The 72,089-nt window shown below is 39.4% G+C and overlaps 1 protein-coding gene across 1 annotated transcript; it reads right to left on the bottom strand.

The window, feature by feature from the left end:
- Positions 1-39,466: 39,466 nt before the first annotated feature.
- RAD21 (RAD21 cohesin complex component) lies at positions 39,467-69,101 on the bottom strand. Its single transcript, XM_019973797.2, has 14 exons — positions 68,920-69,101; positions 61,376-61,550; positions 54,993-55,122; positions 53,714-53,813; positions 52,181-52,287; positions 51,680-51,886; positions 51,097-51,222; positions 50,637-50,759; positions 48,800-49,023; positions 47,496-47,655; positions 46,937-47,082; positions 43,837-43,986; positions 41,981-42,064; positions 39,467-41,345 (listed from the first exon to the last, which is right to left on the bottom strand). The coding sequence occupies exons 2-14, from the start codon at positions 61,517-61,519 to the stop codon at positions 41,154-41,156; spliced, it is 1,893 nt and encodes a 630-aa protein (XP_019829356.1). The 5' UTR covers positions 61,520-61,550; positions 68,920-69,101; the 3' UTR covers positions 39,467-41,153.
- Positions 69,102-72,089: the final 2,988 nt, after the last annotated feature.

The following is a 72,089-nucleotide window of genomic DNA, read 5'->3' as shown; positions in this document are numbered from 1 at the left end:
CAAGAGGTTGAATGACTTCACCAAGAACACAGCTAGAAAATGGGAGAAGGAGAATAAAAGCTTATGTCCTTTGGCTCCAGAATCTTCTCCCCTAACTATTGTGCCCTAAAGCATCTCTATAAAATCCTGCCTCACTATTTCTCCCACTTCCGTTGCAATGAGTAGGCCCCTCCCTGTTTTATTTTTACCATAGCATTTCTCAATGCTGCCGTACTTTATACTTGTTTAATTGTTAGTTTGTTTTCCTTTTTGGTTTATCCTCCTACATTAGAAACATAAGCTCCAAGAGGGCAGAGGTTTCTATCTTCTTTCTTTACTGCTGTGTCCCTGACACTTATTCCTGACACATTTATGAATTACTAGTAAATATGGAACACTGCCTGGCACACAGTAGGCAGCGAATAGCTCTGCACTGAATGAAAATGACTGAATCATGGGCATGTCTGTAAGTTCATCGGAACTGGCCACTATTCAGGATCCATCCTGCTGTAATTCTGCTTGCAGTGGTGCTTTTGAATACAGTATAGTAAATGGTAGGTATATAAAACAGATTTCTCTAGGCTAAAGAATGCATAAGAAGTCACCCTTTGCTTCATCAGAACTTTGGTCCCCATGTCTTGCTTTCTTTCTCTTTCTCTCTGTCTCTCTCTCTCAGGCTATTTCTTTGGAGCACAGAGGTCCTCTGTGTTCACTTTCCTGCCCAGGCTTCTAAGACCGTCTCTAGAAGGCGCTCTGTGCCTTCACCCCATCGAAAGGATGCCTGAGGCCTTTGTGAACAGAGCAAGCCCTGTGCAGGGGCTTTATTGGCTTTCTGCATAAGCCAAGGAATATCAGCCTCTTTCTCTCTCCTTTACCTTCTTATTGGTCGACTCCGGACCACCAGGTTCTGGTCCATTAAAGGACCTCAACAAGTGGTGCCCAGTGTGGGGCTTGGTACACATAGGCAGATTCAGACAGAGTGACCCCAGGGCCTATTGAGGCCAATTCAACCCAAGGGGCCCCCCGACATTCAAAATGGAGATGAAACAACAAGAACCTCAGGAAGAAGAAATTCCAGTATGGGCTATGTCCACTCTAAAGATCTCCAGAAAGCACTGCCCTCGGCAGCATCACCCCTATGATCTCCCCACTTGGGGACAAATAAAAACCCTTACTAATCGAGCTGAAAATTTGGTCTCTCAACAGGAATTGCCTCGGAGTCCTGAATACATTCTCCTGGCAATGCTCAGTCTTTTGACCTGTACCTCCCCTCCACCCACCCCTGCTAGAGCTCGGACTAATACCCAAACCCCCTCTATTACAGGTGGTCGAATGGACAGAGAGAGGACCAATCGTTTCAACTAATGACTCTATACATATGCCCCCTCCCTTCACACCCTGGGGAGGAAGGAAAACTAATTAACATTTCTTTAGGCTATGAAGTCTTTCCACTGTGCCTGGGCCCAGAGAAATTATGCATAAACGTCAACCGACAAACTTGGGCTTTCGGCCTGCCTCCAAAAGAAGACTTTCGGACATTGCTTGGATTATTTACTGCCCTTTCTTTGTCTGTAAACCATGTTTATACTACTGAGACTTTAGGGAAAGAGTTAGGAAAAAATAAAAAAACATTATACAAAGGGTTTACTTATAAAAACTTTACTTATACTCCTGTTCATTGGGACAAATGTCAAGCCAAATAAAAAAAAATCAATGTTTGTGGCTAATCATACAATTGTTGATTGGGGACTCCATGGTATGGGTTATCTGACAGCTCAGATGATATTAACAACACTGTGTGTGATATGGAAGGTCACTGACACTATGATGGAACGTTACTATGACAAAGGACTTCTTGAGTGGCTTGACGGTGGATTAGCCCTACCTCATCCTAGGATCATCCTCGATAAACAGAGTGGGCCTGAACAATGGGACATTTGGAAACTTGCTGCGAACACCAGGACAACAAAGAACTTAAAACTTGGACCGGACATTTCATAGGGACGAGTCGTGGTCATAGTAACTCTTTCTTTTGCTATAATCAGTCATATTTTATACAGGCCTGTGTCCCACTTCCTTTTGTTATAGCCATAGAAAATTTACAGTTTAATAAGACTTTTACGTTCTGGAACTTGTATTAATTGCAAACTATATTCTTGTCTTAAAAAAAAAAAAGAAGTCAAGAAGTAGATACAGAATGGTAGCTGGAAGGGGTATCAGTGGTAGAAGAAGGTGTCTGTGGGTGGAAAGATTTACAGACTAAGAAGAAGGAAGATGTGAGTGGAGGTGATTGATGACTCAGCAAAGGGAGACAGGAACTGGTTCAGAGAGCCAGTGAAGGGGCCAACCTCTGAGAAGGTGGAAGACTGCCACTGCTTCTGAAAAAGGCAAGAGGAGGTGATGGCTGGTAATAATGCAGAGAGATTTGAAGTACAGAGAAATTGACAAAGACCCTATTGCATGCCCTCCCTTGATTTTCCCAGGATAATAGCAGGATGAAGGTCTCTGCAGATGATACTTAAGAAAACTCTGATTTAAAAAATGATGTCAGATAAAATGATGGTTTGCCACTACTGAAACAGGGAACAGGGGACCAAACTTCACCTCATTTAGCACATTCATTTCTTGTAGGCAGTCAATAACAATGACAGGTAGTCAAGACTGGGATATAATTAGTGTGAAATTTCTCTCTGTGACACTGTCAGGAAAAGGAGGTCTTGTTTGATGAAAGAGCACTGACGTAGGCTGTTTTCATTGACTACTTTTACTGGAACAAAGCAATTGCTTCATGCCTTGATGTTCCTATAGGATCAACCAAAGGTTCAAGACAGTTGGAAAAAAAGGACATTTTCCCTCCCAAAGTGATGTATGTAGTCACTGACTTTCTTAGACCAGGAAGTCACTTGTGATTCCTGGTTACTTGTGGCAATCAGATGCTGCTCTAACTAACATCACCAACTATATTGTTCTAGTCAATCTAACATCTGCTTCTAATTTATTACTCAAAATTTGCTTTTGCACCCTTTCTTTATTTTCCCAATATTCTCTGAGACACTAATTTTTTCTTAATCGCAATCATTTCTGTTTTTCAGGAATTCTCCTACTCAGGAACTCACTCTTTGTATTAGTTATTGCTGAATATCAAAATTACCCCCAAATTTAGATGCTTAAAGCAACAAACATTTATTATCTCATAGTTACTGTGTCAAGAGTCTGGGAACAGATTAGTTGATGGCTTTGGCTTAAGGCTTCTCACAAGGCTGCAAAGGAGTCCTGGCTTGAGCTGCAGTCTCATCTGAAAGCTCTCCTGGGGGAGCATCAACTTCCATATTGACTCCTCCATGGGGCAGCTCACAACCTGGTAGCTGGCTTCCTCAGTGAGCAAGAGACGCAAGAAAGAAGTCAGTCTTTTTGTAACTTAATCTTAGAAGTGACATCTCATCACTTTTGCCATATTCTATTCATTAGAAATAAGTCACTAGGTTCATCCCACATTCAAGTATAGGGAGAAACTTGAATATCAAGAGGTGAGTGGGGCTTCCCTGGGGGTCCAGTGGCTAAGACTTCATACTCTCTACACTGGGGGCCCAGGTTTGAACACTGATCAGGTAACTAGATCCCACATACTGCAGCTAAATATCCTGCATGTCTCAACTAAGACCCAGCACAGCCAAATAAATAAATAATAATAAAAAGAGGTGAGGATCTCTGGGGACCATTCTCGGAACTGCCTGCCACAGTCACACTGGTGTCTCCCCGCTAACCCCTTGCAACCAGCAATAGTAAATCAGCTATAGCTCATTGTTGTCATCACTCTGCATAGACAAGCTATACTCTCCCAAACTTCACCCCACTAAATTTGGTTCAGATGTTGAAACTGAGGCCACTGCACATGCATCAGGAGAATATGAAATGATTTATTGCTCACATAATGATGCTTTCTAGGGAGATCAGGACTGGTTCCCAAGCTGGTCCAGTAAAGGAGAAAAAAAAAGACTTGAAAGAGCAAAGAGAAGAGACTGATATGTAGTTTCATGGTGGTTAGGGGGTGAGTGGGATGAGGGTCCCTGTGTGGGGGTCAAGGCTTATGTGGTTTGAACTGCCTGCTGGCAGCAAAGGATGCCACATGTGGGCTTTCTTATCAGTTTTCCCAGATGTACAGCAGAAGGGGAAAAGGAAGTGGTAGGGCTTGAAAACTGTCAGCAGTCAAATATCAAAAACGGAGTCAGACTCTTTATTACCCTTGAACTTCAGTGGATAAGATCGGGTATTAAGATTCTAAGGTCTGATTCTGTGATGGATCTGATGATTGATTATTTTGTGTTTGAACTCACCCACTCACAGAAGCACATGCCTAAAAAAGTGAGTAGACTATAAGTGTGTCCACATAGTTTAAAAATTTTCCAATAGTTTTGTCCTCAAAATAGTCACCTTGGGGAATCTTTTCTCCCCCAAATCACAATGTTATGATTTATCTAAAATATATTGGCATTTTGACAGTTGTCTTCAGCAAGTTTATATTTTGATAAAAACAGCTCAGAGTGTTTTTCAACTTTTGCTTTTCAGTTTTAAAATGATTTTTCTTTAATAGTTTGCTACATCTCTTCTTTTTTAGAATTAACTTTATTAAGGTATAATTTACATACAGTAAATCAAATTTATACATTTTGATGAATTATGACAAATATGCACACCTGTGAAACTATTGCCAAAATAAAGATACAAAAAATTTCCATCACAACAAAAATTGTCCTGTGGACCTTTGCAATCTGTCCTTGCTTATTCCCCCAGTCAGGTAAGGTGACCACTTTCCTGCTTTTTTGTCACTGCAGGTTGTTTATCTTTTTTTTCAAGTTTTATAGAAACTAACTTATGTAGTATGTTCCATTTTGTGCCTTTCACTTAACCTAAGTGAAGAGGAACTAAAAGGCCTCTTGAAGGTGAAAGTGGAGAGTGAAAAAGTTGGGCTTAAAACTCAACATTCAGAAATGAAGATCATGACATCCGGTCCCATCACTTCATGGGAAATAGATGGGGAAACAGTGGAAACAGTGTCAGACTTTATTTTTTGGGGCTCCAAAATCAGTGCAGATGGTGACTGCAGCCATGAAATTAAAAGACGCTTACTCCTTGGAAGAAAGTTATGACCAACCTAGATAGCATATTCAAAAGCAGAGACATTACTTTGCCGACAAAGGTCCATCTAGTCAAGGCTATGGTTTTTCCAGTGGTCATGTATGGATGTGAGAGTTGGACTGTGAAGAAAGCTGAGCACCAAAGAATTGATGCTTTTGAACTGTGGGGTTGGAGAAGACTCTTGAGAGTCCCTTGGACTGCAAGGAGATCCAACCAGTCCATTCTGAAGGAGATCAGCCCTGGGATTTCTTTGGAAGGAATGATGCTGAAGCTGAAACTCCAGTACTTTGGCCACCTCATGTGAAGAGTTGACTCATTGGAAAAGACTCTGATGCTGGGAGGGATTGGGAGCAGGAGGAGTAGGGGACGACAGAGGATGAGATGGCTGGATGGCATCACTGACTCAATGGACGTGAGTCTGAGTGAACTCCGGGAGTTGGTGATGGAGTGGGAGGCCTGGCGTGCTGTAATTCATGGGGTTGCAAAGAGTCGGACATGACTGAGCGACTGAATTGAACTGAACTGAATGCTTTTAGATTCATTGATGTTATCATGTGTATTTATAGTTGAACCTTCTTAACTGTTGAATAGTGTTCTGCTGCATAGGTATAACACAATTTGTTGATCCAGTCACCTGCTAATGGACATCAGAGTTTTCTTCATTGTTAATGAACTTTTATGGGCATTTGTGTATAAGTCTATAGATTGACCTATACTTTTATTTTTCTTGGGTAAACACCTGGGATTGAACTTAGTTATATAGTAGGTAAATATCCAAGTTTTTAAGAAACTGCCAAACTTTTCCAGAGGTTTCCCTGGTGGCTCAGTGGTAAAAAATCTCCAATGCAGGAGATATGGGTTCCATCCCTGATCTGAAAAAGGAAATGACAGCCTACTCCAGTATTCTTGCCTGGGAAATCCCATGGACAAAGGAGCCTGGCGGGCTGCAGTTCAAGGGGTCACAAGGAGTTGGACATGACTGAGCAACTAAGCAGCAGCGGAAGTTGTATGTTGTAACGTGTCGTCGTGGTTTTCATTTGTGATTCCCTAGTGAGGAATTATCTTGACTAGTTTTTCATGGCATTATTTGTTCTCCAAATCTCTCTTCTCTGGTAGATTACTATTTAAGTCTTTTTTCTCTTTTTAGCTGGATTTCTTGTCTTACTGTAGAGTTGTGCTTCTTGTATATTCTGTTTACAAATCGATTTCTATGCGTGTATATATAAAATATCTTCTCCTAGTCTATGATTTGACTTTTCACTTTAACAATTCTTGAAGAGCAAAAGTTTATGATATTGATGAAGTTGTTTGTTGATTTTTTTATTTTATAATTCATGCTTTTGGTATTTAAGATACCTTTGCCAAACCCAAGATCATTACAGTTTTCTCCTGTGTTTTCTTTTTATGGTTTCATAGTTTCAGTTATATTGAGGTCTAGGATTCAAGTTAATTTTTGTTATGGTGTTGAGGTTCATTTTTTTCCTCCAATGGCTTCCCCATTACTCCAACACCATTTATTAAAAAGATTATCCATTTCCCATTGCGTTGTCCTTGTACTTTTGTCAAAAATCAATCTAAACTGTGTGTGTTTGTTGGTCTATTTCTGGATTCTGTGTTCCATTCTCCTGATTTGTCTCACTGGATCCAGTATGACATTGTAATGATTGCTGTAGCTTTACGAGATCTTTGAGGGCTTCTCAGGTGGCACTAGTGGTAAAGAATCTGTCTGCCAATGCAGGAGACACAGCACTCAGGGGTTTGATCTCTGAGTTGGGACAATCCCCTGGAGAAGGAAAAGGCACCCCATTCCAGTATCCTTGCCTGAAAAATCCCATGGTCAGAGGAGCCTGGCAGGCTATAGTCCATGGGGCTGCAGAGAGTCAGACACCACTGAGGAGTGAGCACACACATTTTTGAAATTAAAAAGTGTATATTCTTTAACATTTTCATTCATTTGCAAACTTGTTTCAGCCATACTCAGTTCTTTGTATTTCCATATCCTGTTGGTCTTTTGATTGGGAGTACATGGAACTTATATATCAATTTGGGAAAGAATTGATATTTTAACAATGAGAAGTCTTCTGATGCAAGAACACAGTACATTTCTCCATTTGTTATATCTTCTTTAAATTTACACTCCAATACAAATTTTTAAAAAATAAAAAATTCTCTTAGCAACGTTTTATAGTTTTAAGCACACAGGTATTACCTACCTTTTGCCAAATATGTCACTAATCTTTCATATTTTTAAATGCTATTGCCAAAGATATTTAAAAATTTAAATTTTCTGGTATGTTGCTCACACATAAAAATGTAAATAATTTTTGTGTATTGATGTCATTTCCTACAACTTTATCAAAGCATTTTAATATGTATTTTGGGGACTTTTTTACACAGTCATCCCCTATAAATGTTGCTATAAATTTTTTATACATGCCCTTTATTAGGTGGAGGACATTTTCGTCTGTTCTTAGTTTGCTGAGAATTTTTATCAGGAATAGATTTTGGATTTTGTTAAAGCCTTTTCAGTAGTTGCTGAAATGATATGACATTTTGATTTTAGTCTGTTAAAATGGTGAATGACATTGATTTTTCAAATATTGAAACAACCTTGAGTTTCTGAGATTAAACCCCACTTGGTAATTGTGTGCTATAGTTTTTTATATGCTACTAGATTTAATTTGCTAACATTTCATTGAGAATTTTTGCATCTATGATTATGAGAGATATTGGTCTATATTTTTTGTTGTTGTTAATGTTTCCTCTATTATTTTTCTCTGGACTAGTTCATGATTTTCTGCTCCTAATTATTTCCTTTTCTCTTTTCACCCCTTTCCTCTCCCCATCAGTAGCCACTGGTTAGTTCTCTGTATTTGCAAGTCCGTTTCTGTTTTGTTATATTCATTCCTTTCGTCTTTTTGGATTCCACATATAAGTGATAACATAAAGTATTTGTGCTTCTCTGACTTATTTCATTAAGCATAATATCTACCAGGTACATCCATGTTGTTGCAAATGGCAAAATTTTGTTCTGTTTATGGCTGAGTAATATTCCATTATAAATATGGACTTCCCTAGTGGCTCAAGCAGTAAAGAATGTGCCTGCAATGCAGGAGATTTGGGTTTGATCCCTGGGTCAGGAAGACCCTCTGGAGAAGGGAATGGCTGCACACTCCAGTGTTCCTTATTGGCTAGAAGGTGATATACCTCAGTGGGGTTTTCATTTGCTTTCTTCTTATGTGTGAGATTGAAAATCTTGTATTGTATTTAAGGGTCATTTGCCTTTCTGTATGTTCCTGTTATTTGACTTTTTTTCCCCATTGAGGAGTTGGCATTTTCCTGTCTTCAATTCTTCGAGTTTTTTAGACATGGTGATCAGCCCCCTCTTGTTGTAAACCTGTTCCAGTATCTTGTGTATATTTTCACTTTGTTTATGGTGTTTTTTTTAATCCCATGCATATGGTTTTCATTTTTATGAGGTAAAATTTACTCATGTTTTCTTTTATTACATTTGGATTTTGAGTCATATTAGAAAGGACTTCTGGTCCTCATGCATATTTTTAATATCCTCAGAGTTGAAATTCTTCGCCTACTGAGAATGGATGTTATATTTGCCAATAGCCTAAAATTATTTGGAATAAAATCTGATGAATAAGGTAGGACAGCAAATTGAATAATGACAATTTTGATTAAATCACAATGTTTTTGTGTAGTTAAGAGACTGGCTTTTATATCAAATGCATACATTTTTCTGAAGTTGATTCCAAAGTGGAATTTTAGAAATATGTAGCTGGATAATATTTTTAAATATTAACTTTCCCTTCTACTGTAGTTCCTTCCTTCCTTTTTCCCACTTAAGAAGGGAGTCTGGGGACAGTCCCGTGGTTAAGACTTCATGCTTCCGTTGCAGGGAGCACGGGTTCGATCGCTGGTCAAGGAACTAAGATCCTGCATGTCATGTGGCGTGACCAAAAAAAAAAAATGGAGTCTATTCTGGACTTTACAGCCTTGGAGGAAATCGGCTATGACCAACCATGGGAAGGTTGATGGCTCTAGAGAGAAATAGCTAATGATACCTTTTAGCAAGAAAAAGCTTCAGCAGACTTATAAAGAAAAGTTTCTATGTCTCAAGCAACAGAGAACCACTGAACCTGAGGAAGCCATCAGAGAGGAACAGTGGATATCATATGGGTAGCTTGTGTGGACAGATGATCAACACAGAGAGCCCCTCCTGTATGATGTGAGACTGAGGAAGAACTTGGAATCAAAAGATTCCCAAGCTGGTTGGGTAGAAACACCAAGAATGATATGCGGTTTCTTACAAACTTGGTTGTATAGAGTCTTGAATTTGAAGTTTAGTTTATAGAAAAATAAATATGGTGTATACATTTAGATGAGATCTACTTTTTTTTTTTTTCAAATATTATGAGCAATGGTTAACATAAACTTGTAGTTTCCCAAGTGAGGGATTTGAAGAGATACATTCATTTGCTTGTCTGCTGAGAGGGTGGGTGGCTCAACTGAATTTGTTTCTGTCACCTTATCACAGGGCTTTTAATTTGAATGCTTAGATACCTAAGTGATCCCTCAGATCACTAGGAAATTGGAAGGCAAAAAGATTACATCTTCAATAACTTCTAATTGAAATATAGAATTTCTTTCTATTATAAACGTTTGCAACAAACCTTAGAAGTGTTAGCAATATTTATCATTTCATCAACAATAGACCTCACACAGATTTTCATCTCATAATACAGTTACTACAGGTGTATCAACATGCTCTTTACTACTTGTTGTTGTTTAGTTGCTGAGTAGTATCTGACTCTTTGTGACCCCATGGATTGCAGCACACCAGGCTTCTCTGTCCATGGGATTTCCCAGGCAAGAACACTGGAACAGGTTGCCATGTCCTTCTCCAGGGGATCTTCCCAACTCAGGAATCGAAACCTCATCTCCTGCAATGGCAGGTGGATTCTTTACCACTCAGCCACCAGGGAAGCCCCAAATTGTGGTAGTTTATAGATTTATTGCTTAATGTTCTTATTTATTTAACAAGTAAGCACTATTACTATATCACAAATATTTTAAATATTTTGGTAATTTATATTTGAACATAATTTGTTTTCTTTGTGTTCGTATGTTTTGTCTTGAGCATTTGCAGACATTATCCTGACAAATGGCCCATAGGCTTCAGTAGATAGTAAAATATGTTCTTGGCATAAAACAATTTGGGAGTGCCTGTTTGGTCAAATTCCAGGCTGGAGTCACCTCAAGAAGAGACAAGATAGCAATAAGGCAGCTCCTAGCTTTTCTTTTCCAGCTCCTCCTCAGCCAGAAGATTTGAGGATGTAACTTAACTCTGAGAGGATCTGACCTTGTACAGTCATTTCAGGCTCAATAAACCACAGGAGTCCAGCAGTTTATCTGTCTGACTTGACAGTTTCCACCAGGCGCGGCGTTTACTAGGTCTGAGGGCCTGAAACTGCTCTGCAAGCCTTGGCTGTTGACAAATTTGCCTCTCTTCTTAACTTATGAGCTGGTGCCAAGATGACTTCTCATATCAGTGAAATATCCTTAAAGCTGACATTCTGGGCTTGGGGCCTCTTCTCATTTCACCAGCACCAATTCCATCCTGTCTGAATCCACTGCATTCAGGGCCCAAGGCCTCTATCGTCTGACTCGCTTCTGCCCTCCCAAACGGCTTCTTCTCTGTCCACATCCCCTCCAGCTACGGCAGGTGATGGTGCCAAGGGGCTGGAGGATTCCAGCATCCAAGACTTGCAGGCCCCTGCCAGGACCAGCTATCAGCTTTCACCATCTGAGAAGAAGAGAATGGAATCAAAATCAGGCCAAAAGCAAAGGCTGTGCTGAGCTGAAGTCTCTGATCTTGTCTTTTTTTTTTTTTTAAACACAAAACTGTCTGATCCAGAACCCCCTTACTTACAGATCAACCCGATATTAAGACTTCCCAGTCTCTGCTACCAAAGAACGTTTTACCGCACGCAACTCCATCTTCTGTTTTAACTGTAGTAATGAGAACTAACATTTTATAATGTCTGAAGTGCTTTTTTTAAAAAATTATTTATTTATTTTTTGGCTGTGCGTCCTCATTGCTGCATGCAGGCTTTCTCTAGTTGCAGCGCGTGAGGGCTACTCTTCAGTGTGGTACATGGGCTTCTCATTGCGGTGGCTTCTCTTGTTGCGGAACACAGGCTCTAGGTGCGCAGACTTCAATAGCTGCAACATGCAGGCTCTAGAGAGCAGGCTTCAGTAGTCGTGGCACATGGACTTAGTTGCTCCATAGGATATGGAATCTTCCAGGACCAAGGACTGAACTTGTGTCCCCTGCATTGGCAGGTGGATTCCTACCCACGGCACCACCAGGGAAGTCCAGAAGTGCTTTCTTAATTATGATTTTATTTGCCCTCCAAGCAATTGTGTCCATCAGGTGTTCTTGCTCCCATGTGACAGAGATGTCTGAGCCCTGATAGGTTTAAGGCTATCTCTGTAAAAGCACTGGCTGGAAGGTAACCTTGGCCTTCTGACTCCAGAGGCAATGCCAGTTTCACTGCCCTGTACTTTCTGCAGTCTATGTATGTGCATGCTCAGTCCTGTCTGATTCTTTGCCACCCCATGGACTACAGCCCACCGGGCTCCTCTGTCCTTGGGACTTCCCAGGCAAGAATACTTGTAGTGGATTGCCATTTCCTCCTCCAGGGGATCTTCCTGATCCAGGGATCGAACCCATGTCTCCTGCCTTGGCAGGCAGATTCTTTACCAACTGCGCCACCTGGGAAGCTTTCTACTGTAGAAAGAAGTAAATGCTCAAGCTTGTGATTTGTTGGCTGTTTGTGTTCTGCACTGAGGTTTTGTTTCTTTCAGACAACGTTTTAAAAGAATTCATATGCATTCCTAACATTTACAAATGTGTAAATTTCACATCAAATCCAGGTTCCTGAATTTTTCCCTCTCTGGATGAACTAAAAGGTTTGTATGTAGGGTATACAATACTGCAAGGCAATAATTAACTAGAGCTGAGTAGTGAGGTTTCTTTTAGATGGTGTGTGAATTACCTAGATTGCCACAGTCCCCACCACTCCCTGTAGAGTCCTGGCATTGAGGCTGAATATCAGTTGTCATTTATTATTATCTTTGTTCTATTTTTCTTATAGTAGAATTAAAAGAGAAATGGAAAACAACTCTTAAACTTATATCTCAAAAGTGGGAAAGTGAAATCTAGGCCTAGAGAAATTTGTTCATTTTTAGCCTTAATTACCTGAGTCATGTAGGAATTTGAGTGTGTGATTCCTTATGGAGACAGTTGTTCCCAAATCTGGATGCCCATTGTAAACATTCTGGAAGATTTTTAAAAATACATGACTCTGGGCTGTGCCACAGACAGACCCATTGAGTCAGAATCTTCAGGTGTGGGCCCCAGGATTGGGAAAGATTGAAGGCAGAAGGAGAAGAGGGTGACAGAGGATGAGATGGTTGGATGGCATCGCTGATTCAATGGACATGAACTTGGGCAAACTCCAGAAGATGGTGAGGGACAGGGAAGCCTGGCATGCTGCAATCCATTGAGTTACGAAGAGTCAGATACAACTTGGCGAATGAACAACAATGGCCAATTTTGTTAATGTTTCATTGAATGAAGACTTTGGTCTGGTCAGGTCTCCTGAGGCTTGAACCAGCATATAGGGTGGGGTTAATACCAGGCGAGTAGGGTGGAGGGACCTAGCTCCAGCTTCTGGGGGCACCTGCCGGGAACTGCCATATGGAGGCTTCTGGGAACAAGCTATGCCTAGTAAACAAATAAAAGTAGGGAATATAATGAATAATTATGACATTTCATTTGGAGTTACTTTCCAAAGCAATTTTGTGTATGTGGTTTTATTTCATGCTCAGGTGTGTATACTACAGATAGCCTAAGCAGAGATTCTGTACTTAAAGTGGGTCAGGGGTTGTTAATAGCTGCTGTGTGTTACGTTCCCCATAGACTGTCAAGAACCCCTTCCTCTCTACTAAAACATTGTTAAAAAAAAAAAAAAAGTCACTTAATAGGGACTTCTCTGGCAGTCCAGTGCTTAAGACTCCACGCTTCGGGGCTTCCCTGATGGCTCAGCTGTAGAGAGTCCACCTGCCAATGCAGGAGACATGGGTTCGATCCCTGGTCTGGCATGATCCCATGTGCCTCGGAGTAACTAAGCCTGTGTGCCACGACTACTGAGCCTGTGCCCTAGAGCCTGTGTTCCCCAAGAGAAGCCACCACAGTGAGAAGCCCTTGCACCGCAACTAGAGAGTAACCCCTGCTCACCACAACTAGAGAAAAGCCCATGCAGCAGTGAAGACCCAGTGCAGCCAAAAATAAATAAAAATTATAAAAAAGGGTTCTTCACTTCTACTGCAGGGGGCGTGGATTTGACCCCTGGTTGGGGAACTGAGATGATGCATGCTACATGGAGTGATCAAAAGTATTTAAAAACAAATAAAATTTTAAAAGAGAGGAATGATGGAATAAAAAATAATATTTAAAAAAATCAGTTAATAGTATTCATACTGAAGATAAGTTTGGCAGAGTATTGACACTATGTGAGCATCACCATAAAAGTGGCTTGGGGTGGGATGAAGGCTGTTGTGTTAAAAGTAAAAATTTGGTCTGAACCTGGTTGGTTGATGAGTGAGAGGCTAGTGAGATTATGGGAAACTTGGTCAAACAAATGTAAATGTTGCAGAGAAAAAAATTAGGGTGGTGTTAGAAAACAAGATAGGCAGCTTGAAAAGGAATTTAGTTATATGCCAAAGGGAACAGAGGGTTGGAACATAATTGCCTTAAGATTATACTTTACAATATGATCCTCTGGGCTGGCTGTATATAACTTCTGTGTAAGGATAAGCCTGTATCATCTTAATGGATTTTTGATAGAATACCAAAATTTTAAAGTAACAAGGCTGTGCTGCTATCAAGAAGTAATTCTCCTCATAACTCATTTTTTATTTTAATGTTCTGTACAGTGACTTGCTCATCACTCTTTTTTTCTTCCTCTTAACGATCCTAAGTATATTTTTCCAAAAAGCAACCACTGACAACCCTAAAGCCATTGTTCAGAGCTCTGACTCCTATAAGCCTCTCAGGTAATACTGTTCCTCGTATTCAATGTCATCTTTCTTATCCCGTCATTTGCTTTCTTGGCTGCCAAGCGTCTTCCATTTATCTGTCTCCTTTTTCTTGTGTCAGGCCATTCTGAGTGGTAATTTTTCATCCTGTCTATTTCCTTATCCCAGTGGTCCACTCATTTCCTTCAGGCTCCCTTTCCTTCCTCCTCCATGCCCCACTTCCTGACAGCACTTTCTGTCGTGAAGTTTTGAAGCATTTCAAGAGTTGACAGCTGAAGACGGTGATGGGGCTGAATGAGAAGATGAGCTTATTGAAAAGCCATCCCAGGGTTTCACATTAGAGCTCTTGGTGGCAAATGATGGAAAATCAACTCAGCTTAAGGAAGGAATTCCCAGTAGTAAAGACTTTGTATGCCAGTGCAGGAGACACAAGAGACGTGGGTTTGATCCCTGGGTCAGGAAGATCCCCTGGAGGAGGGTATGGCAACCTGTTCCAGTAGTCTTGCCTGGAAAATTCCATGGACAGAGGAGCCTGATGGGTTACAGTCCATAGGATCACAAAAAGTCGGACATGACTGAGCATGCATGCACATAGCTTATGAAAAAGGGAATTTATTGGTTCATGTATCAGAAAGGGTAAAGCAGGATAGGAAGGATTACTGTCAGAACCTGGACTCACAAACTAGAACCAGAATTCAATGAATTTTTTTTTTGATGTTTCATTCTATAGATGGGTTTCCCTTATGTGCTGGGAAATATGGCTACTGACTTTAAGCTCCAGATTCACATCCTCCAGCAGACAAAGGGCTTTCTCTCTCCTGCCCACCCCCTCCAACTGCAGATCCATATATTATTCCCAGGGAAGGCATTTGATTGGTCATGGGGTTGGGGGAAGGGACTGGGATATGGCACTAACAACCTCACCAGAACCATCCACAGGGAGAAGAAAAGAGTGGTTCTTGGGATTCTAGGACAATAAAAATAGTATATAAGCGTTATAGAATTAAAGCAACTTTTAATAAATTTTTTCCTACAAAATTATACGGGGAAGAAGTCCCTTCCTCTGTAGTAACGCTTATAATTAAAAAATTACTTTGAAGAAAAGATTTATAGTACAGGTATTCCCAACTACAGGGCTTTTTGTTTTAATCTAACACCATGTTAGATTCTTTTTAAAAAGTCTAGCATGCATGCATGCTAAGTCACTTCAGTCATGTCTGACTCTGCGACCATCTGGATTAACCCGCCAGGCTTCTCTGTCCATGGGATTTTCCAGGCAAGAATACTGGGGTGGGTTGTTATGCTCTCCTTCAGGGGATCTTCCTGACCCAGGGATTGAACCCACATCTCTTCACCACTAGCGCCAGTAATCCATACTGGTTAAGTAGTTTCCTCCCGCACTGACTCTGGGCTTGGTGGTTTGATTTGTTCTGGCCAGTTGGACAATAATACAAAACAGAAGCTTGAAACATGTGGGCATTGGGGCTTGCCTTCACCTACTGCTATTGAGAACCCTTTTAAGCCTGGTTAATGTGCTAGATTATGAATGGCATGGCCTGGTTATACCCATTTCTCTACAAACAGTGAACCATTGAGGTCATTGACCACCAGTTGAGCATGAAAACAGGAGTGAGCAAAGATGACACCACGTGGAGCAGCAGTGATCCATCCCTACTGAATCAAGCCTTAATTTCTGAGGACGGTGAGGCAGCAAACCATGTGGTCATCTGAGGGGAAGCCATTCCAGACAAAGAAAGTTACCAGCATAATATTCCTGGAGTATGATGGGCCTGACTTGGTCCAGGCATAACAAGGAAGCCTGACTGACTGGAGTGCAGTGAACAAGGGGAAAGGAAGTAGGAAATATGATCAGGGAGGTAATGGGCGAGAGTGAAGTTACCTGGGACCAGTGCCTACAGTGACTGGCGTTTACTCTGAGTGACATAGGAAGCCATTGGAAGGTATCGAACCGAGTTGTCATGCATCTGGCGGAGGTTTTAACAGGATCACTCTGGCTTCTGCCTTGAGGACAGTTTGATGTGGGGGAGTTGGCTAAGGTGCAAGGGAAACCAGTTGGGAGGGATGATCCAGGGAAAGAGATAATGGACACTTGGATGATAGCCATAAAGGTGGTAAAAGTGGTTGAATTCTGGCTATATTTTGAAAACAAAATAGCAGGATTTGTTGGAGGGTATGATGGAGGATGTATGAGAGACATTAAGGAGTCAAGGAGGGACCCCAAGGTTGCGGGTTTGAGGAAATGGTAGTTCCATTGACTTTGATGGTGAAGTTGCAGGAGGAACTTGTTTGTAGGTGAAGCTCAGAAGGCCAGCTCTGGACATGTTAAATATGATAGGTTCGATAGATATCTCAGGGGAGAGGTCAGGCAGGCAGCCAAGAGCTAAAGATTAAAGTCAGCTAGAGGTATAGGGTTCAGCGTCATCAGCATGTGGGTGCTATTTAAAGCCATGAGACTGGAAAAAATTACCAAGGGAATGTGCACAAATGAAAAAGACTTTCAAGGACTGAGCCTTGAGGTATTCCAATGCTAAGGATAGGAAGATGAGGAGGAAGTAACAAAGAAATCTGAGAATGAGCTTCTAGTGAAGAGGAAAAAATAAGCAGCAAGAGAGTGAATGTGAAATACCCCAGAAGCCAGGTCAGGAATATATTTCAAAGACGAACCAAGTGGTCAAAGGAGCAAATGTGCCAACAAAATCATTGTTGTGAGGCCAGCAAAATCATTATTGACCCTGTGATAATCCTATTACTGAGTATAAAATGACGAATGATTTCTGGTTCAAATCTTCTGTGAGCTGGATACTCCAAGTTGAACCTAGAGCAATGAAACTGCATTGGGTCTGTTGACCAAATTGGGTAACATGAGGGTCAGACCTTGGACTGTAATGGATTCGTGGGGCCTTGTGAGGCTCTTGGCAATCCCTGTTTGTATCTGCTTTTAACCATAGTTTGGCTTTGTCACGTGCAGGGCCTGCCTGGGAATTCAGTCTTCACATGTGCCTCTAACCAGCCTGCCCTGTCAGAGCTAATCTATTAGCTGCTTTATGAGATATCCCATCTGGGCTGGGTCTTTCATGGATAGGTTTTTGGAGTCATTGCCACACACATGGTGAATGGAGCAGTAGAAACTATGACCTTTATCACAGTCAGATTGGAATTCGTTCAGCAGAGACTTGCCTGGGAACCAGAAGATTTTGTTTCTAGTGCTAACTCCATCACTTACTTAGATCTGGTATTTAGGGTAAGTTACTAAATTTCTTAGTATATTATCAGGAAAGGTTAGATTATACAGCTGTTAATAAATTAGCAGTAAAATCTCAGTGGCTTAACACAACAAAGGCTTATCCCTTGCTCCTGGTATATATTTATCCCAAGTTTATGAGCAGCCTCTACTCTCCCTAGTTACTCAGGGACCAGCTTGATGGAGGTCCCACCAGCTAGTAGCTTCTGACACACTCCCACCCTCTTTCATCCCTTGAGCTCAGGGGAAGAGAAGAACAGGACTGGGAGAAGAAAGTGCAAATGAGTTTTTCACTTCCTCAGTTCTGAAGAACTATGCTTCACTTCTGCTCAAAGCCCATGGGTGAAAGCTAGTTTTGTGACCTCACCTAACTATCGTCAAGTCATGAAGCGTAAAGAAACAAATGAAATCTTCACTGACCATTGTAGTCTAGGTCATGCTAAGTTTCTATATCTGTTACGATTAATAGCAATACTGTTGTTATTATCATGGACATATGATTATTTATCTCATAATAATACTATTATTTATCTCAGATGTTAGGATTAAGTGAGATAATTCAGGTGACATGCTTAATATAGAGCCTGACTCCTAACAAATGTTGGACAAGTTCTAGACATAATAAATGTATTATTATTATTATTAATAGGGCTTTCCTGGTGGTTCAATCGGTAAAGAAGCCACCTGCAAAGCAGAAGACTGCCTGCAGCATAGGAGACCTGGGTTTAATCTCTGGGTTGAGAAGATACCCTGGAGAAGGAAATGGCAACCCACTCCAGTGTTCTTGCCTGGGAAATCTCATGGACAGAGGAGGCTGGTGGGCTACAGTCTGTGGGATCGCAAGAGTCGGATATGACTTATTTTTATTATAAAGTGGGCGATAAATTGTTCTTTTGTTATTATCATCATCATCATTTTGTGATTCTCTTAAGAGCAAACTGATTTTGCCTAAGCCCTTAACCGTTTGTCACTTTTGGGTCATTGTAAAGTCATTCTGTCCTGAAGTTTGGCTTAGGATCAAGACAAGGGCTGTTGACAAAAACATTCCAGGAAAACTGGAATTGAAGACGGCTTCTCTTTACCTTCTTCCCTTGGCCTACCCTTTTTGCCAGTATTCCTGGCCACAAATGCCTCTGTCGGCAACCCAGGAAGAAGTCTGAAGATACTGGAAGCATTTAGCTCTTTTTCCTCCTAAGTGATTTCCCAGGGTCCAGAGCACTTCTTACATGTCCAGGCTCTCAGAGTCTGAGACACGGGAGGCTGCAGGGGCGGCTCAGTTTTCCTGGCAGTCAGGCTCCCTTGTAAACAATGGAATGAGGTGGACTTAAAAAAAATGGTCCTACCTGACAAGCAGACTTACTCTTGTCTGGAAATGTTTTTCAACTTTCTCTTTTCTATCTGGTTTGTCGAGGTATGAAGATCCCACATGACCTGATTTAGAAGCAGAAAGGTCTGTTGAGAAGCCCTATTTGTTGTTAAATATAGGGATGTGGAGAAGACTGTACTGAAGGAAGGAGAAATGCCAAGTGGTCCTTTGAGCCTAGACTCTCTACAAAGTCCAGCAAGATTGAGTAGCCCAAGAGTTAATCCTGCCCACTGTCTGCTACCTAGGCTTTGCTTCCTTACATTTGACCTTGGAATCAGTCCTGCTCTTTTTTACCTCCACATCCTTCTTCTTTTTAAAAAATTGTATTTATTTTTGGCTGTGCTGGGTCTTTGTTGCTGCCCATAAGCTTTCTCTAGATGCAGCGAGCAGGGGCTACTCTCCAGTTGCAGTGCACAGGCTTCCCATTGCAGTGGCTTCTTTTTTGGGGGAAGCATGGGCTCTAGGGCGTGGGCTTCAGTAGTTGTGGTGCACGGGCTTAGTTGCCCCACGACACGTGGGATCTTCCTGGACTAGGAATTGAACCTGTTTTCCCAGTGTTGGCAGGCAGATTATTTGTCATTGGCTCATCTGGGATGTTCCCCTTCTTTTTTATGCAATTATGTATTATGTGTGTAATAGGTATCTATCTTTTAAAATCTATCTGTCTAGGCCAGGTCTCAGTTGTGCCACGTAGGACCTTTAGTCACAGCATGCAAAACTCTTAGTTGTGGCATGTGAGGTCTAGTTCCCTGACCAGGGATCAAACCTGGGCCTTCTGCATTGGGAATGTGGAGTCTTAGCCACTGGACCATCAGGGAATTCCCTGCCCTGCCCTTCTATCTATCATCTGTATTCTACCTGCCAAATGAAATCACACTCATTCTTCAAGGTCTGGTTCAAATGCTGCTCACTGCCTCCTTGAAATCTTTGAAGATGTCATTGTAAGGACTATGTTTTTGTGGTATTAACAGTGTCCGGTGTTTAATAAATGTGTGTCAAGTTGAAAACCTCCCTCTTCGTTAATTTTATCCTTTAGTTTATGTTTTTGGAAGCCATCGACTATGTCAGAGTTTGTGGAAAGTTGTTTTTGCCCCAGAATCTCATCAGGAAAAACATTAAATATTGAAATTCCCCCAAACTTTCAAGTTTATTAAACTTGAAATAGTTACTCCCAGACATCATCCCTAACTACATGGTATTCCCTTACCTTCTGTGAAATTGACTTTTATATCAAGGTTTAACCTTCAGTTCAACTTAGTTCAGTTGCTCAGTCATGTCTGACTCTTTGTGACCCCATGGACTGCAGCATGCCAGGCCTCCCTGTCCATCACCAACTCCTGGAGCCTACCCAAACTCATGTCCATTGAGTCGGTGATGCCATCCAACCATCTCATCCTCTGTCGTCCCCTTCTCCTCCCGCCCTCAATCTTTCCCAGCATCAGGGTCTTTTCAGATGAGTCAGCTCTTCACATCAGATGGCCAAAGTATTGGAGTTTCAGCTTCAACATCAGTCCTTCCAGTGAACACCCAGGACTGATCTCCTTTAGGATGGACTGGTTGGATCTCCTTGCAGTCCAAGGAACTCTCAAGAGTCTTCTCCAGCACCACAGTTTGAAAGTATCAATTCTTCTGTGCTCAGCTTTCTTTATAGTCCAACTCTCACATCGATACATGACTACTGGAAAAACCATAGCCTTGACTAGATGGACCTTTGTTGACAAAGTAATGTCTCTGCTTTTTAATATGCTGTCTAGGTTGGTCATAACTTTCCTTCCAAGGAGTAAGCATCTTTTAATTTCATGGCTGCAATCACCATCTGCGGTGATTTTGGAGCTCCCCAAAATAAAGTCAACCACTGTTTTCACTGTTTCCCCATCTATTTGCCATGAAGTGATGGGACTGGATGCCATAATCTTAGTTTTCTGAATGTTGAGCTATAAGCCAGCTTTTTCACTCTCCTCTTTCACTTTCATCAAGAGGCTCTTTGGTTCTCCTTCATTTTCTGCCATAAGGGTGGTATCATCTGCATATCTGGGGTTATTGATATTTCTCCCAGTGATCTTGATTCCAGCTTGTGCTTCATCCAGCCCAGCGTTTTTCATGATGTACCCTGCATAATAGGTAATAGATAAAGAGCAATGACCACAGGCCAAGCACTGTAAGTGCTTTGCTTGCATTGTATTATTTAATCCTCATAGGATCCTTGACTAGTTTTTGCAGTAGAGAACCAAGATGTAGAGAAGTGAAGGCAGTCCCATGGTTGGTTTCTAGTTAGAGACAGAGCTGTTACTCAATTCACCTTTCTCTTATTCCAATCTCATACCCTCAGCTCAACCAAACTCTCTCAATAAAGAGAAACTATCAATTAAAAAAAATGTGTTGGAGTACAGTTGATTTACAATATTGTATTAGTTTCAGGTGTACAGCACCGTGATTCAGTTATACAGATACATATATTTATTCTTTTTTAGAGCCTTTCCCCCTAATAGTTTATTATAGAATACTGCCTTGAGATCCCTGTTCTTGTTGGTTATCTATTTTATATATAGTAGTGTATGTTTATTCCAAGCTCCTAATTTATTCCTCCTTCCTCAAAGTGTTTCCCCTTTGGTAATTATAGATTTGTTTTTGAAATTTGTGAGTCTATTTCTGTTTTGTAAATAAGTTCATTTATATCATTAAATTAGATGCTTTGTATGAATTATGTCATATGACATTTGTGTTTCTCTGACTTGACTTAGTACACCTATCAATGTTTAGATGATTGCTATTTACATGATTATTATCCATCCATGAGTTGGTTCTCTTGTTTATTTTCCTACTGTGTAGGAGACTGCCAGCAACTGGGATAATTAGAGTGGGACTTGAGAACCCCTTTGGCCAGATGCCCTGTGGAAATAATACTGTATCAGTCTGCTCAACTTGGACAACCTCATTCCATCTCTGAATTGTGTGGGAATTTCCCACTGCACAGCTGTTGGCCATTTGAGAACTAATTAGTCCTAGAGCATAAATAATAACTGACCACGGGGAGGGCTCTTCCTCCTTCCAGTTGGGGCTCCAGATGCTGGCCGAGTGTTTGACATGACAACTCTAAGGCTGGGGCTAACTTGTGGTATCTGAAAATATCATCTGGGAATTGCCTGCCTCAGAACCACAGGAATGCTTGTTAAAAATGCAGATTCCTGGGCCAGATTTCAAGCCTATAGATTCATAATCTCCCACATGCCTCTTGCATTCATAACATCTGAGAAACACTGCATTGTTGGGCTTTTGGAAATTTGAGAGGGTGAGACTTTTGTCTCTGTGTGTAATTTTTTTCTAGCCCTGCTTCTAAGAAGAGGTTTCTGTTAGGTTTATGCTTATAAAATGGTTATACAGTGGTTATCATACAAGGTCGTAGAGGCCATGAGCTGAAGCATAAAGTCAAGTAAGAATTCTCCTGTTGGGCTTGGAGAATCAAATAAAGGCCCTGGGAGAAATGAAGACAGTGTTATTTAAAGAGGAAGCAGCCAGCCTGTGGTCTTTGAAGTGGTGGCAGAGAAAACAGTCCTGGAAGCCTTGCTTTCCTTCCAGCTTTTATACTCCATGCAACAGAAGCCACACAGCTGGGGCTGGATCTGCATGATGTTGGAAGCAATTTTGGATCATATATCACATTTAAAAATCAGTGTTCAAGAAAATCTGGATTCATGGCCTCTCTTGATAAACCTCTAAATGTGGCATCACTGGGTCCTATTTTCTGAACCAGCAGTTGATGAGATTTTAACAGACACCACCCACCCCTCCCACTTCTGTTTGTCCATTTCACCACTATCCTCCCCCTGCTGTCTTGCTGCACACCCGACCTTGTCACTCGTTTCCATTACCTGCCGGACGTGCCTAAGCACATACCCTCCTGACAATGAATGGCTGGGAGAGAAGTGGGAGGAATACTGAACAGGAAGCAGAGGCTCCTGGAAGCATGTTCTTGGAATAAGAGCCCCCCCACCATTTTAAATTCCTATGTTGACTCACTAGTTGAAAAAAATGTAAATGTTTAGAGGAAACAGCATGAAAGCAAGATGACAAGGAAGGACCAGAAAGTAGTCAAAGTAAGTGGCTCCAGTCACCTCCTAATGCCCAGGGCCCTCAGCTCCGCCTGGGAGGTCACATCCAGGGGTCGCTTCCCATATTTATGGAGCAAGGCTGGTTGTCTATGTATGTCTTTGTCCTCCAGGTTTTATAAATGATAAATTCTTCTTCTTTTTTAAATTGGAATATAGTTGCTTTTTGGGCTTCCCTTATGGCTCAGTTGGTAAAGAATCTGCCTGCAATGTGGGAGACCCGGTTTCAACCCCTAGGTCGAGAAGATCCCCTGGAGAAGGGAATGGCTCCCCACTCCAATATTCTTGCCTGGAGAATTCCATGGACAGAGGAGCCTGGCAAACATGGGGTTCATGGGGTTGCAGAGGGTTGGACACGACTGAGTGACCAACACACACACATAGTCGCTTTACACTGCTGTGACAGTTTGTGCTGTACAGCAAAGTACAGTATGAATCAGCCATACGTACGTATTTATTTCCTCTTTTTTGGATTTCCTTCCCATTTAGACCCCACCAAGCACTGAGTAGAGTTCCCTGTGCTATACAGTAGATTCTTATTGGTTATCTATTTTATATGTGGTAAGTGTATATATGTCAATTCCAGTCTCCCAGTTCATCCCCCACACTTTTGGTGTCCGTATTTGTTCTCTACATCTGTGTCTCTTCCTGCTTTGCAAATAAGATCATCTATGTCATTTTTCTAGATTCCACATATATGCATTAATATACAGTATTTGTTTTCCTGAAGTGATAAATTCTTAAATTATATCTATGAAAGCGAAAGTGTGAGTTGCTCAGTCGTGTCCAACTCTTTGCGACCCCACAGACTGTAGCCCACTAGGCTCCTCTGTCCAAGGAATTCTCCAGACAAGAATACTGGAGTGGTTGCCATTTCCTTCTCCAGGGGATCTTCCAGACCCAGGGATCAAACCAGAATCTCCCACAGATTCTTTACCACCAGGGAAGCCATAAATTACTTTTATAGAAGAGACTTAGAGACTTGTAGAAATGAATTTTTTTTGGTGTGTGTGTGTGATATTGTGTATATAGTGACAAAAGAAAAATGTTTTGATGCAGGTAGTTACATACTTCCCGATACTTTCTAGGTATGAGCTGTTGGTCTGGTTTGATGCTTGTTGTGTTCATAGAGTATGCTATTTGATTCTCACAAACCCCATGAGTTTGTGAGATCTTGCTACCCAACCTTAAAGATAAGGAAACTGAGGTTCAGAGAAAAGAAGAGGTTTGCTTAAGGCATATTAGTGGTAAGTGACAGTTGTTCAGTCGCCAAGCTGTGTCCAATTCTTCTCCACTCCATGGACAGCAGCACACCAGGTTTCCCTGTCCTTCACCATCTCCTGGAGTTTGCTCAAGTTCATGTCCATTGCATCAGTGATGCCATCCAACCTTCTCATCCTCTGTTGCCCTCTTCTTCTTCTTCCTTCAATCTTTCCCAGCATCAGGGTCTTTTCCAATGAGTTGGCTCTTTGCATCATGTGGCCAAAGTATCAGTGAAGCTTTCAGCATCAGTCCTTCCAAAGAGTATTCAGGGTTGGTTTCCCTTAAGATTGACTGGTTTGATCTCCTTGCTTTCCAAGGGACTCTCAGAAGTCTTCTACAGCACCATAGTTTGAAAGCTTCAATTCTTCGGCACTCTGCTTTCCTTATTGTCCAGCTCTCACATCTGTACATGACTACTGGAAAGACCATAGCCTTGACTATATGGACCTTTGTCAGCAAAGTGATATCTTTGTTTTTAACACACTGTCTAGGTTTATCATAGCTTTCCTGGCAAGAAGTAATCGTCTTCTAATTTCATGGCTGCATCCACAATGATTTTAGTACCCAAGAAGAGGAAATCTGTCACTGCTTCCACCTTTTCCCCTTCTATTTGCCATGAAGTGATGGGACCGGATGCCATGATCTTAGTTTTTTAATATTGAGTTTCAAACTGCTTTTTCACTCTCCTCTTTCATCCTCATCAAGAGGCTCTTTAGCTCTTCATTTTCTGCAATCAGAGTGGTATCATCCACGTATCTGAGGTTGTTGATATTTCTCCTGGCAGTCTTGATTCCAGCTTGTAACTCATCCATTCTGGCACTTCACATAATGTGCTCTGCATTTAAATTAAATAAACAGAGTGACAATGAACAGCCTTGTCATACCCCTTTCTCAATCCTGAATGAGTCAGTTGTTCCATACAGGGTTCTAACTGTTGCTTCTTGACCTGCATACAAGTTTCTCAGGAGACAGGTAACGTGGTCTGGTATTCCCATCTCTTTAAGAGTTTTCCACAGTTTGTTATGATCTACACAGTCAAAGGCTTTAGCATAGTCAATGAAACAGAGGTAAATATTTTTCTGGAATTCCCTTGCTTTCTCTATGATCCAGTGAGAAATTTGATCTCTGGCAATTTGATCTCAGGTTCCTCTGCCTGTTCTAAATCCAGCTTGAACATCTGGAAGTTCTCGGTTCATGTAGTGCTGAAGGCTAGCTTGGAGCATTTTGAGCATAACCTTACTCACATGGGAGATAAGTGCAATTGTACTAAAGAATAGAACATCCTTTAGTACTTCCCTTCTTGGGAACTGGGATGAGGATTGACCTTTTACAATCTTGTGTCCTCTGCTGGGTTTTTCAAATTTGCTGACAATTGAGTGTAGCACTTTATTTATTTATTTATTTTTATTTTATGTTATTTTTTAACTTAACAATAATGTATTGGTTTTGCCATATATCAAAATGAATCCACCACAGGTATACATGTGTTCCCCATTCTGAACCCTCCTCCCTCCCCCCTCCCCATACCATCCCTCTGGGTCATCCCAGTGCACCAGCCCCAAGCATCCAGTATCGTGCATCGAACCTGGACTGGCGACTCGTTTCATATATGATATTATACATGTTTCAATGCCATTCTCCCAAATCATCCCACCCTCTCCCTCTCCCAGAGTCCAAAAGACTGTTCTATAGAGACACTGATGTATAGAGTGTAGCACTTTAATAGCATCATCTTTTAGGAATTTTTAAATAGCTCTGCTGGAATTCCATCACCTACACTAGCTTTATGGGCAGTAGTGCTTCCTAAGGTCCACTTGACTTCACACTTCAGAATGTCTGGCTCTGAGTGAGAGATTACATCATCATGATTATCCCGGTCATTGAGATCTTTTTCGCACAGTTCTTCTGTGTAGAAAGGTGAAGTGACAGAGCTGGGGTCTTAAATTCAACTGTGTCTGATTGTGAAGTCAGTAGTTTTTCTACCAGGGAGTCTAATGTTATATTTTCTCATTTTTTTTTCATGGTTTCAAGAGACATGTTATGGTTGAAGACATATATAATGGTATTTATTGGATTGTGTTATACTAACCAGTAGGTCATGCCACCTTAGAAATTTAACAGCATTTTTCTAAATAATAGGAATGTTTACTTGCTTTTAGGTTAGGACGATCACAGATGACTCATTCTAACTTCTAAGAATTTATAATTATTTTTCACTTATTTAGCATTGAATGGTTTAATATTTTTGGAAAAAGATCCTTAAACGAAAGTGTATTAAAATCTGCAATTTCTTTCAAAGAAAGTGGGAAAGTTTTGCCAATTAACTATAATGATCATTCTTTCATTTCATTCATTTTTTTCTGTAAATTTATTGAGATAATATTGATATATAACATTGTACAAAGAGCACAGCATGTTGATCGATACACCTATCTATTACAAAATTATTACCAATATGGTGTTCACTAGTTCCTGTATCTCTCCACATAATTACCACTTCTTTTTTTGTAGGGAAGATATTTAATATCTATACTCTCAGCAACTTTCAAGGATATAAGAAGATATTATTAATGATAATCACCATCATATACATTAGATTCCCAGACTCATGTCATAACTGAAGTTTATTCTCTGATCAACAACTCCCCTTTTCCCCCACCTCTCAGCCTGCGGTCCTACCATTCTACTCTGCTTCTGTGAGTTCAGCTTTCCTCGATTCCACATGTCAGTGATATCATACAGTATGTGTCTTTCTCTGACTTACTTCACTTAGTATAAGGTCCTCAAGGTCTACCTATGTTGGAGTAAATAGCAGGATTCCCTCGTTATGATTGAATAATATTCCATTGTGTGTGATGTATATTTACATACATTTGTATTTACATTGTATATTCATATTTTTTCCCCATTTTTTTTTTTGTTGTTGTTGAAAAACACTGAAGTGGTTTCCATCAGTTCAGTTCAGTTCAGTTCAGTTGCTCAGTCATGTCCGACTCTGTGAGCCCATGAACTGCAGCACGCCAGGCCTCCCTGTCCATCACCAACTCCTGGAGCCTACCCAAACTCATGTCCATTGAGTCAGTGATGCCATCCAACCATCTCATCCTCTGTCGTCCCCTTCTCCTCCCGCCCTCAATCTTTCCCAGCATCAGGGTCTTTTCAAGTGAGTCAGCTCTTCGCATCAGGTGGCCAAAGTATTGGAGTTTCAGCTTCAACATCAGTCCTTCCAATGAACACCCAGGACTGATCTGCTTTAGGATGGACTGGTTGGATCTCCTTGCAGTCCAAGGGACTCTCAAGAGTCTTCTCCAACACTACAGTTCAAAGCATCAATTCTCTGCTCAACTTTCTTTATAGTCCAACTCTCACATCCATACATGACTACTGGAAAAACCATAGCCTTGACTAGATGGACCTTTGTTGACAAAGTAATGTCTCTGCTTTTTAATATGCTGTCTCAGTTCAGGTCAGTTCAGTCGTTCAGTCGTGTCCGACTCTTTGCGACCCAATGAATTGCAGCACACCAGGCCTCCCTGTCCATCACCAACCAACTCCCAGAGTTCACTCAAACTCACGTCCATCGAGTCGCTGTCTAGGTTGGTCATAATTTTCCTTCCAAGGAGTAAGGATCTTTTAACTTCATGGCTGCAATCCATATCTTGGCTTATTCTTTGGTGATAGCCATTCTAGCTAGTGCGAGGTGATATTTCATTGTGGTTTCTGTTTTTTCTTTTTTGATTTGAAGTTGTGTGACTTCTTTGTATAATTTGAATATTAACTTCTTATCAAACAGATGATTTACAAATATTTTCTCCCATCCTGTAGGTTACCGTTTCATTTTTTTGATGGTTTCCTTTGTGCAGAAGCTTTTTACTTTGTAATCCCACTTATTTTTGCTTTTGTTGCCTTTGCTTTTGGAGTCAAATCCAAAAAATCGTGAAGACCAATGTCAAGGACTTTACACCCTGTGTTTTTGTCAAGGAGTTTTACAGTTTGAGGTCTTAAGTTCAAGTCTTTAATCCATTTTGAGTTGATCTGTCTGTGTGGTATAGGATAGGGGCCCATTTTCATTCTTTTGCAGATTTCCTGGGAAATCTTATGGACAGAGGACCCTGGTAGATTGCAGTCTATGGGATTGCAAAGAGTTGGACATGACTTAGAAACTAAAACAACAACCCAGATATCCCAATGTTATTTATTTGGTGCCTTTGTTGTAAATCAAATGATTTATATATGAGTGAATTTATCTCTGAGCTCTGTATTCTAGTTCTTTGATCTGTTTGTTTTTATTGCCAATACTGTATTATTTTAATTACTATAGCTCTGAAATATAAATTGAAATTAGGAAGTATGATTCCTCCAGCTTTGCTCTTCTCAAAATTTCTTGAGCTATTTGGGGTTTTCAAAGTCAATTTCCCTGGGGGTTCTCAGTCCCTTTGCCAGATCCTCAAGTTGGGAAATCTGTTGTGGGTCCTAGAACTTTCTTAACAGTATGAGAATTTATTTGCTATAACTATTCTGCAGTTTGTGGGTCATTTGCTTGGTGGCTCTATGGTAGGGTTAATGGCGACCTCCTCCAAGAGGGCTTTTGCCACACCCAGGACTGCTGCAATCCAGAGCCCCTGCCCTTGCAGCAGGCCACCACTGACACATACCTCTACAGGAGACATTCAACTACTCAAAGGGAGGTCTGGCTCAGTTTTTGTGGGGTCTCCTGGTGTCTACAAGGTTTTGTTTGAGCCCTCCAAGCGTCTTTGGTGTGTATGGGGTTTGATTCTAACTGTAATTTCTCCTCTCCTACCATCTTTCTGGGGCTTTTCCTTTGCCCTTGGACGTGGGGTATCTTTTTTTGGTGGGATCCAACACTCTTCTGTCGATGGTTGTTCAGCAGCGAGTTGTAATTTTGGAGTTCACAGGAGACAAGCACATGTCCTTCTACTCTGCCCTTTGTCATTCCATACAAAATTTTCAGTTCATTTCAGTTCAGTCATTCAGTCATGTCTGACTCTTTGCGCCCCATGGAGTGCAGCGCGCCAGGCTCCCCTGTCCTTCACCATCTCCTGGAGCTTGCTCAAACTCATGTCCATTGAGTCGGTGATGCCATCCAGCCATCTCATCCTCTGTTGCCCCCTTCTCCTCCTGCCTTCAGTCTTTCCCAGCATCAGGGTCTTTTCCAATGAGTCAGCTCTTTGCCAGAGTATTGGAGCTTCAGCTTCAGTCCTTCCAATGAATATTCAGGGTTATTTCCTTTAGGATCGACTGGTTGGATCTCCTTGATGTCTAAGGGACTCTCAAGAGTCTTCTCCAGAACCACAGTTCAGAAGCCTCAATTCTTTGGTGCTCAGCCTTCTTTATGGTCCCACTCTCATATCCATACATGACTATTGGAAAAACCATAGCTTTGACTATATGGACCTTTGTCAGCAAAGTGGTGTCTCTTTTTTTTAATACACTGTCTAGGATTGTCATAGCTTTCCTTCCAAGGAGCTAGCGTCTTTTAATTTCATGGCTGCTGTCACCATCCGCAGTGATTTTGGAGCTCAAGAAAATAAAATCTGTCACCATTTTTACTTTTTTACCATCTGTTTGCCATGAAGTGATGGGACCAGATGCCATGATCTTAGTCTTCTGAATGTTAAGTTTTAAGCCAACTTTTGCACTCTCCTCTTTCACTTTCATCAAGAGGCTCTTAAGTTCTTCTTCGCTTTCTGCCATAAGGGTGGTGTCATCTGCATATCTGAGGTTATTGATATTTCTCCTGGCAATCTTGATTCCAGCTTGTGCTTCCTCCAGTCCAGCATTTCTCCAGCATCTCTCATTATAAGTTAAATAAGCAGGGTGACAATATACAGCCTTGACGTATTCCTTTTCTTATTTGGAACCAGTCTGTTGTTCCATGTCCAGTTCTAACTTTTGCTTCTTGACCTGCATACAGATTTCTCAAGAGGCGGGTCAGGTGGTCTAGTATTACCATCTCTTGAAGAATTTTCCACAGTTTGTTGTGATCCACACAGTCAAGGGCTTTGGTGTAGTCAATAAAGCAGAAATAGATGCTTTTCTGAAACTCTCTTGCTTTTTTGATGATCCAACAGATGTTGGCAATTTGATTTCTGGTTCCTCTCCCTGTTCTAAAACAAGGTTGAACATCTGGAAGTTCATGGTTCATGTACTATTGAAGCCTTTCTTGGAAAATTTTGAATATTTCTTTGCTAGTGTGTGAGATGAGTGCAATTGTGCAGTAGTTTGAGCATTCTTTGGCATTGCCTTTCTTTGGGATTGGAATGGAAACTGACCTTTTCCAGTCCTGTGGCCACTGCTGAGTTTTCCAAATTTGCTGGCATATTAAGTGTAGCACTTTCACAGCATCATCTTTTAGGATTTGAAATAGCTCAACTGGAATTCCATCACCTCCACTAGCTTTGTTCATAGTGATGCTTCCTTAGGCCCACTTGACTTCACATTCCAGGATGTCTGGCTCTAGGTGAGTGATCACACCATCATGATGATCTGGTTCGTGAAATCTTTTTTGTAGAGTTCTTCTGTGTATCCTTGCCACCTCTTCTTAATATCTTCTGCTTCTGTTAGGTCCATACCATTTCTGTCCTTTATTATCCCCATCTTTGCATGAAAAGTTCCCTTGGTATATCTAGAGATCTCTAGGCTTTGCCTGTCTGTTGTTTTCCTCAGATTATTTTATTTCTGTTGGAATTTTGTTAGGGATTACATTGAATCTGTTTATTGCATTAGGTAGTATGGATATTTAATAATATTAATTCTTCTAATTCATAAGCACAGAGTATCTTTCCATCTATTCATGTCTTCAGTTTTTCTCATCAATATTGTATAGTTTTCAATGTATACTCTTTCACTTCCTTAATGAAATTTATCCGTAGGTATTGTATCCTTTTTGATATAATTGTAAATCAGACAATTTTCTTAATTTCTCATTCTAATAATTTATTGTTAATGTGTTGAAATGAAACTGATTTTTGTGTACTGATTTTGTATCTTACAACTTTACTAAATCTGTTTATTGTAACATTTTTCTTAAGGGGGAGAGTCTTTAGGGTTATCTATATATACCTTGCTTATTTAACTTATATGCAGAGTACATCATGAGAAACGCTGGGCTGGAAGAAGCACAAGCTGGAATCAAGATTGCCGGGAGAAATATCAATAACCTCAGATATGCAGATGGCACCACCCTTATGGCAGAAAGTGAAGAGGAACTAAAAAGCTTCTTGATGAAAGTGAAAGAGGAGAGTGAAAAAGTTGGCTTAAAAGCTCAACATTCAGAAAATTAAGATCATGGCATCTGGTCCCATCACTTTATGGGAAATAGATGGGGAAACAGTGGAAAAGTGTCAGACTTTATTTTTGGGGGCTAAAAGATTACTGCAGATGGTGATTGCAGCCATCAAATTAAAAGACGCTTACTCCTTGGAAGGAAATTTATCACCAACCTAGATAGCATATTCAAAAGCAGAGACATTACTTTGCCAACAAAGGTCCGTCTAGTCAAGGCTATGGTTTTACCAGTGGTCATGTATGGATGTGAGAGTTGGACTGTGAAGAAAGCTGAGCGCCAAAGAATTGATGCTTTTGAACTGTGGTGCTGGAGAAGACTCTTGAGAGTCCCTTGGACTGCAAGGAAATCCAACCAGTCCATCCTAAAGGAGATCAGTCCTGGGTGTTCATTGGAAGGACTGATGCTAAGGCTGAAACTCCAATACTTTGGCCACCTCATGCAAAGAGTTGACTCATTGGAAAAGACCCTGATGCTGGGAGGGATTGGGGGCAGGAGGAGTAGGGGACAACAGAGGATGAGATGGCTGGGTGGCATCACTGACTTGATGCATATAAGTTTGGGTGAACTCCGGGAGTTGGTGGTGGACAGGGAGGCCTGGCGTGCTGTGATTCATAGGGTCGCAAAGAGTCGGACACGACTGAGCGACTGAACTGAACTGAACTGATATATATTATCATGTGTAAGTAGATACAGCTTTACTTTTAATTTTCTGATTTGGATGCCTTTATTTATTTATTTATTTTGCCTAATTGCTCTGACTAGGACTTCCAGTACTGTTTTTAATAAAAAGTTTAAAGAGTGGGCGTTCTTGCCTTGCTCTTCATCTTGGAGAAAAAGCTTTCAGCCTTTCACCATTTAGTATGATGCTAGCTGTGGGCCTGTTATATGGATTTTGCTATGTTGAGGTACATTGCCTCTACAGCCATTTTGTTGAGAGTTTTGATAATGAAAGATGTTGAATTTTGTCAAATGCTTTCTGTACCTCTGTTGATTCTTACCCTTTTGTTACTGAAGTGTATCACATTGACTGATCAGCAGATATGGATCCATCCTTACATCCCTAGAAAAAATCTAACTTGGTTGTGGTGTATGATCCTCTTAATATACTGTTATAATCAGTTTGCTAATATTTTGCTATTTTTGCATTTATATCCACAGGGATATTGGCCTATAGTTTTCTTTTCTTGTAGTGTCCTTGTTTGTTTTTGGTATCAGGGTAATGCTGGGCTGGTTAGATGAATTTGCATGTGTTCCTTCTCTTCTATGTTTTGGAAAGGTTGAGAACGTTTGGTGTTAATTCTTCAAATGATTGATGGAATTCACCAGTGAATCCATTTCCTCCTGGGCTTTTTTTTTTTTTTATATATAGTGGATTGTTTTTGATTACTGATTCAATCTCACCACTTGTGATTTTTCTATTCAGATTTTTTATTCCTAATTCAGTCTTGTAGGTTCTAGAAATTTATCCACTACTCTGTTGCCATGTATTGTTTATAATATTCCCATATAATACTTTGTATTTCTATTATAAATTTGTCTCCCCTTTCATTTCTATTTTGAGTCCTCTCTTCTTTATTAGTAGTCTACCTAGACATTTGTCTATTTTGTTTGTCTTTTCAAAAAAAAGCTCTTAGTTTCATTTTTTTCCCTAATATCTTTTTTAGTCTCTATTTCATTGATTTCCACTTGAATTTATTATTTCCTTCATTTTATTAACCTTAGACTTTGTTTTTTCTTTTTTATAGTTTATTAAGATGTAAAGTTAGGTTGGCTATTTGAAATCTTTTTCTTTTATAGGTATTTTTATTTACTGCTATAATCTTCCCTTTTACAACTGCTTCTGTTGCATCCCGTAAGTTTTGGTTTTATCTATTTCCAATTTTTATTTGTTCGAATTTATTTTTTATTTCTTTTTCAATTTCTTCTTCAACCCATTCGTTGCTCAAGGGTATTTTGTTTTATCTCCACATATTTGTGAATATTCTAGTTTTCCTCTTGCAGTAGATTTCTAATTTCATACCATTGTTGTCAGAAAAGATGCTTGATATTGTTTTCTTTAATTTGGTGATGTGTTTGATGGTCTAATATATAGCTATTCTTGAATAATGTTCCATGTGTACTTGAGAAGAATGTGTATTCTGCTGGTTTTGGATGGAATGTTCTCTAAATGTCTAAAGCCATCTTGTCTAATGTATCACTTAAGGCCAACATTTCATTTTTGAATTTTGGTCTAGGCGATCTATCCAGTGTTGAATGTGGGGTACTGAACTCCCTACTATTACTGCCTCTTTCTCCCTGCAGAGATGTTTAGTATTTGCTGTAAAGCAAAGGCTTCCCAGGTGGTGCTAGTGGTAAGGAGCCCACCTGCTAATGCAAAGGACGTTAAGAGACTTGGGTTCGATCCCTGGGTTGGGAAGTTTCCCTGGAGGAGGGCATGGCAATCCACTCCAGTATTCTTGCCTGGAGAATCCTCATAGACAGAGGAGCCTAGAGGGCTACACTCCATGGGGTCGCACAGAGTTGGACACGACTGAAGCGACTGAGGACGCATAATGTGTATATTTGGGTGCCTTGATGTAGGCTATGTGAATATTTATAACTACTATATCTTGGTGAATTGAGCCTCTTTATCATTATGCCTTGACCTTCTTTGTCTCTTATTAATGTTTTTGGCTTAAAGTCTATTGTGTTTGGTACAAGATTAGTTGCCTCCACATGCTTTTTGTTTCTACTTGTAAGGAATATCTTTTCCCATCCCTTCACTCTGAAGTGAGTCTGCTGTAGGTAGAATATATTTGGGTCTAGATTTTAATCCCTTCAGCCATTCTGGGTGTTTTCATTGGTGAATTCAACTCATACATATCTAGAGTTATTATTGATATGCAAGGACTTAACTAATGCAGTTTTATTAATCATTATCAGTTTCTTTTTATGTTTCCATTGTTTGTTTTTACCTCATTTCTGGCTACTTTTGTAAATTGGTGATTTTTTATGATCATTTATTCTGTGTCCCCTTTCTTTATCTTTTACACTTTTACTATAGGCTGTTGCCTTGTGGTTACTAAGATGGTTACATAAGACATCTGATACATAAAACAGTCTATTTTAAGATGATAGAAACTTTAATTGTCTACAAGAGCTTCACCTTTTTGCTTTTCTGCCTTTAAATTTTTGAAGCATTATTTACTTTTTATATAGTGTGTTCATTAACAAATTATAATAGCTACAATTATTTTTAATACTCTTTTGATATTTATACTGTAGTTAAGTGGCTAACACATCGTCCTACTACAGAATTAGTTTTCTAAGTTTGAATGTTTACTTTTACCCATATGCTATATACTTTTGTACATTTTCATGTTACTGATTGACATTATTTCATTTCAGCTGGAAAAACTACTTTTAGCATTTCTTGCAAAGTGGGTCTAGGGCTGATGAGCTCTGCCAGATTTTTTTTTATGCTCTAGAAAATTCTGGGCTGGCAATTATTTTTCTTTCAACTTTGAATATGTCATTGCATCTCTCCTGACCTAGACTTTTAGTTGAGAAATCTGCTTAGAGCCTGATGGGAATTTCTTTATAGGTTATTATCTTTTTCCCTTGGCTGCTGTTAGGATTATCTCTTTATTTTTGATTTTTGACAGGGTCATTATAATGTGTCTTAGATATGGTTTTATTTGCACTGAGTTAATAGGGTTATATTAGCTTTGTATACTTGGATATATAATTCTCTACCCAGACTTGGAAAGTTCTCAGCTGTTATTTCTGTTTTAAATTGAGGTGTTGTTATCTCTGCAACCCCATGGACTGCAGCACCCCGGGCTGCCCTGTCCTTCACCATCTCCTGGAGTTTGCTCAAACTCATGGCCATAGAGTCGGTGATGCCATCCAGCCATCTGATTCTCTGTCGCCCCCTTTTCATCTTGCCCTCAGTCTTTCCCAGCATCAGGGTCTTTTCCAGTGAGTCGGCTCTTTGCCAAAGTATTGGAGCTTCAGCTTCAGTCCTTCCAATGAATATTCAGGGTTATTTCCTTTAGGATTAACTGGTTTGATCTTCTTGCTGTCCAAGGGACTCTCAAGAGTCTTCTCCAGCTCCACAGTTCAGAAGCCTCAATTCTTTGGCTCTCAGCCTTCTTTATAGTCCCATTCTCATATCCATACATGACTACTGGAAAAATCATAGCTTTGACTATATGGACCTTTGTTGGCAAAGTGGTATCTCTTCTAGGATTGTCATAGCTTTCCTTCCAAGAAGCAAATGTCTTTTAATTTTGTGGCTGCAGTCACCATCTGCAGTGATTCTGGAGCCCAGGAAAATAAAATGTCACCATTTTTACTTTTTTTCCATCTGTTTGCCATGAAGTGATGAGACTGGATGCCATGATCTTCATTTTTTGAATGTTGAGATTTAAGCCAGCTTTTTCACTCTTCTCTTTCACTTCTCTTCAAGAGGCTCTTTAGTTCCTCTTCACTTTCTGCCATTAGGGTGGTATCATCTGCATGTCTGAGGGTGTTGATATTTCTCCCAGCAATCTTGATTCCAACTTGTGCTTCATCCAGTCCAGCATTTCTCATGATGTACTCTGCATATAAGTAAATGAGCTGGGTGACAGTATGCAGCCTTGATGTACTCCTTTCCCAATTTTGAGCCAATCCATTTTTCCATGTCTGTTTTTAACTGTTGCTTCTTGGCCTGCATACAGGTTTCTCAGGAGACAGGTCAGGTGGTCTAGTATTACCATCTCTTTAAGAATTTTCCACAGTTTGTTGTGATCACATAGTCATAGTCAGTGAAGAAGAAATCGATTAAAAAAAAAATTCCCTTGCTTTTTCTATGATCCATCGGATATTTGCAGTTTGATCTCTGGTTCCTCTGCTTTTTCTGAATCCAGCTTGTATATCTGGAAGTTCTCAGTGACTACATCTAGTTGAAGCCTAGCTTGAAGGATTTTGAGCATTACCTTGCTAGTATGTGAAATGAGTGCAATTGTATGGTCATTTGAACATTCTTTGGCTTGCCTTTCTTTTGGATTGGAATGAAAACTGACCTTTTCCAGTCCTGTGGGCACTGCTGAGTTTTCCAAATTTGCTGGCATAGTGAGTGCAACACTTTAACAGCATCATCTTTTAGGATTTGAAATAGCTCCACATGAATTCCATCACCTCCACTAGCTTTGTTCATAGTAATACTCCCTAAGGCGCACTTGACTTCACACTCCCTGATGTTTGGCTCTAGGTGAGTGACCACATCTAGAGTGATCATGGTCATCTGGTTCATTAAGACCTTTTCTGTATAGTTCTGTGTAGTCTTGCCACCTTTTCTTAATCGCTTCTGCTTCTGTTAGGTCCTTGCTGTTTCTGTCCTTCATGATGCCCATCTTTGCATGAAACGTTCCCTTGGTATCTCCAGTTTTCTTGAAGAGATCTCGTCTTTTCTCATTCTGTTGTTTTCCTCTATTTCTTTGCATTGTTCACTCAGAAGACTTTCTCTCTCCTGTTCTTCAGAATTCTGCATTTACTTGGGTTTATCTTTGCCTTTCTCCTTTGCCCTTTCTCTTTTCTCAGCTATTCGTAAGGCCTCCTCAGACAACCACTTTGCCTTCTTGAGGTGAATATATCATTAGTTTTAAGTGCACAACATAATGATTTGATCTTTGTATATACTGCAAAATGATCACAGGTGAACACCCATCACCATATGTAATTACAAATTTTTTCTTGTGAGAACTTTTAAGATACACTATTAGCACTTTCACTTATGCAGTACAGCATTAACAACTGTCGTCACAGTTGTGCCATGTATGACACCCCTTTGACTTGTAAGTTGACGTTTATACATTTTGACCTCCTTCACCCATTTCACCAATCCCTCCTTCCCCATGTACCTTTGGCAACCACTAATCTGCTCCCCGTATCTGTGAATTTGGGAGTTTTTGTTGTTTTAGATTCCACATATAAGTGATATCACATGGTCTTTGGTTTTCTCCGACTTATGTCATTTAGCATACTGTTCTGAAGTTCTATCCATTTTTGCAAATGGTGAGGTTTCGTGTCATTTTTTATGGCTGAAGAATATTCCACTGTGTGTCTGTGTGTGTGTGTATAAAAGACACACACGGTTTTTATCTATTCATCCATCATAGACACTTAGGTTGCTTCTATATGTTGGCTATTATAAAAAATGATGCAATAAATTTGGATGTGTGTCTTCTTCAGTTAGTGTTTTTTATTTCTTCCTATAAATATCCAGAAGCAGATATGCTAGATCATACGTGGACTCTATTTTTAATTTTTAAAGGACCCTCCATACTGTTTTCCATAGTGGCTGCACCTATTCAGTCTAACAGTGTACCAAGTATTCCCTTTTCTCCACATCTTCACCAACACTTGTAATTTCTTGTCTTTCTGATAATAGCCATTCTGACAGGTGTGACATGCTATCTCATTGTGGTTTTGATTTCAATTCCCTGATTATTAGAAATGATCTGATTTTTTTCATGTACTTGTTGGCCATATTTTTTTTGGAAAAATGTCTGACGCTCTCCCCATTTTAAAATGATTGTTTTGCTATTGAGTTGTATGATTTCTTCAAGTTTTACCTATTAATCTCTTATCAGATATATAATGTAAATGTTTTCTCCATTTTTTTCTGGCAGTTTCCTTTGCTGTGCAAATGCTTTTTGGTTTGATATAGTCCTACTTGGTAGTCTTGTCGCTTTCTACGGTCAGATCCAAAAAAATCTTAGTTGAGACTGATTTCAAGGAACTTATCACCTGTTTTCTTACAGGAATTTTATGGCTTTACGTCTTTCAAACTTTACTTGATTTATAGTAAATTCTGTAATTTCCAGCCTCATTCTGTTGTACGTGGTGGTTGTTTTCCTAATACCATTTTTGAAGAGACCGTCATTTCCCAATTGTATATTCTTGGCTCCTTGGTTGTAAGTTAACTGGTAAAGTTCGTATCTAGGCACCTTCCAGGTGGGCATTTTGTCTGCTCCCTCTGATTTGGGCCTGGCTCTGTGTGCCCGTGCACTCCTGAGTCGGTTAATTCCTTTGCTGTTTGCTACAGTCCTGTGGTTTGAATGTCAGCTTGTGAATCCTGCTGGTTATCAGAATTAGTTGATCAAGGGTCCTTCCCTCAGGCAGCAGCCATGAAAGCTGAGGCATCAGACATGTGTATGATCTCGTCTCAGGGATATAGTGGTGACTTGAAGCAAGCTAGACGTGTCTGTTGGTTTTCCTAGTCTCTGAAGAGCATCCCAGTCAGCCCCTACAGGAGTGCTAAATTAGAAGCCTGAACCCTAAGCATCAGCTTTTTTTCTCCCCTCTGTGTATTTATATTAAAAAGATATTTTTGAATATAACTACTTTACAGTGTTTTGACGGTTTCTGCCATACAGCAACATGGATTAACTGTATGCATACGTACATCCCTTCCCTCCTGAGCCTCCGTCCCGCCCTTCTAGGTCATCACAGAGCACTGAGCTGAGCTCCCTGTTATGTGGCAGCTTCCCACCAGCTATCTTACCTGTGGTACTGTACGTATGTCAGTGCTCTCTCCACTTGCTCCACCCGTCTTCTTCCCCTGCTGTGTGCACAGGTGCTCTGTACCTCTGCATCTCTACCAAGCATCAGCTTTCAAACAGAAGCTTTTCTTTATTTCCTGAGTGCATGAAGTCTTAAGTGTCTTAAAAGTTCACAGATGGTGGTGGGACAAGTCAAATGCTTGAATGTAAAGATGGGTATGTTGCAAGTTACCTATTGAATGCCCTGGCTAAAGTAGATTTCTTAGATGGATCCAGCAAATCTCCAGAACGTTGTTAATTGGCTACATTTGTTTAGACCCCCAAGGACACACCCCCACCCACCATGTCATAATTTCTATGTACTTAGCAATTACAAGACTGTAACTATGCCCCAAAAGATTCCTCAGCATCAGCCATTTATTAGTTTCATTTTAATCTTAATACATTCTAATACACCAATACACCTTGTAAAGACTTATTATTTTGTACTCTAAATATCTCTTGAAAAATTCACTATTTGTGTGGATAATTATTCTAGTTAAGGCAAAAAAGATGAAGCAATATTCTTGGGGAATGCCACCAACTGAATAACAATACTCCAAAATTTACAGCTTATAACACAACTTTTATTAGAAAAGTTATACATAACATAGCATCAACTATTTTCAAGAACAATATTAAACCCGATAAGCAACAAAAACCAGACTAACAAAATGTGTAACGAGAAACTAATGACCTTTCTATAATCAAACATTCAATTATCTACAATGTCTTTATACAAAGGGAGAAAAATCCATGGTTTACAGGCACATGATACTGAAATAAAGCGGCAATAGCAATTTATACAATTACCATCTCAAGAAACTGAATCATCAAAACAGGAATTACGAGTTCACAAATTTAAAACATCTCACATAATTTAAAATTATTGGGTATACACTGAAGTCTGAGTGATTTTTTTTTCCACACAAGTGCCAACACTTAAGCTAGAACTTTTAGTGTGTAATTTTGCCCTAAAAAGTTAAGACATGTTTTGATAATCATAACAGTCACATAATTTCTGGTGCTACCTGGTCTGTTAATATTTAAAGCCTTTATTTGGATGTTTTTCACTTAATTTATAGGAAACTATGGGATTTCTGTTGCAAAGCTATTACAGTTCCAAAGGAGTGTGCAAGCTTTGGAAAAAAAGATCAGTACTAAAACTTACAATAAATATCAAAGAAGCCATTAGTTTTTACAGCACTGTCTGCTTAAAGGTTAAGTCTACCAGTTGTACAGTTTCCCATCAGTCTGTCCTTTCAGTTAGCACAGCAATTTCTATTTTCATGATCTGAATACTCAAATATGTCCAAACATCTTTTTAAAACCTTGATTTACAGCTCCTGGAAAATCAGAGATGCTTTTTATACTCATTCTACTCTAAAAGTCTATTTCTGCTCATTTTAGAGTCTCACTAAAACAACAGATGTCAGCACAGTTAAAAAGTTTCAAATGGAATGATTTACAAAATAGGGCACTTTAAACCAAGTCCTACCTTTTTATAGTTACAGTACAATTTCACATACCAACCCCCACCCCCAGTGGTGAATTGTGAAATTATACTTTAAAACTTATCCCGAGAAGACAGTCTGTCTGGGGCACCATCCCCGAAGGCCAATGGTCTCTTCTAAGACTGCTGGGTGCTGCTGATGGGAAAAGACAATTTCTGTCAAAGATTCACACTACTGTTCTTAACTGTCAGGTGTTTTTCCCTGAAACGTTCTCCTTTAGAATGCAGTAATGGAGAACTAAGAGAAAAACTCCAACCTTCCGTTGCTACTCAATTATATGCGCCAATATTGCACACATCTGTTCTGGACTGATCTTGGGGTGCTTGCTTTCTCCACCAGAACACAAACACCATACAAGCAGTTCTGCTTAAAGAGGAAATGGGTCAATTTAAAATACTGGAAAAAATGAAAAAAGGCAGAGACTTTGTACAGACAAAAATCTAAATTTTCTGGAAGGGTTTTGTGTGCCCTACACACGGGGGCAATTTGTACACACTAGTGAAGTGAACACTAGCTCTAACGCTTCTAGCTGCTCAAATAATGTGGAACCTTGGTCCCGGTGTTGCAATGATATCACTGTATGGTTCTTCCTGTGTCAGCTCAATAGCTTGTTGCTTTTTAAGAACCAAGAAGCTGTAGAACTTTGCTGCAGCTTGCTTTCTGTTCGTGTTTCGGCACAACTCAAGCAAACTGATAGATTCAGCTCCAGTTTTAGCGAGAGCTCGCTGAAATAAAACCAAAGAGGAAGGATTAAATGAAAGTAATCAGCAGACCAAAGCAGTAATTTTAGAAGCATACTATTTTTGTATATTATGTGAATGTTTCTCATGTTTAAAAAAAGCAAAGGGACAATGTTAACACAGACTCATTTCTTTGTAGATTTAATCGAACTGATAAAATAGTAAAATGTAGCACTTACAGTTTCCCAAACTTTCAACTATCCTTTGAATCTACTTTAGGAGACCCTGAGCATCTTGCCTGGTATTTCATAGACACTCAAGCAATCTCCTCTGTATCTGATACATGAAGGCCCAAGGATAAGTGACACTCTAACCCTGTACAATGATTTGACAAACTTAATGATTCAACACATTAAATCTGCTCAACCCAAAATAAGATGTATACACACACCAAGAAGCTCTGCTTTGCAGAGTAACAAAGGGAAAGTATTCACCTGGATGCTTTCCAGGCTTGATTTTAGCCTAACAGCTTATGTATTAAAGTAGTTTAAGGTATGTGGTTTTGGAAGAAGTTTCACAAAAGGCAGACTTGCTGGTTATACAGCATGTAACTTTTCCTTTTAAGGAAACAATGCCAGAAGCCTTTGATGAAATTTTTCTCTAAGCCTTCACTGGCATACCTGAAGACCATGAAGCATCTGCTGGGTCCTTTTGTTCCACCTTCTCTCCTCTTGATCCTGATCGCCCCCTGAAGCATCTTCATCCTAAGTGAAAATGACCCCACACAAAAACTGACAAAATTGCTACAAAATGAAGCATTTCTGTTATCTCCTGAAAGCTCTAAATTGTGCATTTTGGTTAGTGGAAAAAACACTTAGCATTTAGTTCAGTCTGTTCTTAAATCACAGAAGAACGTCCTCTGTGCATTTAGCTGACTACATGATTCTGTACTGATCTAGAAGCGTGGGTCTACACAGTGTGGTCCATGGACTAATGCTGGCAGGCAATGGCTTACTGGCCGCTCTAAGAAACTTACATCAAGTGTTTCAAAAGAAATGGGCTATAATTTATATTTAACTGTAATAGCCTGGTTCCCAGTCACCTGCCACCTACAAGACTGAGGTTGGCACCGGCCAAGAGCTGAGATACTCCCAAACTATATTGGAACTATACATAATATCCAAAGGACCAGGAGTTAACAATTTCAAAAACATCAGAAAGTATAATTTTAAATACTAATTGAACACAGTCTGAGATTCTCTAGAACACAGGCTGGAAGAACTCTGGGGCTAAATTCTTACTTTAAAACAACGTAAGGCTCATAATCAAGCCCTAAGTGGTTATGAAACCTATGCTGGCATAAATTACAAATATGAACAGATGGTAATGAGAATTAGTCTTGGAAGAAACTTTAAACATAAAGGTTTAAATAAAATATTTGACAGGACATCAAACAGAAAAATATCTAAGTCTTCTGTAACAATCTTAAAGATCCAACAAAAGCAGGGGCGGGGGTCGGGAAGACAAAAGACCCTGAGCAGCCAAAGTGTGCACGAGGAAAAGGAAATCCATTCCCAAACTACCTCTACTTTTTAAAAAAATAAAACCAGATCAGCCAAGGTACATCCCACTCCACTCTAACGAAAAAACAAACCCCTCACAAATAGAGGGGTTATACGAGAGGCAGATGTTAGTAGCAGTAAGAACTGACCCTCAACCACAAGAGAACGTCTCAGAGCAGCTTACAATTTAGAAGTCAAGAAATCAGCGAAAGGGCAAACCTCTTGTCCTCCAAAACCCACAAGGGACCAAGTGAGTTATTAAACACAGCATAAAACTTGAGGGTCTTGATGGTCTAGCGCAGTGGTCCACAACCTTTTTGGCACCAGGGACCGGTTTTTGTAGAAGACAATTTTTCCACGGATGGGGTAGGGTGTGATGATTTGGGGATGAATCAAGAGCATTACATATATCGCGTGCTTTATTTCTATTACTACGTTGTGATATATAATGAAATAATTATAAAACTTACCATAACGTAAAGAGCCCTGAGCCTGTTTGCCTCCAACTAGACGCTGCCATCTGGGGGTGATGGGAGACAGTGGCAGGCGCTCCACAGCACTAGCATCACCACCTTGGCTCTACTGGCATCAGATAATCATAAGGAGTCCCTTGCATGCGCACTTCACAGTGGTTTGCACTCCAATGAGAATCTAATGCCACTGCTGATCTGACAGGAGGCAGGGCTCAGGTGGTGTGAGGATGGGGCATGGCTATAAATACAGATGTAACTTCACTCCTTCACCTGCCGCTCACCCCCTGCTGTGAGGGGGGTCCCAACAGGCCTTGGACCAATGGTTGGGGACCCCTGGTCTAGACCACTAAGAATTTTGCTAAGTTTTGCTTTTATTCAAACATTTTTCATCACTCTGATAATTAACTCAGCTCCAATATGAAAAATAACAACAAGCTGGTGGAAGATTTTCACTAAATCTGGATGGGAATGTACTCATCAGATCTTTTTACATTTCCTTACCTCCTCCTCCTCATCATCTTCTTTCTCCTTCTCCTTCTCCTTCTCTTTTTCTGGTAAAAGTTCTAACTCCGGAATTAACTGACAGATATTTGGAGGTTCTTCTGGGGGCAGCTCTACAGGAGGTATTTCCATCTGCTCTGCCTGCTGAGGCTTAAAGCAATAAAAACAAGGCAATTTAAGGATGCACATTTTAAAGGTAGCTTCTTTTAAGTATGTAGTTGCTGCAGTTCTCAAAATGAAAAGAAATACTGGAGTCACACCTCCACACTTCCTCATAATCAAAAACTGATTACATGTCTCAGCATTAGTTTACACAAGAAAATCCAATCACTGTCTTACTATCCTAGAGCAAAGGTGCTTTGTTTTTATACTTACTATTTGCAAACACTTAACAAAAAACCCTCAAAACTTTCTGTATTAACATTTTAGGAATAAACAGAATCCACTGACTCCAGGGCAATGCAAAAAGACTCTACCATTAATTAGCCTGGCACAGGCAACCATTACTGTGTAAGACTGCCTTAAGGTCATTGCAACTCAGCTTGAGTGCTAAATAGGCCTTTGGGCTCTTCCTGAAGCAAATAATACAAATGAGGAGACTATTTTTCTGGATCCATTTCTTGTATTTTCTTCTCTGACTTAATACAAACAAACGAGAACATTAAAATACTGACAAGGAAACAATTATCCAGAGAGTGGTACTAAAGCAACCCACCTATTACCTGCTCCCCTTCCTCAACTCAAAGAGAAAAATATGCCCAGCCTTTTACAACTCCTTAACACCAGGTTGGGGTGGGGAGGGGGGGAGCTTAGAGAACTAGTTCTTAAAATTGGCAAGGAATATTCTTTTGCCAGTATCTTCATGGAGGCTGAACCAAGAGCCTAAGGTACCAAAAAGTCTCCCTTTGTCCAAATTAATGTATTCTATAGACTTAAGCTTGGGAAGCTTCAAACCAGACCACCTTCCTTTTCACTTACAATAGCACACTGAAATGAACTTAATGGTAGCCAGCTTAAACAAAGTAGCAAGATGCTACTTTACTTTTTGGACAAATACATTCTAGTTTCTTAACGAGATAGCCTGAAACTACTTTGTACTATAGATATGCAGGAATGTTTGCTAAACAATAAAGCAGAATTTGGACGAGAACAGAGGCCTAGGAATAAATCTACACTATACGGCCAATTAACTTAGCACAAAGGAGCCAAGAGTATACAAAAAGGAGAGGACAATCTCTTCAATAAATGGTGTTGGGTAAACCAGACAGCCACATGTATAAGAATGAAATGGATTAAAGACTTGAATCTAAGATTTGAAACCATAACACTCCTAGAAGAAAATACTGGTAAGAAACTTATTGGTCTTGACAGACTTTTTTGGATTTGACACCAAAAGCAAAGGCAATAAAAGCAAAAATAAACAAGTTGCACGACATCGAACGTTTACACACTACAAAGGATACCATCAGGAAAATGAAAAGGCAACCTACAGAATGGGGAAGTATCTGCAAATCATTTATCTGATAAGAGACTAATATTCCAGATATATAAACAACTGAACTTAGCTCAAGAGCAAAACAAACTGAAATGGGCAATGGATCTGAACACAAATTTTTCCAAAGACAATATACCTGATGACCAACAGGTACAAGAAAAGGTGCTCAAAACATCTCTAATTAGTCAGTGTAAATAAAAACCCCAAGATCACCTGACACCTGTCTGAATGACTAACCTGTCAGAACACCAAAAAAGACGAGAGAGAGCAGCAAGTGTTGGCAAGGATGAGGAGAAAGGGAACCCTCATGCACTGCTGGTGCAAATGTAAACTGGCTCAGCCATTACGGAAACTGTGGAAGTTCTTCAAAAAATTAAAACTTAAATTAAAACTAGAAATTTCACCTCCAGGTACTTATCCAAAGGAAATGAAATTACTATGTGGAAAAGATGCTTCCCTGCTCACAGCTAAGCTATGAAAACAACCTAAGGGTCCATCAACACATAAATGGATGAAGAGAATATGATACACACACAGATATAATATTCACCACAAGAAATTATGCCTTTTGTGACAACACGGATGGACCTGGAGAGCACTATGCTAAGTGAAATGAAAGATGAGTCCTATATGACAGCTGTATCACTTACATATGCAATCTTAAAAAGCTGACATTCACAGAAGCAAAGAGTAAAATGGTGGTCATGAAGGCTAGAAGGCAGAGGAAATGAGATGTAGCAGATGTTGGTCAGAGTATACACTTCCAGTTATAAGTAAGTTTGGGGGATCTAATACACAATATGATGATTACAATGAACAATACAACTGTCCCTGTGTATCTGCAAGGGATTAGTTTCAGGATCCCTTCTAAATAGAAAAATTCATGGATACTAAAGTATCTTACATAAAACACTTATTCCAGACAGCCCTCAGTATACATCCATGGATAAGGAGCTTCAACCAACTATAACTACATACTTGAAAATTGCTCAGAGTAGATGTTGTATGACAAGAAAAAAATCTAATTCTGTATAAAGTGATGGATAGTAACTAAACTTATCATAGTAATCATTTCACAATATATACATGTATCAAGTCATTATACTGTACACCCCAAACTAATACAATTTATATGTAAATTTTATCTCAATAAAAATGGAGGGAAAATGTTCCATCTTGCTAACAGTTATTTATTAGCAGGAAGCTTGTTCTATTTTATTCAAAATGTATTTAACAGGTTCCTTATGTTGCTTTTCTTATTCTATCTAGAACTGTCTGATTCACCATGGGCTAATGTTTGAGAAATAAAATAAAATTAGAACCCAGTATCAAGGAATCCATATTAGCCAAGGATGTTCAGGCCACTCTGAAGCAACACTATCCAAGAAGAGTCAGAAAAAAACAAAAACTTCTACACTAAAAACAACTCCCACTCAGGGCACACAATATTTAGATCCCTGGCTGCCATTTTTTCTCTCTGGATCCATTCCTTTTCTGCCCAAACCAAGATACTTCAAAAGGTCTCCTTAAATAACACTTGCTACTACTAGGGATCTAAAATATTGTCTGAACATCCCAAACATTTTGATGGAGACGTGTGCTTACAGGGATCATGGGTTCTGGGTCAATCTGTCCCGCTTTTCGTTTAACTCCCTGAGGTGGTGGTGGGGGCATGGCGGATTCATCCAAGTTTGTTCTGCTGGTCTCCATCGACTCCTGGAGGCGGCTGGGCTCTTCCAAAATGGGCTCATCTACAATTGGTCACATGAAGAGAAGACTTAGGTCATACAGTCCTTAACAATATTTTAGAACCATTTAATAGTAATATGCTACAACATAGGTACTTTCCCTAGTAAGGAAGGCAGAATAAAATTTTACCTCCACAAAAGTTACTCAATTTATAACAATACATTTAAAAGTGGGAGGGAGCTTTAAAAGGACAGGTGCCACTTCCAGTCCAAGGCAGGACAATCCTTTAGCAGACCAGCACTCAGCCAACTCCTAAACCTCTAAGCAATCAGAGAATATAAAGCATGTATTTCCCTGTTCAAAATTTGAGTACACTTCTTTGTTCCTGATTTCTTTTACTTGGGCAATATATAGGTAAAATTTAACCCAAATGTTCACTTAAACTTTATGAGGGAACTATTCTAGTAAAACAGACCGATAACATCACGCTGCTGATGTTGCTGCTGCTGGTCCTCTCTAGGAACCTCTGGATTTTCAAATTCTTTGAGGAATTCGTCCAAATTATCAGCCTCTCCTCCTTTCCTCCTTTTTCGAAGATCTTCTGGTACTAGTGGTGTAAGACAGCGTGTAAAGAGCTATAAAAAATTTAAAAATCAATTATATAATCTCTATTACAAATCACAAGAAATGAAACCCTACCACTAACATTACAATGTTTTAATAGTTGGTGTATATATACGTAAAATTGAGCACGATTTCTACTTAATGTTACGCCATATTCACACTCCATTCTGTAATTTGAAGTCCTGTAAGATTTTCATTGCAGCAATTTTAGATAATTTGAGGATGACATTTTTTTATCCATTGTTTAACTTGGGGATTTAGTTTTAAATTTATTGACCTGCAGTTTATTTTCACATTCATACACTTAAAACTCAATCTAACTGAAATCATACCCAATAGCTTTACATAGTACCCTTTTCACTTAATGATATAGTAATTTTATATTATTTCTAGTATGTTTAATGACTGAATATTCCACTGAGTGAAAATATATATGCTTGTGCATATATATGCCACGCTTGAAAGATTTTTTAATATTTTAAGATTCTTTAGAAAAATTTAACTGTAAATATAATTATTTAACATCTTCATAGAGTTTTTTCCCCCATATTTTAAATTATCTCAGGAAAAATTACTGAAAATGAAACTACTAAGTCAAAAAAAAACAAAACTTAAGAACCTTCTTCCAAATGACTATGGTTGTGCACCGAAAAAACAGTTTTAACAAAGCTTGCTGCTTTAAAGACTTTGTTTTTAAACAATCGGTTCTAAGAATACTTCAACTCTAGAAAATGGCTTGTAAATTAAAAGAAATTCTCATAAAGCCAGAAATCTGTATTGTGGGAAAAGCAGAACCAAGCCATGTTTTAGCCAGAAAGCATCATCTAAAGAATGTAGACTTGAACCACGGTACATACTAAGGCAACAGAACTAATAATTTATCATAGAAAGCTGAGAAAGAACTATTATTAAAAACACCAGTGGCTTTTTAGAATACTGAAAATTCATTCCACATCTTTTAGAAATGTAGGTGTCACTTATAATCTTCCAGATCAGGTTTATGTTCAGTATACTGTGGTTTAAGGGAGAAAAAAGATGCCATATGGCTGGCTGAACAATACCTGATCAAAAATGATTTAAACAAAAGGTTTTAACGTTTATTTTAAAAAACGATCAAAATCTGTATGAAATTTTAAATTCTGCAAACGCTATTACCTTCAGTAGTCTGTTATTCCATAAAGGCTGAGCAGGTAAAGAGAAGAGTTTTTCCACTCCTCCTGTCTCTTTCCACATCATCAATTTCTTGGTGGGTGGTGCCAGATCCAAAGTAGTAACAATATCAGAATAATCACTAAGCTGGGCTCTAATTGTCTTGCTATCCAACTCTTTGACACTGTCAACAATGAGCTTCCTCTTCCTCTTGGCTTTTGTTTCTTTGACTGGCATGATAAAAGAAAATAAGATCATCTTTCTGAGAGGCGAGCAAGAACCGTACAACTTTGGTCTCATTGTATTTCTGCCTTTCTACATGTCTAGAAGAAATGTTAAACTTTCATGAGTACAGAATCTATTTTAACTGATGCTTCCCAAGCATCATATAGAAGCTGACATATGATAAATGTTCAATAAAAATTTGCTGAATGAGTATGTATAGACTTTTAGCACAAAATGGGCAAAAAAAAAAAAAAGTAAGAACCAATTCATTTTTGCCCATGTAGTTTTATACTGTAAACACGAAACATACCTCACCTCATTCAGAGTTAGACCCAAGCACTAGGTTTTGCCAATTAGCTAAGTGACCATTAAAAAAAATTAACATCATTTTGCTAACGTCTTTATTTTCTCATCTGAAATATGGCCAACCACTTACAAGGGATTGTAAAATAATTAGTATAGTGTCTGGCATAGATTGAGGACTCCATAAATGGTTGCAATTACTATGATTTTTATTAGAAAAGTTACAATTCATATATGGCAGCTGCATAAGCAGCTTGATGAAGTGAAACAAGCCCAAACCCACTTAAATGAACCTGAAACTCCATCCTATACACTTTTGTGTGTTCACTTCTAATCCTTACTAAATTCTTACAAAGCAGGTAACATTATCTCAGTTTCTTAAGATACAGAAAGGCTCATGGTATTAAATACATTCCTCAAGATTTCATTCTGGCATACGTTATATAACTCTATTGGTTTTAAAGATAAAATATGCACGTGGTTTGAAAGTCAAGAAGCTGTTACACAGTGATGGCCTCTGTCCAGCCCCTGACCTCCACTACTGAGTTTCCTTTCTTGAAATTACAAGTTCAAGTTCTTTTAACAGCTGGCTACACTCAGCTGTCTTAAACAATGCAGTATTTGTCCTTACCTTTTTTAATAGATCTCTGTGATATCTGTTAATAATACAGTACATAATTTACTTAATTACCAAGGTTATCCTACTACTGAAGTTCCGTGAGGAAAGACTCATTCATTTTTATATTTTCAGTTCCTAAATTGTGTTCGTTACATAGAAAAGTACTCTTTTTTAAACCAGAAGCCATGTACCAATTCTGGTCATCAGATTCTACGTAGGAAATCTCGAAAGTTAATCTTGTTTTAACTTAGAAATAATAACAATATCTTGAGTCACACTGTAAATAGCTTATTCCATCCCACTGTACCCATAAACCATTTAGAAATTTTTAAGTTTCACATCCAAATTACATATTGCCTCTTCTACTCAGAAGAGGCACCTCCAATTATACTTTGCTATGCTTCTTATTTAAGCACTATAACTGACTAGTCAATCTTATTATCTTACTGAAAAATGCCTTGCGGTGTTTTTAAACTGTTATACATGTGACCTGTTCACATTTTTATAACCCCCAAAGACTGAGATACATATGTGCAGGAAGCCTGTTTCATCCTTCGGAAGTTATTTCACAGCAACTTGTAAAAACATTCTGTAAGATACTAAAATTGTCATTGACTAAAGATTCTACGATAGATGTCGGACAAAGGAGAAAAATTATTTAAAATGAGGAGATTACTAGAAAGTGTGTTTGCTCACCAGTGATATCAATAGGTTCCAAAGCAAAGGCTTCTTCCTCATTTGGAACAAGCGTTGTCTGATCAGTCATAGTTGGCATTGGTTCGACAGGATCCACTGAATCAGGACTATCAGGCCCACCCACTATAAAAGCAGAAATTTGGTCACAAAAGTAAATTTGGAATTTGGAATTTACTATACATCCAACAAATGGTAGGGGAAAAACCCCTTTGAGTAACTGAAAGAAACCCACTGGTACCAAAGAGAAAACATTTTTCTAATTATAAGGTCTTTCCAGTTGACCTACTGGCCAAAACACAGGGAGGAGCACAGGGTTAAACACATGAGAGACTCAACCATAAGCACTGTTTAAGATTCACAGTTCATTAAAAGCTGAAATGTTTAGTTTTTGGTCTTCTACATGAAATATGTTTTTGGATGCCATACAGTCACACGCAATCACCGAGCATGAAATGCTTACTTGACACGTTATCATCCTCGTCCATATCATCATGTGCAGGCTGCTCTGGCAACATCACCCCCGCCTCAGACAGGGCAGGGGGGTCGTCAAAGATACCACCATCATTATTACTAATCAGCTTGTCATCTGAAATAGGGAATGTAACTTAGTTGCAGTTTAGAAAAGAAATGCTGAAAGATCAATAGGCAATCACTGGGAAAATAAAATTATGTCAAAATGGATTAAATTAAAAAATTTAAATCTGTATTCAATATGCATCTGTTCTCTTCATGGTAGTATATGGAAGTATTAAATACTTCCACACATGGGAAAAAAGTCTCCTTCTTAATTTTAAAACTTATACTTACAGACACAAATAGAGAAGCCTGAAGAATTAGTAAAACTTAAAATTCCAAGACAAGCACTTATAAACAAAATTAGGTATTGCTAACATTTTAAGGTTACAGGCTTACGGAAAACTTCAACTGAACCAACTGGCCACAACTCACACATACATACCTAGAGAGATGCTCAAGGCTGAGATTAGCAGCCACTCTAAAACACTGCAACTAAATAAAGAATTTATCGCCTTGTAGTGACTTACCTAATATACCACCATCATTTCCTTCTCCAAAATTGTCATCCTTATACTGGTCTTCATACTCTAAATGGTTAATTTTCTCATTAAGATTGCTGGTGCTCTGCTCAGGCTCTAATAGGAGATTAGAAGCACCAGTGCTTGCTAACATGTCATCGTCCTCGAAAGCGCTGCCTTCTCTCATTATCTCACGATCATCCATTCCAAAGTCACCTAAACAAATTTTAGTCAGTCATTAGTTGAAAAAAGTTCGAAATACTGCTGATACAAAAGAAAATGCGTTATGATTTAATTATAATGCCATATTTGCCTAATAAAGTCTTATGTATCTTTGAATATTAAAACATCTGGTTTAAACTTTAAATCTTCAGGATCTACATTGCATAAACCGATTCTGGGGCGTGATCAGAAAATTCAAATAAGATCCAAATTTAGGTTATCCTAAATACGTTTAGTGACATAACTTCAACATTACAGCTAGTGGCTAATGATTTCCTTCTCTATTACCAAAATCATTTTCTTGTAGAATACTGATGTTTCCAACTTCTTCTCTCATGGTTATCTCTTCCACTCTACTCTGGTTCAGGCTGAACTGCTGGGCCACATCGATGTCACTATAAAAGAATTTCAAAAACAGTTTAGTCTTAATTCTCACTGTATTGTTTTATAAGGGAAAACATATCTCAATTCTATTCTATAAGGGGGGAAAAAAGTATACACACAACCTATGGAGCCTAAATATTTGACATTAAATAAATACAATCCAAGAATCTACATGATTTAGAAGCGAATTTCATTTGTATTTAAATTTTAAAAATGTTAATGACCAGTGAGCAAAATATAGTATGCTGAAATCACTACATAAAGCAACATGGTATACAGAGAGGAAGAACTTAGAGATGCTTGGGTTTTCATCAGGGCCCTGCTAGGCTATGTGAACACTGACGTTAACTGGCTTTTCTGGAACTCTGTTTAATATGAACCAACCTCAGATTGGGTGATAGTGCAGCATGCATTTAGTGGGGGAAAAACACCTGCACATAAGCAGACCCTTGCAGGTGAAACTGGTGTTAAGGGTCAACTGTACACATTAAATAGAACTGGCAATGTATCGATAAAGAAAGAAACTGGATGATCAGCACCTGGAGTTCATAATACTAATCACTCTTCCTTTTTAGCTGTGTTTAAAAAGGAAAAATTCCACCATAAAAATTAAAAAAACAAAAACAAAACACCGAAGTATAAAGAGAAAAAGTAAAGCAGTCAAATAGTGCTGAGCACTAATTAACACAATAAATTCAAAGTAAGTAATAAATTTACATTTAAGTCACAGATTGTTTTTTTAAAAAAGCAAAAAAACCCCAAAACATTGTTAAACAATAAATGGGGCTTGATGTAGAGGGTTTCTTGGTTAATTGTGCTACTTAATCACTTAGTCACAGTCGCATTCCCTGTCATGGTCATGATAGCTGGCTTCTGAAGACTTGAGGGAGGCAGACAACACAGCACAGTGCTCTGTTACAATGGTCATCTCTGGACAACCTTTCTGTTCTCAAACGTGTGTTGTGACAATGACCTTCACTCGCTCTTTGTATAAAGTTATCTCACATGTTTATTAAAAGAAGAAAAGAACAAAACTTGTGGCTGAGTATAGCTTGGTCAAGATGATAAAATGGTAGAAGACTTTAGTAAATACCTCTGGAAAAAAATCATGAAGCTACAGTTCAAGTTTATTGATATCATCATGTAAAGCAAACAGCTAGACAGCTGTTCAATTTACATAATGGCCTAAGCAAATCAGAATTCTCTTTAGCAGTGTTAAAGCTGACATTGTTTACATGGTTTTCTTACAGAAGAAACACTTTTGGGTTATATGTTTCATATTTATATACTATCATAAATACAGCATATGCATTTTGGCTACATGTTAACTCAATGTCAAAACATCCCCCCAAAACTATGTTATTTGTAAGCCAGTAATGTTTTTTGGTACACCAAGTCAATAACTAAAGAAAAAGAAAAAGAGAGAGAGAGACATACTCTAAGTCAGGCAGTGGCTGATCAAAATCATGAAATTCTTCAGGTAAAGTAATGGCATTGTACGCAGCTTCTCGATTTTCCTCTGGCAGGTCAACAACACCTGGAAAAGTAACAGTAGGCTTCAAGCCCTGGCCAAAGCAAAGTTTACCAAGGGGTCAAGGAAGGTAAAATGTCAGTTTAATTTCCTAAGGTTATATTCCAGGAGGGTTGCTTCAGTACCACTGAAGCACAAGTACTTTAGCTTGTTCTATAATCCTAAGTCACACTACTTGAATCACAAGAAAAAGGTCAAAGCACTAATTATGAATTAAACTGAGAAATCTTTAATAAAAGGACATAGCATCAAATAAGTATTAGTAATAGCTTTCTATATGAGCATGAAATTTATGAGGAAAAGGAATGACTGCAAAAGAGTATCCCAAATGCTAAGAGGAATTAGTTATTCTAGAAAAGTGGGATTAAATTATTTTTATTTTCTTTACATTTCCTCCTATATTTTAAAGTGGTCTATAATAAACATGCATTGATTTAAAAGATAAAAAGAAACAAAATGTTATTTTAGCAAAATACGCTTAGTAGCCACAAAGTAGAAAACAATCAAGTATCATGGCCTCTGCCTAAGCATTTTACTTTTAATCAAATCTTAGAATCTCAAAGATTGCACTATTCATGTTACAATAATTTGAAATAGAAGAATACAACATCAGTAGAAATTAACAGTATAAAGCAGCTCTCCTACACACTGAGATTGTTTTAATCAGAATAAAATTTCATCAATACTTAAAAAAACTATACAATTGTAATTATCTATGCAGATCGAAGTTTGGTTCTAAGGGTTCAGTTTTAGAAATCAACTATTACCTAAAACAAAACAACAAAGAAATATAGAGAACATTTTAAAAAGTTTTAACAACTTCAGTTAAAAGTGAATTTGATTTTAAGACTACATTAAAATTTTAACATTTTTTTTTCTGAGCTGTATTTTTAAAAACATAAAACAATGAGTTTTCAACACTTCAACCTCTGATGACTGCTGAAAAAGGAGTTAAAAGGGCAGCTCCAAAGGAATAACAAAAAAGGTCTGCCATAATTCCATTCATAGAACAAAACTGAAATGGGCTATCTCCCTTGAAACACTGCCTCTCCAAGCTTTGCCCATTTTTGAAGGGCTCCTTGTATTGCAATTAAAACAAACTATGCCCATCTAGAAATACATGCTTAGCAGTTTTCACCCTGAACACAATGAACTTCAAAGTTAAAACAAAAAAGTCAACAATACCTGGCCGAAAAGCCATCTTGATCTTAATGAATGCCTCATTACAATCTGCCAGGAGGTATTTGGCTTTTCTGTGATAGATTCGAACTACTCCCAGTAAGAGATGTCCTGACGTTCGGAGTGCCATCTTCACCTGCGGATTAACATTAGTTTATACAGTAATGTTCTGGTTTTAGAGAAAATTTCAAAGCCTGTATATTGTGCAATTTATAGGCAGTTTATATCTCTTCATACTTTTAACCATTTATTTGAAGTTACCTCATAATCACGACTGAGCGACTTCCCTTTCACTTTTCACCTTCGTTCACTGGAGAAGGAAATGGCAACCCACTCCAGTGTTCTTGCCTGGAGAATCCCAGGAACGGGGGAGCCTGGTGGGCTGCTGTCTATGGGGTACGTACAGAGTCGGACACGACTGAAGCAACTTAGCAGCAGAGGCATAATCATGTATATTTTTTCTCACCTGTAAATTTCCTGAGTATACACGAGAACAGACTGACAGAAATCCATGAATGAACATGGATGTGAATGTAGCTATTAATGAATGTAGCTATTAAGCAAGTATTAAGGCAACCCATGAAGTGTTACCATTAGCACATTAAGTATGTGACACTTTTGGATGCCAATCCAGAGTCACTGCTCCCTGTCAATTAACTGAACTCTGATTTTATGTGGGAAGTGAACATCCCCAGACTTGAAAGATGACAGTCTCGTTCATCTGTGCTGATGCTTGTTTCTGAGTGGGCATATAGCCTAGTTCAACTAACAAGGAGTATTAACTAGGTCAGAGAATTCTGAGACTTTCCCAATTAAAAATACAAAACAAAAATCTCCACAAAAAAACCGAACACTCTCTTCCTTCTCCCCTCCTGTGCTGTGAGCAGGTGGGGCTTACAGCTGCTTGCAGTAGCCCTGTAACCACAGGGCATAGGCGTGAAGACAAGGACAAGAAGCCAACAAACTAAGAAAGATGAGTCTAGGTGAGTCCTTGCATGACATGTTTTAACTGCTGAACCAATCCTAGATCTTCCTACTTCTAAAACTTCTAGTTAAACAAGACCGCTAATTTCCTGTCTAAGCCCCTTTTAGTTTTTATTACCTGACTGGAAAGCATCAGATCAGATCAGATCAGATCAGTTGCTCAGTCGTGTCCAACTCTTTGCGACCCCATGAATCGAAGCACGCCAGGCCTCCCTGTCCATCACCAACTCCCGGAGTTCACTCAGACTCACGTCCATCGAGTCAGTGATGCCATCCAGCCATCTCTGGCAGCTAGCATCATTCCTTCCAAAGAAATCCCAGGGCTGATCTCCTTCAGAATGGACTGGTTGGATCTCCTTGCAGTCCAAGGGACTCTCAAGAGTCTTCTCCAACACCACAGTTCAGAAGCATCAATTCTTCGGCGCTCAGCCTTCTTCATAGTCCAACTCTCACATCCATACATGACCACAGGAAAAACCATAGCCTTGACTAGACGGACCTTTGTTGGCAAAGTAATGTCTCTGCTTTTGAATATGCTATCTAGGTTGGTCATAACTTTCCTTCCAAGGAGTAAGCGTCTTTTAATTTCATGGCTGCAATCACCATCTGCAGTGATTTTGGAGCCCAGAAAAAAAGTCTGACACTGTTTCCACTGTTTCCCATGAAGTGGTGGGACCGGATGCCATGATCTTCGTTTTCTGAATGTTGAGCTTTAAGCCAACTTTTTCACTCTCCTCTCTCACTTTCATCAAGAGGCTTTTGAGTTCCTCTTCACTTTCTGCCATAAGGGTGGTGTCATCTGCATATCTGAGGTGATTGATATTTCTCCTGGCAATCTTGATTCCAGCTTGTGTTTCTTCCAGTCCAGCGTTTCTCATGATGTACTCTGCATATAAGCTAAATAAACAGGGTGACAATATACAGCCTTGATTTACTCCTTTTCCTATTTGGAACCAGTCTGTTGTTCCATGTCCAGTTCTAACTGTTGCTACCTGACCTGCATACAAATTTCTGAAGAGGCAGATCATGTGCTCTGGTATTCCCATCTCTTGAAGAATTTTCCACAGTTTATTGTGATCCACACAGTCAAAGGCTTTGGCATAGTCAATAAAGCAGAAATAGATATTTTTCTGGAACTCTCTTGTTTTTTCGATGATCCAGCGGATGTTGGCAATTTGATCTCTGATTCCTCTGCCTTTTCTAAAACCAGCTTGCACATCAGGAAGTTCATAGTTCACATATTGCTGAAGCCTGGCTTGAAGAATTTTGAGCATTACTTTACTAGCGTGTGAGATGAGTGCAATTGTGGGGTAGTTTGAGCATTCTTGGGCATTGCCTTTCTTTGGGATTGGAATGAAAACTGACCTTTTCCAGTCCTGTGGCCACTGCTGAGTTTTCCAAATTTGCTGGCATATTGAGTGCAGCACTTTCACAGCATCATCTTTCAGGATTTGGAATAGCTCAACTGGAATTCCATCACCTCCACTAGCTTTGTTCGTAGTGATGCTTTCTAAGGCCCACTTGACTTCACATTCCAGGATGTCTGGCTCTAGGTCAGTGATCACACCATCGTGATTATCTGGGTTGTGAAGATCTTTTTTGTACAGTTCTTCTGTGTGTTCTTGCCACCTCTTCTTAATATCTTCTGCTTCTGTTAGGTCCATACCATTTCTGTCCTTCACTGAGCCCATCTTTGCATGAAATGTTCCCTTGGTATCTCTAATTTTCTTGAAGAGATCTCTAGTCTTTCCCATTCTGTTGTTTTCCTCTATTTCTTTGCACTGATTGCTGAGGAAGGCTTTCTTATCTCTCCTTGCTATTCCTTGGAACTCTGCATTCAGATGCTTATAACCTTCCTTTTCTCCTTTGCTTTTCGCTTCGCTTCTTTTCACAGCTATTTGTAAGGCCTCCCCAGACAGCCATTTTGCTTTTTTGGATTTCTTTTCCATGGGGATGGTCTTGATCCTTGTCTCCTGTACAATGTCACGAACCTCCGTCCATAGTTCATCAGGCACTCTATCTATCAGATCTAGTCCCTTAAATCTATTTCTCACTTTTACTGTATAATCTTAAGGGATTCTTATGAAGTTTAGAGTTATAAATTCTTACTTAAAACTGTAATAAATTTCTGACTAAATCTAAGACATATCCGATGATGAATCTCTTACCCAATTAAAACACTGCTCTTAACCGAAAAATGAGACTCTCCCTTTATGGTTTGCCTTAGGAAATTTGAAATTAATAATGACTACGCCTAATCCTTCACGTGAGAAAAAAAGGAGGCAAAAAACTCAACCATGGTATGCCATTATCTTGTCCAGAATTAGCAACTTTTAGAAGGTGGTACACAGAAAACAGAGTAGTGGTTACCTTAGAAGAAGGGGATGGGGGAGAGGCAAAGGGGTAAAGGGATCAACTGCATGGGAATGGATGGAAACAAAACTTTAGGTGGTGAGCACGTTGCATGGTATACAAAAGTTGAAATAAAAAATCTATTACATAATGTTATAAATCAATATTACCTCAAAGTAAAGTACTTAAAAATGAAGATAATAGTTTAAAAAAAGGTAGTGTTTGGACAAAGGCTTTCTTTCTTTCTAGATTAGTTTGGTTCATAATTTAGTCTAGAAGGAGGTAAAATGAGATGTGGAATTTTTGCTTCCGAGCTTGCTCATTATTAAGCGTGTGGGTGTGATGAAGAACACAGGCTATATACATCCAAGGACAGCTCTACAGGGGCTAAGAGGGACCGTGCCAACCAGAGCGGGGGAAGGCATGGAGTTCTGAGTGTACCATCTGTCTGACACTTGTTCTAAACCACTAAATCAACATTTCCCCGCCAGAACTGCACAATGAGAACACACATTAGAAATTTTTAGGTCATTTCACCCTGTGGAGGTATCTATTGTGATACATTCTATCACAATAAACCAAAATCAAAGAAAAACAGATTTAGAAAGGATTTTAAAGTTATAAGTGTCCCTAATGGCGTACAAAATACTCTGCACGTATCATGAAAAAATGTGTTTTTTTAAAAGCCAAATCAGCTTCAGTATTTGCTTATGGATTTTGTTAAAGATTAGCCACACATATCTATTTCCAGAAAAGAGTTCAATTTCTCCTTTCTCCATTTACTAATTCAGTAAGCATACCTATAAAAACAAAACATTTCTCAATTTGACCAGCAGTGCACACTGGTACAACTTCCCCACAGAATACATTGTTAATGCATCAGATATCTTAAAAATAAGTATGTCACCTGTTCCAACAATCATATTCCTAAAACATCAACATTAAAGAAAGACACAGAACAAAAGATTTTACAAATAACGGTTACCAAATGGTTGTTTTTTAAAGAGGAAAATAAAAACTTATAATCATACCACTTAAAGCAATCTTTAGTAATATTTTAGCGTGCCTTCTAGGCTTTTATATGTGCATACACACAATTTTCCTTTTTGTGTGTGTATGTGTACCTAAAACTGCATATTGTTTTGTAATGAGCCTTTATCCAGGAAAAGCTCTGTCTATAGTATTATTGTAATTTTTAATGGCTGCATTAAAAGACCAGAGCAATTCAGAAAATTTGGGAAAAACTATGGATTAGCTCCCTCCTTTCAAAAAATGCAGCTGGGAAAATAAATCATGCACAATCACAACTATAAATTACAAGTCCATTATCCTTTATCTGAAGTCCTAGGGGTCAAATGTGTTTTGGAATTCAAAGCTTTTTTGAATATTATGAAGTTAATGCAGTACGCATGCCATTTATCAAAACATTCCCAGAAGTGTCTGCAACAGCCCCCCCCCAACCCCCAATCATACACATTAGTGTTTCTGCAGTGAATTTATGAAAACACAAATGACCTCACTTCAATTACAGTCAAGTGTGTTTCTGGGTTTTCCTGTGTATTTTAAGTTCTGTGCGCAAGACACTATGACACTGTACAATACAACTGCTAAAATGATGGCAGAGTTATGAACAGAGCTTTTCCTGAACGCAGTCTTGTAACAAAACACACAATGCAGTTTTTGTATACATTCATTAAAAGGGAGAAAAATTACATGTGTAACCCACGCACCCATGAAGGTCTAGAAGGCATACCAAAACACTGAAGGTTTCTCTAGGTGGTAGAACTAAAGGTCACTTATTTTCCCATTTGCAGAAAGTTTTCTAATTACTATTGTCTTCGAAATAATAAAACATCTTTAACACCAACAAATTCTACATTAATAACTCTAAAACTGGCTGAAATTCCATAGAAACTTTATAACGTACTCTAATTCCAAATCAAACTTTCACTTCTCCCCTGTAAAACATCTTTCCATATAACTTTTCTGAACAAGTCTCTGCTACATCCCAGCTTTATTCCTGGATCCTCTTGCTCTTTCAGCAATGAAGAACTACTCTCATTTAACTGTCAATTCTAATAGCTCCCAATGCTGATCCAGAGATCTGGAATCTTTAAAAACAGGGAAACTGGTAGATGTATGTGTATATGCATATGTAAAACTACAACATCCAGGAGAGGACCTTTAAAACACAGACGTAATATATGTATAAAAAAATTACATTCAAGGACTATACCTTTATTTTGAGATTAGCCCTTCATACATTTTTTATATCAACCTGTTTGTTCCTCAATGAAATGCTAATGATGTCAGTAGCTCTGTGTCTGTGTGTTTTAATGGTCCTTCGTTGGCAACACAAAAAACATGTATTAAGGCATACTATTTGTGAAATCCAAGGGTGGAAACCACTGCTTCAGAAGTTTCAGAGGATATCAAGAAAATTTCTAGAAACAGAGCAGCAAACAAAGCAGATAAGGTTAGGACATTCCCAAGCCTTCCATTCTAGTGGCACACAGTAATTAAATATTTAGGGAAAGTGCATGGCCAAGTACAAAAGTTCTATGATGGGGAAAAGGTTTGTATCTTCAAGAAACAGCAAGCAGGCTTGTGAAGCTGAGGCGGAGCAAGTGTTCTGGACACTGTCCACCATATGGATAAAGTAGTTAGATCTGGCTCCTGTAAAATTTTCCAAATGATGGGTCTTTATTTTGAAAACTTTATATAAGTTCTATAAATCCCTCAATCAAAAACACCTATACACATATTTAGTACAAAAACATCTAGAAAGTCAAATATAAAATATTTGGGTACTGCTAGACCATGCTTATCTGTCATTAAAAGGCAAATGAAAATTATCTTTGTACTCACAACAGAATTTTTAGAAACAGAATTTTTAGAGAAGAGAGTATCAAATTGAAACTCTGGCTAATTTATGGATTTTCTTTACCCTCAATATACACAGATGCCTGCCTAAGAAATCGTTTTTACAGAATTCTATTTCACACATCAGTGAACAATCCACAAAGTAATAAAAACATCAACATCAAACATACCTTTGGTGAGATGATACTCTCCACACTGCTCTCTAAATTACACTCAAACACATGGGCTTTGGTTAGCTTCTTATCCCAGTGGGCCGCAAGCCAAATTTTGGCCAGCGGCCCTCTTTTACTGAGGACAAAATGTGCGTAGAACATTGTTCTGGTTGACTATGAAACAGGAGGAAACCTGAGGGGGAAGAAAAATTAACACAAATGCCACATGAGAACCGAATTATCAAGATGTACAAGAAATCAGGCTTCCCTGAAAGCTCAGTTGGGAAGGAATCCACCTGCCATGCAGGATACCCTGGTTTGATTCCTGGGTCGGGAAGATCTGTTGGAGAAGGGATAGGCTACCCACTCCACTGTTCTTGGGCTTCCCTTGTGGCTCAGCTGGTAAAGAATCCAACTGCAATGAGGGAGACCTGGGTTCAATCCCTGAGTTGGGAAGATCCCCTGGAGAAGGGAAAGGATGCCCACTCCAGTATTCTGGCCTGGAGAATTCCACGGACTGTATAATGGGGTCTCAAAAGTGTCGGACATGACCGAGCGACTTTCACAAAAAATCTGAAGTTTCCTTTTAAATCTGAGAACTATGTATGAAAGGCTCAAGTGAAGTAGAGTATAAATTAAAAAAACAAAAAAACCAAAAACCTATTGTTTAATTTTGATAGCATTAAGAAAAAGACTGCTCCCCCCATACTAAGGTGAAAAGGGGACAAAGGTCAGATCACTTTCATGCCACACTAATCTGTATTGGAACAGAATTAACACTGGATGGAACTTCAAAAAGGGTAGGTTTTCTGGTGACAATTTTTACTTACAGTGAAAAAACGTTTTTATCTTACAATAAAAGTGCTAGTATGTTTTTTCACTGTAAGTAAAAATTGTCATCAGAAAACCTACCCTTTTTGAAGTTCCATCCAGTGTTAATTCTATTCCAATCCAGATTACTAACTGTTAAAGTAAGAAGTAAGTTTGCTTTTGGCCAAAAGTTAGAAAATTTATTCCTCATGATAAGAAAAAAATGTCCAGGAAGAAAAACACTCAAGCACAGATATTAATCAATGAGGAAATTTCCATTTTAGAACCCCATTTAAAAAATGAGATTCTCAGCCAAATGCATTACACAATAATTGCTACCTCATGTCAAGCATTTTACATTTCACCAAGTTGATAAGTAAGTGGGTTGGCCCCATTTCACAAGTGAGTAGTTTAGAAAAGCTGAGCCTTAAAAAGAAGCATTACCTAAGTTTTCTCAACTCAGGAATTTGGAAAGCACTTGCCCTCTTATAATTTAAATACTAAATCGAGAACAATGATACAGTATACAATTCATCGTGACTGAAATATTCTTAGTAGAAATACAAGTATGTTATTTTCCTTTTAGTAATCTAATGTATAAATACTAAGGCAAAAAAACAGCCTGAAATACTCAAGCTCAGAGAACACATGAACTGTGTAAAACTGTAATTTCCCTTATACCATGTAGTTTTTCTTTTCCACAGATTTTTAAAAATCTTTCACCAAATGAATTCCTATTTTTTTCGAAAATGTCCGTAACTGGAAAAAGGTAAGTCATACTTCTACAGAAAGCATGAAAAGTAAGTAAAATTTTAAAACTTATTTCACACCTATCCCTTGCTCCCTACCATTCCTAAATTCTGGGCAAACACCAAATCTTCTTTAAACTTTATCATTTTGAGAATGTTACATAAAGGGAATCATTCAGTATCTGACTTTGGAATAGCTTTTTGGATTCAGCATCATGTTAAAACATCTATCAAGGTGTTTGGTGCATTTATTAATAGTTTGTTTCCTTTCGACGCTGAGTAGCCTTCCCTGGGACGGGTATGGTACCACAATTTGCTTAGCCATTTTACCTATTGAAGGACATTCGGTTGTTTCTAAGTTTTTTGACGATTTCAAATAAAGCTGCTATAAATACTTGTGTATACAGACTTTTGGTGAATATAAGTTTTCACTTTCTAAGACAAATAGTCTGAGCTGTAACTGGACAGCACAATGAATATTCCTTTAATTTTTAAAGAAACTTTAACACTGCTCCTATCAAAATTCTAGTGAGGCTTTTTAAAATAAGCTACCAACAAGATTTTTCTAAAATTCATAAGGAGAGGCAAAAGACCTAGAATAACTAAAACTAATTTGAAAAACAAAAACTGTGAAGACTCATTCTACCCAATTTTAAGACTTATTTTAGAGGTATAATAGTCAATTACTGTATAGTCAGAAAGACACACAAATCAATGGAACAGAGGAGAGAACACAGTAATATATCCACACAATTAAGTCCAACTCATTTTTCACAAAGGTGCAGAATTTAAAGGAGGTAGTCTACTACTTTTTGACAAATGACACTTCAGTGATTAGATATCATCCCACAGGCAAAACAAACAACAACAAAAACATAAAACCCTCAACCCAAATCTCACCCATTATATAAAATTACAGACTTAAATACAGAACTATAAAATTTTAAAGGGGAAAAAGAAAACCACAAGAAAACACCTTTAACACCTAAAGCTTCGTAAGAATTTTTAGACATCACACCAAAAACACGTCCCATAAATTTTAGGGGAAGAACCTATTATGAAGGAACCCACTGAGGATGCAAAGACAAGACAGAAAATGAGAAAACATATGTGCAAGCCACATATCTGAAAAGGACCTGGATCCAGAGTATAAATAAAGAACTCTCAAAACTAAAGAGTTAAAAAAAAAAAAAAAAATCCAACTAGAAAAGGGGGGTGGATTTCAAGGAAGAGAATATACTGAAGGCAAATTAAGAACAAGCTCAGCACTGCTAGTTAAGAAAATGCAAATTAAGACTCACTGAGATATCACTTCACACCTCTTTTAAGAGCTAAAATAAAAAATAACGGCAACAGCTCATGCTGGTGAGGGTACAGAGAAGCCGCATATCTCATAAATGGCTACTGGGAATGCAAAATTTCCTTTTGAATTAGCTTAAGAAAAAAAGATCCAGACTAAATTTGAATTTTCATGATTTCACAAAGGGACCCTAACTTTAAATAACTTTGCTTACTGTACTTTCAATTAAAAACTGTGCTCATTCTTTGCAGTAAGGTACAGAAAATACATATATATCAAACATATTCCAGGCAAGAGATTTCACGCCTGTCAAAAATGTTTGGGAGGGTGGTGGTACAAGAGTAATCAGGTCAGGTCTGCCTCATCTTGATGCCAATAATTTGATGGAATTTTCATTCTCTGAAGTAGACGCTTTCAGGGGATCATTAATTCACACTAGGAAAAATTTTTCAAAAGAAAAAATAGGCTTCATCAACTGCCTAAAGTTGTGAAGTTTTTCTTGCACATGCGGAGTTAAGAAAAGAACTAAAGAAGAATTCAGGTCACCCTAAAGTAAAAGGACTAACCCCCCCCACCCCCCAATCAAAAAAACAAAAGAACAGCACCTCAAGTGTACCCTATACCCTAGTAAATCAAAATATGCTTCCCATAATCAAAAAGAGCCCCCTATGTTGTAGCACTTCTACTTCGAGCCTTAAAGTTTGTTAGCATAAAAATCAGGCTGCCTCTATAGCATTATAAATATAGTCCACAGGATTTTGCTGAAATCCAATATGGCTTTGAAATGTTACTAAAAACACTGACTTAGAAATATAGTCACTGTTACGCACAATAAGCCCCAAGTTTTACTACAGAAGATAGTCATGTTCCAAATAAGTTAAAAGAACTCTTACTATTTAGCTCCTACAACACTCTGCTGCAGTCAAATACTAAATATGTATTTAATGAAAATGAAAATGAAATATACCAAGTGATCTCATAATTGATACATGTAAAAAATTTTGGAAATTTTAGAAATTGAAACTGGCATGTCTCAACAGGTGTCAGTAGCTCACAGCCAGCACTTCAGCTGCTGGTTAAGAGTTCCATGCTTAAAATATCCCAGCTATGTCCAGGCAAAGATTCCTAAACAGATGCTTTCTTGGCATTGGATGGGGAGTAACTAAAGCAGAGTGGTGCTAAAATTAATCTGGGAAACAATTAGCAACAGGAAATCACCTTAATAACTAAAGGAAGCCTGATGGACAGTAGTGATCAACTACTGGCTTATATCTAAATAAGAGTAAAATTTGATCATCCTCGCCTTTTGCAGCATTTCTTTCCCTTACTGATACCAAACCTTTAGCCTGCCCCCCACCCCCACAAAAAAAGGTTGATTAAAAGTTCTCAAGATTCTAAATTTTGGAAATCCCTTACAATAGATCTTAGCAGAAAGCCTACATTTCTGCTTACCAGAAACATAGCTTACCAATTTCATAATTTCTCAATTTTTTTCTAAAGCAGCAAACAACTTTTAAAAACTGATCCTAAAAAGTAATGTAAAAAATCTGATATGAAACGGCAGACTAGTATTTAGGAACATATTCAGGAATGCAAAAAATGGCAATTTAAGATATTTCAAAAAAACCAAAGTCAAATTACAGCTCATGTTTCTACAATGATGTTAAATCATTCTAATATTTCACTCATCTGTTAGAAAGCAGGGCAAGATAGTGGCTGTATAAATTGGTATGCCCTCTTTGAAGGGCAATTTGGCAAAATCTTATACTCTCCAGCCAGAAACTGGGCTTCCATTAATAAGCCAAAGGTATACTTGATGTATAATAATGATAGACCAAAAATTAAACTTACTAAGCTCTAAGGATTTTATGTGTCCATCCTCTTCATGACAGTCTTAGAAGATAAATACTGGCCCATTTTATAGACCAAGAAAGAAAAGGAGAGGTATAAGGAACTTGGCAAAGGTCACCAGTATTCAATGCAAATGCAGCTTGAACTTCAGAGCCCACAAGTCTAACTGTTTTGTTGCCTTGCCAGCTTGACTACAACAAAAGTATTAGAAAAAAACCTACCTAGCCCCTAAGACGGAGAAAGCAATGGCACCCCACTCCAGTACTCTTGCCTGGAAAATTCCATGGACGGCAGGGCCTGGTAGGCTGCAGTCCATGGGGTCTAAGAGCTGGACACAACTGAGCAACTTCCCTTTCACTTTTCACTTTCATGCCTTGGAGAAGAAGTGGGGACGCACCCCACTCCAGTACCCTTGCCTGGAGAATCCCAGGGACGGCGGAGCCTGGTGGGCTGCCATCTATGGGGTCGCACAGAGGTGGACACGACTGAAGCAACTTAGCAGCAGCAGCAGCCCCTAAGAAGTGATTTTAAGCAAATCAATACAATCATGCAATAGAATTCTATGCACTCTCAAAACGATGATAAAGTATTGAAAAAGAGAATTCTCTCTATACGTGTATGTTAACACGCACTTGCAGGAGCATAAAATACCTGCAGAATGAAAACAGAACTGATGAAACTGGTCACCTTTGAAAAGTAGGTCGGGTGAGAAAGGCCGGCCTACCCTTCTGCACTGACGGGCTTTTTTTTTAACATAAGGCATATACAAATGTCACCTATTCAAAGTAAAAACAATTCTATTGAGAGTGCTTTTCCAGTCACTAGTGAATTAGGCTGGTTATTCTGTGGTGTTCATTTTTCCTAACCATAAAAAACTGGAAGGTGGAAATTCAGTGATTACTAACCTTGGAAAACATCAATATCTAACTCAGGTAAGAATGAACTGTCTTCTAGGGGGTGTTTGGGGGGAGGGTCTCCAGAACAAAAGGTATTTGCAATGCTAACACAGTAGAGCTGCGTCCCTTTTGATACTAAAGATCTCTGAAGGAGCGTTTTACAACCAGATAGTCCTAGGTTCAAGTTCAGCTCCCTCCTTAGCTGTTCTGTAACTGTTAAAAGTGATTTAACATGTGAGTCTCAGCCTTCTCAGCTCTAAAATGGGGATGTTTCCCAAAAAGGATTTTGAGAATTAAAACATCATACCCAACACAATGCCTTTATAGACGCAGTTACTCTGGGAAAAAATCTCCTCCAGAATATATAGAAGTTATCAAGATCATGCCTAACAACTCTGATATCACAACATTTAAACATAAAACACAAAATCTTCATTTTCAACATCAAGAACTTGCCTTTCTGTACCAAATTATAAGAGAGAAAACTCAGAATCTTTGTGCTCCAATAAATTGGAACTCACCAGGAGAATCTCATCCTTAAGAAGTTAATTCTAGAGTGCAGTAATGTGTTGCCTCTAAACACAAAAAAGGTGAAGATTATGCGCTACCAGCATAATTGACTTGTATATAAAAAGCACAAAGTCCACCGAGTTATTCACTACTGTCACCTCATCTGCAAACTCTTAAATAATTTAATCACTGGATATGGCACAGGTCCCCATCAACGTCTTTTTAAAAGTAATTGATTAGCAGCCTCCAACAACAGCAAAGAAATTTAATGACCCTGCAACTTCAAAAAACTTCCCCAATGTGTCTTCAACATTCTGCACAATCACACAGCTCACTGGCATTGACATTCATTGGAAGAAAACAGAAATTTATTTTCTGGAATTCAATGATTACTCTAAACAGCGTAAGGAGAGCAGATGTTAAACTTTGGCTTGCAAAGAGAAGCCGATAAACACTAGCCTTTACCAGAAACCCTTAAAAACACAAGCGCGTTTTTGAACGCTGGAAGCCTATCTATCCAATCCAAAGGTGGCCAAACCCTCCAGCATTTCCCTCTTTGAAGAAGGTCGCGAAGTCTGGCAGCACAGCTCGACAGTGTCACCACTAAACTATTACAGATCCTTCTCAAAGCCTTTCTCAGTGAGGAAAAAAACACCTCCTATTTGTCAGAAACACACACCTCCCTCCCAAACACAACATTCAACATCCTCAATCTCCAGGAAAAGTCTGGGAGGAAAACCAATTATGCTAATTTCCCAAGAATCAGAGGCAACTTCCCTTGGTCGCGTTTTCTATTGGTCTAACATTTGCTATCCCCATCGTAACCATTTTCCTTTTAAAAAAAAAAAAAAAAAAAAACGGGAAAAGGGGGAGCAGCAGCAGTCCCCGGCCGGGGGCCCGCCGCATCCTCCCGGCCCGCGTGTCTCCGATCCCGGCACCCGCGCGCGAAAGACGGTTGCGGCCCCTCGGAGCTGGCATCGCGGGCTATCGCCGCCTCCCGCCCCGAATCCCGCGTCCTCCCAGACAGCCATTTTCACCCGAGGAGTAGGCGGCCCGGTCCGAGAGCGGGCTCGTTCAAACCTCCTCCTCGCCTTCCGCGGCCCAGGCTTTCCCCTGCTCCCCGAGGGACCCGCCGAGTAACGGCTCCTCTGGCCTAGAAACAGACCTGGACCATTTGTTACCTAACAAGAGACGATGCGGGCCCAGAAGGCGCGGGTCCCGGCCGACGGCGGGCCTGGGGCCAGGGACCCGGGGCGGGCGGCGCTGCCGTCCCGCAGCTCAGAAGAGAGGCAGCACGGCTCCGTCCCGGGGCGCGGGCTGTGCCGCGGTCTCCCTCGTCCTCCCGCCCCGCTCCGGAGTCCTGCTCCCCGACGGCAAGACGGCGGGGAACGGGTGTGGGGGGGGGGGGAAGCTGGAGCAAAAGAAGGGGTCGGCCGATTATCTTACCTTGCTCTCCGCCGGGAGTTGGGCGGGCTGGGTGGCCTGGGGAGGGGAAAAGGGTCGGGGAGGGGGCGGGGAAAGGGAGGGGAGCCCTAGTGCGGTGTAGCTTCGCAGCAGCTCCCGCTGCCGCCACAGCCGCCGCCTCCTTTTCCGATTCACTCAAACAAACAAGATGGCTGCCGTTACGCCGCGGCTCTTCCTGCCGCCCAAATCCTCGGTTCAAATCGGCAGGATGTTTACGGTCAAAAATGGCACCTGTGCGCCTGCGCAGCCAGCCTAGGACCCAAAAGGAGCGACGCAGGCGCAGCGACCATTTCCTTTTCCTAGGAACCCGCCCTCTGGTTAAGCAGCCCCGGACTGAGCAAGCGCAAAGGGAATTCTCTTGCTAGAGGGTCTTCTAGTTTCGCGACACTGGCAAGTGGCTCACGCACAGTGCTTGCCACTGAAGCGCTAATTGGATTCAGTTTTATTCTTTGGCTTATTTTAAAGGGGAAAAAAAAGACAACAACTTGTCTCTGTGCAGTTTTATGTGCCCCTGACACATTCATTTTAATGATTCTGTAGCAACTAAGGTAGCATAAAACCATTATATAAGTTATTTAAAATGTAGGGGTTCATTCATTCATTCAACCTCTATTTATAGACGGTCTTCTCTGAAACACATGCTAAGGTCTGGAATCTAATGACTATATGAGATAATATCTGCCTAAGTGCTATTTCCCAAAGTGCTTAAGAAAATACAATGGTCTTGCCCCCGCCTCCTGCTCAAGCTTCCTGGCCCCTCTACCTCACTGTGCTCCAGTCACAAATGCACTACGAACGCTCCTGCCTCACGGTTTTTGCACTCGCTGGCCCCCGTGCTTAGAACAGTCTTGCAATTCCATCCCTTCCCCTTTTGTCTGATTTCTTTTGCTTTTAATTTAAAAATGTTTTATTGGAGTATAGTTGATTTTCAATGTTTTAGTCTCAGGTATATAGCAAAGTGAATCAGTTATACACACACACAGTCTATCCACTCATTGATTCTTTTCCTAAATAGCCATTACAGAGTATTGAGTAGAGTTCTCTGTGCTTCAGTAGGTCCTTATTATTTTATACATAGTAGTGTGTATATGTCAATCCCAGTCTTTCCATTTATCCCCCACCCTCTTACCCCCTGGTTACCGTAAGTTTGTTTCCTACATCCCTAACTTTATTTCTGCTTTGTTAGATAATCTCACACATCTTAGTTGAAAAGCCACCTCAAGAGTCTTCCCTGATCCTCTGTATTATGTAGGATAACACTATTACTATAAGAAAAGGTCTTCATCCTGCCCCAAACTTAAGGGCTTTACAACAAGGCCCTGCCAGTTTCTGCTTGTATGACCATGAGTAAGTAACAGCCTCTCTCTGTGCTTTTGGTTTATCACCTGAGAGGATTGTTGCGAGGATTCATGAATTAATATGTGTAGAAGATTTTGGAATGCCGCATGGCCTATTACAAGTAATCTAAGTTTTATTACTATCTTCATTATCATTATCAAAATTATTCTCCCCTATAATTTTTTCCCCCTAATGAATGTCACCCTGAGCTAGACATAATGCTCCAAGCCAGAGGAGGAGAGTAGGATCATTATCTTTGGATGTGGACACCTAGCGCTTTTAATCCAGCCCAGTTGTGTGCTAGTTTTTCAACTGCCCTGGGCCCTTCCAGTGTTTTCACACTATACAATACAACTCACTTTTAACTTTCTTGTGTTGTAGCAACAGGTGGATAAGAAAGTGAGCAGCTTTCTCCTCCACTAATTCTGGGTCACCTGATTTTGGCTTCGGGCAGGGTTCAACTCACAAGCTGGAGTCCATTAGCCTAGTGGTCATGGCAGCAGGAACTCAAAGCTTCATCAGGTGACTCTATTTTAGTTGGGCAATGTTTTTATTTCTTATTTTTTAATGGGGAGTTTGACTACTGGAAAAAACATAGCCTTGACTAGATGGACCTTTGTTAACAAAGTAATGTCTCTGCTTTTTAATATGCTATCTAGGTTGGTCATAACTTTCCTTCCAAAGAGTAAGCGTCTTTTAATTTCATGGCTGCAGTCACCATCTGCAGTGATCTTGGAGCCCCCCAAAATAAAGTCGGCCACTGTTTCCCCATCTATTTGCCATGAAGTGATGGGACCGGATGCCATGATCTTCGTTTTCTGAATGTTGACTTTTAAGCCAACTTTTTCACTCTCTACTTTCACCTTCCTCAAGAGGCTCTTTAGTTCCTCTTCACTTTCTGCCATAAGGGTGATGTCATCTGCATATCTGAGGTTATTGATATTTCTCCCGGCAATCCTGATTCCAGCTTGTGCTTCTTCCAGCCCAGTGTTTCTCATGATGTACTCTGCATATAAGTTAAATAAGCAGGGTGACAATATACAGCCTTGACGTGCCGCTTTTCCTATTTGGAACCAGTCTGTTGTTCCATGTCCAGTTCTAACTGTTGCCTCCTGACCTCCATACAGGTTTCTAAACAGGCAAGTCAGGTGGTCTGGTATTCCCATCTCTTTCAGAATTTCCCACAGTTTATTGTGATCCACACAGTCAAAGGCTTTGGCATAGTCAATAAAGCAGATATAATGGTTTTCTGGAACTCTCCTGCTTTTTCGATGATCCAGCAAATGTTGGCAATTTGATCTCTGGTTCCTCTGCCATTTTTAAAACCAGCTTGAACATCTGGAAGTTCACGGTTCATGTATTGGAGAATTTTGAGCATTACTAGCGTGTGAGATGAATGCAATTGTGCGGTAGTTTGAGCATTCTTTGGCATTGCCTTTCTTAGGGATTGGAATGAAAACTGACCTTTTCCAGTCCTGTGGCCACTGCTGAGTTTTCCAGATTTGCTGACATATTGAGTGCAGCACTTTCACAGCATCATCTTTTAGGTTTTTCCAGTAGTCATGTATGGATGTGAGAGTTGGACTATAAAGAAAGCTGAGCACTGAAGAATTGATGCTTTTGAACTGTGGTGTTGGAGAAGACTCTTGAGAGTCCCTTGGACTGCAAGGAGATCCAACCAGTCCATCCTAAAGGAGATCAGTCCTGGGTGTTCATTGGAAAGACTAATGTTGAAGCTGAAACTCCAATACTTTGGCCACCTGATGCGAAGAGCTGACTCATTTGAAAAGACCCTGATGCTGGGAATGATTGAG

Source organism: Bos indicus, chromosome 14, assembly GCF_029378745.1.
Source record: "Bos indicus isolate NIAB-ARS_2022 breed Sahiwal x Tharparkar chromosome 14, NIAB-ARS_B.indTharparkar_mat_pri_1.0, whole genome shotgun sequence".
Lineage (NCBI taxonomy): Eukaryota > Metazoa > Chordata > Mammalia > Artiodactyla > Bovidae > Bos > Bos indicus.
The sequence above is the reverse complement of the archived record's forward strand: the minus strand, read 5'-3'. Positions and strand labels throughout refer to the sequence as shown.

Coding starts and splice junctions, on each gene's coding strand:
- RAD21 (XM_019973797.2), bottom strand. CDS start 61,519: ATGTTCTACGCACATTTTGTCCTCAGTAAAAGAGGGCCGCTGGCCAAA. Junction 47,656..48,799: donor GGAATAACAGACTACTGAAG/GTAATAGCGTTT, acceptor AATTTTTTATAG/CTCTTTACACGCTGTCTTAC. Junction 47,083..47,495: donor TCAGCAGCGTGATGTTATCG/GTCTGTTTTACT, acceptor GACCAATTGTAG/ATGAGCCCATTTTGGAAGAG.